The sequence below is a fragment of the Ammodytes marinus genome (genome assembly GCF_949987685.1).
Source record: "Ammodytes marinus genome assembly, chromosome: 5".
Taxonomy (NCBI): Eukaryota; Metazoa; Chordata; class Actinopteri; order Uranoscopiformes; family Ammodytidae; genus Ammodytes; species Ammodytes marinus.
The window spans coordinates 29,429,356-29,501,444 of NC_137234.1; the positions used below are offsets into that span (position 1 = coordinate 29,429,356).

Below are 72,089 nucleotides of genomic sequence, written 5' to 3' on the forward strand. Positions count from 1 at the left end.
AAAAACAGTTATCATATTAGCTTATCATCCTAGCATTGTTAGCAAACTGCCACCATGGCAAAAATACGTAGGCTTTGTTTTAGGGATGCACCGATCCACTATTTTTAGTTCCGTTCCGATTCCGATATCTGGGTTTTGGATATCGGCCGATACCGATACTGTCCGATATGATATCCCAATTATTATTAAAAAAAATGTGTTGGTGGTGATGTTATGTGTAAGGTTAGGAATGCTTAAGCAATTCTGATTTAAAAGAGCAAGATATATACACAAATGCATATAGGCAGACTATGCAATATTTTAATGAAAATATCAATTATAGAGTCACACAAAAATAATCCTTCTCAATGATCACTTCTGCCCCACTAGAATATGTGGTGGTGTGTTTATCTGCACAGTCTTTCTCTCTCTGGCTGTATTTTACATAGTAGAATTTATCACAGTGCAGAAGCCTCTCCACTTCCTTGACTTGGATTAGCTTTGGTTAGCTCACTGGCTATCAAACTGATATGTACTGTATGTCAAATTAGAAAGTGGTGTCCTCTGGAATGCTGTCTTAATATGTAGGCAGCAAAATGGGCTTCTGGTGTTTCGGTGTCCGCGGTCCAGGGACATTAACTCAAGGTAAGTTTAGTGATAAGCTAAGGGTTAAGTGTTAAAAGACCATGAGCCCTCGACTGTAATATTCCAGCACCGGGGCTCAGTGATTGCGTCGCTGCCTACATTTTGGATGCTTCAATGCAAACACTGATGCTATTCATTTTAAACACATGTCTAGGCTTATCTATTTTGTTTTGTCATCCTGGCCTTGAAATAATAGGCCTATATTAAACAACGTAAATCGTTGAATACGAAAGAAGCTCTTGCATAGCCTACGCTGCTGTTTCATTTCGCGTGGCTAAACACTTCAAAAGGGTCGATTAGTAGCCAATGGAAACTATAGCCTAGGCCTAATGGAAATAATAAGTAGGCCTAGAATAAAATAGCATATGAATCAGAGGAGGACAGACAAGGAGAGATATTCCGCCCCGCACCATTTCAGCCTGCGATTTGGTAAATGTTCAGGTGGGTGGATATGACTTCGTTAGGTTCTCTTCTTTCAATGGCAATTTGTATGCTACAGTAGCCTAGTAGTAGGAGTGATTAATAAACTTGAAGTTGATCAACTTAGCCTACTATTTCACCTGACTGGAAGCATAGGAGGTAAAAATACGAGGCTCAGGAGATAGATTCAGCTGATTTATTTTCTTATTGAATCTAAATCTAACGGATTAAAAATCAATTGGTCAAAACAAGGCCTACAGCATTTGACTCATTGCTATTTATTTCTAAATGAAATAAGCAACATTTGATTTCGTTATTTTTAAAACTGTTATTCAATCGCTTCCCAATACTTTTCACATAGGCCAACCACCACTATATAATTGAATGTAGGCTATAACATTATAGACGACAATGCTCCGTAATAAATAAAGCAAAATTAATCGACAAGTGTTTACGAGACATTTCTGTAATAACTTTATGAAAATCATCATGACATCCTCCTATATGTGTCCCGCTAAAGTCAATGTACGCATCCTGTCTCTACACATTTAATGCATTGGTTTCCCGACAGCAGCCTAAATGGTCAAACAGCGCCACCATCTGTATCGTGGCTGGAAATGGTACTGCAGCCAATTAAATATCGCCTAGGCAACTTAATGAGTTCCATTCCATTCTGAGCGAGTACAGGTGACGTTAAAAAATAACAAAACGATGGAACACTGACGGCTCATGTTTCCAGCAGACAAAACAACTAAACATTGTTACACAGACAGATGTGTCTAGGAGAAATGTGTCAAGTCTCACCAGACACCTCACCAGTCACCATAGAACTGATCAAAGGGACTATTTTATGAATATGCCATAACAATAATTCATAAATCCAATTAATACGGCCGTATCTGCAGCTACCCATAATTCCACGGGGCAACCTCGGATATATAGGCTAATTAAGCCAATCATTTGAAAAGTAAAGCAGTTCACAATGTGAAAAGTGTATGTGGCAGGTGAGTGAGAGAGGGAGAGTGTGTCAGACGTGAAGATGAGCAGTGAACACACGTTAACACCATGAGGGAGACGAGGTGAACCACGGAGGCATTTAAATACATCGTGGAATGTTGGTTAATATTATAGGCAGCAGATTGGGCTGTAGCTCTGGTGTTACGGTGACGGCAGTCTAGGGACTTTGTCTAGGGGTATGCACGGTGCTAGCAGCTAAAACACTAAATGAGCCCTGATGACTGTAATATTCCGGCACTAAAGCTCAGTGAAATCGTGACGCGTCGCTGCCTCTTTTTTATGCAATATTTTAATGAAAATATCAATTATAGAGTCACACAAAAATAATCCTTCTAAATGATCACTTCTGCCCCACTAGAATATGTGGTGGTGTGTTTATCTGCACAGTCTTCCTCTCTCTGGCTGTATTTTACATAGTAGAATTTATCACAGTGCAGAAGCCTCTCCACTTCCTTGACTTGGATTAGCTTTGGTTAGCTCACTGGCTAACAAACTGATATGTACTGTATGTCTAACTAGAAAGTGGTTTCCTCTCTCCCTCCACCGAACGTCGGCGCTTGCTCGCACAGGCTCGTTCGCTCTTTCATAGTTTTATATCGGAGCTGACAGTCCGATATCCGATACGCAGATTTCGGCCATATCGATACTGGATCGGATCGGCCCCATCCCTACTTCGTTTGTAGGGGACACCGGGGGCAAATGTAACATGTTTCGTTGTGACACAGATTCAAAATATTTATTTAAAAATTGGAAGTCAAATGTTACAATTCATAAACAGTGTATGATGGCAAATGTAACTTGATAATATAGATGTCATACCACAAACACCAAGGATCACAATAAACTGCCTGCAATATATCCTAGGTAAAGGTTAAACAATTGAATATCAATTGGACATTTAATTCCAGTTCAATTAACACAGTGTAATTGATAAATGTTAATACAAATATAAAAACTATTTAAAATGATTAGGCATCAGTAACAGCATAGAACAAAAAGTGCCTTTTGAAAAAAAGTTAGCAGAACTGTAACTGCTTCTATCATGCTATTTGTATCTCTGAATATGAATGCAGAAAAAAACTTTCTAATAGAAACTTAAGAAAATTATATAACAAATGATCAGAGAACACTCTTTTCCTATTCTATTCTTTTAATTTTTAATGAAGGCTTAGGTCTACCTAAAGAGCACGTGCAGAGTTCCATGGTTTATGTATGTATACATGCATGGAGCAATGCAATTCACAATGCAGCGAAACCATTTTGTAAAGCTGAAATGTTAGCCGATCCAGTATGCTAGCTTTGTTTGGTCTGTGGTTGGGCAGCCTGGTTAAGCTGCTGTGGCTGTGTGTTACTGTTACCATAAACAAACATTTTCAGACTGTGATGAGCCACAAATGACACACTGCTAAATGTTGCCCTATGTAGCAACAGAAAGTGAATGAGTCATTTTGAAATCAAGATAATACCAATGTCTGTGGTGCCTTCACTCTTCTTTGATCCCTGCGACGTGCCCTTGCTCAACCCTGTTAGTGAGTGTGATGAAAGGATCAGCTATATATTAAGCTGAATCTGCTTACAACACTTTTTAGTCATTTGTGGCACATTTGACCTTTTGTGTATGAATACGATGCGACAGAAGTAGAATAGTAATTATAAAGTAATGAAACTGAACTTTGGGAAAAAATATCTATTCAGGCGGGGGACCGAAAGAGAGACTAGTGCACACACACACACACACACACACACACACACACATGCATATTTCCCCTTCTTGTGTGTGTGTGTGTGTGTGTGTGTGTGTGTGTATGTGTATGTGAGAGTTTGTATATGTCTGTGGCAATAAGAGCAGGGTGTTGATTGGGACCCTGTATATAGCCACACAAAGTGCCAGAGTGTTCCAGTGTTTGAGGTCTTGTCTGAGCTAACCCGCACTACTCAGCTCTGTGTATAAATAAACAGCGGTCACGCCGGCTGCGCTCCCATTGGACAGCATGTAATGAGCTGTGAAAGGCCAGTCAGCAGTGTCACACCACCCCCTTACATCTAATTAATACCAGACCAGACCATTGCTAGCCATGCTACATGCTAGTCACCCTTTGGTCACGACATGTCTTCACCATAGATAGTAGCCTATAATAAAGGTCTTCACATTTGATTCAAGATGCAAAGGCTTTGTTTGTCACGTGCTCATACAGTACGTGCAGTGAAATGTTGTTGTGACACACTCCTTATTTCTGTGCTCAAAATGGAACATATACAGTAGAATAGAATAAAAGTGTTAAAGCTGGGGTGGAGGATTTGGGGAGAAAATGGCAGTTGGGATAGAGATTCAAATCCAAATACCTCAACCGCTCCACTTGTTCTCTACTCCCCTATGGTCCCTCCCTGACACGCCCTACACCAACAAAGTCGTGCCAAAGTGAATGGACAGTCCCAACAGCCAATAAGAACAGAGAATCGGAGCCTCGCTCTGATTGGTCAAAGTGTACAACTCATGTTAACTTTGACCAATCAGAAATCACATACCCCAGCTTTAACAGAATATAAATACACAAGAAAGATAAAAGTATTAAAGTTACTGCAAGTCTTTACATATGCACGAGGAGTCATTGAAATAGATGAGATTAAAACCAGATAGACAGGGAGGGGTTCAAGTTGTGTAGTGGATGCTCCATCTCAGGCTTTGATTGGGTATCAAATCCGGATGAAATCTGCACATGCGGTTACTCTATGTGCACAATGTTAAAAACATTATACATTTCATCATGTTTATTTAATGCATGACTTGATATCTAAAGACACTTTGGCCTGCAAGTATGTACTGTTTGACCTTATAGTGCAGGGACCAAACCAACCCAAAATGTGAGATACCCATAACAGATTCTTTCATAACTTTAAGATGTCCCCTTCATGACATTTGTTAGTCCTCATTTTAAATTCATCCTTGCAGTAACACACACCACAAGACAAGATGTCATTCTGTCATATACAGTCAAGTGCGAAAGTTTGTGAACCCCTTGAGCCTTTTGGAATTTTATTTATTTTAACCATTATTAATTAATTTTTATCAATACCAGTATTTTGTATATGAAATAACAGATGTTTGTTTATCAATTCAACATTTTTATTTTCCAGAAATCAATTGTTAAAACAGATAAAACAAATTATTTGACGAATGTTGTATGTGCAAAAGTTTGTGAACCCTGAGCTGCATTGCTTAAATCGAGCAAGGTAAACACAATCAGGTTGGCCAAATTGGTTGATGAAATAGACCAATGTAATGAGAGATCTTTAGGAAAGAAATTGGGTGGCACTAGATAAAACAGAGATAAAACCAGGTCAGTTTAGGCTCACCAAAGTGAACCCATACAGGTCAGACATGCTAAAAGGGAAACAAATCTCAGAGGATCTCAGGAATAGAGTTTTGATGTTACACATTTGTCTGGGGACAGTTATAAATTCATAAAAAAAATTTTGAGCTCAATCGGTCCACCGTGAGGCAAATCATCTACAAATGGAGAGCTTTAAGAGTGACTTAACATCTGCCTAGAAGTGGACTTCCTTCAAAAATATCCTCAAGCGCCACAAGAAAAGTGATTTTTCAGGTAAAAGCCAACCCAAACATTACACCTGGAGATTTGCAGACAATTTGAAACCACCATTATTCACTTGGGAGAAGGTTCTCTAGGTGGTAGGCAGAATTGCGTTTTTGCCCAAACATGGCGGTTTTGGTTATGACCAAACAGTTAAATTTTTGACTAATCTGTCCACAGAATAAGACTTCAGGTATCTCCAGGTGCTCTCTGGCAAAGTTGTGACAAGCAGTTTTGTTCTTTTTTGAGAGCAGAGGCTTCTTCAGCAACCATCCCATGAAAGCCATGTTGACTGAGTTTTCTTCTTATTGTGGAACCATGCACATCTGTCCCAGATGCTGCAAGAGAGGTCTGCAAATCACCAGATGTAATGTTTGGGTTGGCTTTTAACTGAAAAATCACTTATCTTGTGGCGCTTGTGGATATTTTTGAAGGAAGTCCACTTCTAGGCAGATGTTCAGTCACTCTTAAAGCTCTTCATTTGTAGATGATTTGCCTCACGGTGGACCGATGGAGCTCAAACTTTTTTTTAAATAATTTATAGCTGTCCCCAGACAAATGTGCAGCATCACAACTCTATTCCTGAGATCCTCTGAGATTGTTTCCCCTTTTAGCATGTCTGACCTGTATGGGTTCACTTTGGTGAGCCTAAACTGACCTGGTTTTATCTCTGTTGTATCTAGTGCCGCCCAATTTCTTCCCTAAAGATCTCTCACTACATTGGTCCATTTCATGACTCAATTTGGCCCATCTGATTGTGTTTACCTGCTCCATTTAAGCAATGCAGCTCAGGGTTCACAAACTTTTGCACATACAACATTCGTCAAATAATTTGTTTTATCTGTTTTAACAATTGATTTCTGGAAAAGAAAAATGTTGAATTGATAAACAAACATCTGTTATTTCATATAAAAAATACTGGTATTGATAAAAATGAATTAATGATGGTTACAATAAATAAAATTCCAAAATGTTCAAGGGGTTCACAAACTTTCGCACTTGACTGTATGTCATATATTTGTCCTCTGCTGCTTTTTATACTGACACAATTTGTCGTTGTCAAATGGATCCCCCTTCTTTATTACATATTTGATTTCATGTATAGCTATTTGCTGTGGCAAAACAAGACTGAAATAATTGACTGAAATTATAACTGGTCTCTAATCCAAACACCATCAATAACCATTGATAGATCAATCCAAAAGTTGGCCCTGACTCAATGTTAGGATTATCAAAGCAGTCTAACATTAGATGACTTACCTCAACTCTTTGTTCTTCATGATTTGTGTAAACGCACACTGACACACACACACCCACACACACACACACACACACACACACACACACACACACACACACACACACACACACACACACACACACACACACACACACACACACACACACAGTCAGCAGTGCTTGTGCTGACACAGCTGAGAGTGCACACACGCATATGACCCGCTAATGTATCTTACAGTAGACACACACTCACACTTAAGACGGCACACACACAAACCATGATGCATTCACAGTCACGCTGACAATAACACTTTGAGCAAACATGTTGGATATGCTGCACCAGACCAGCTGTGCCGTGTTCATCTTCACTGTTTTGTTTCAGTTTAAGTGTTCAAATGAAATGTGTGTACATTTGCACATGTGTGTATGCGAGGACACAAACTCAACTGCAACACAATTCCTACTTTGCATAGGCATTTTGTGTGTGTGTGTGTGTGTGTGTGTGTGTGTGTGTGTGTGTGTGTGTGTGTGTGTGTGTGTGTGTGTGTGTGTGTGTGTGTGTGTGTGTGTGTGTGTTTGTGTGTGTGGGTGTGTACTTGTACAACTATTTTTGTGAGAACCAATTGGAGTTTTAGACCTTATGGGTGAGGACATTTTGTCCGGTTCCCGCTTCGGGACAGGCCTTTAAAGAGCTGTTTGAGGGTTAACACTAGGTTTCAAGGTTCAGGTATGAATTAGGGTTAGTGTAAGGGCTGGGGTTAGGCATTTAGTTTTGATGGTAAGGTTTGGGGTCAGGGAATGCATTATGTCAATGAATGTCCTCACTAGTATATAGCCGTACAAACATGCGTGCGTGTGTGTGTGTGTGTGTGTGTGTGTGTGTGTGTGTGTGTGTGTGTGTGTGTGTGTGTGTGTGTGTGTGTGTGTGTGTGTGTGTGTGTGTGTGTGTGTGTGTGTGTGTGTGTGTGTGTGTGTGTGTGTGTGTGTGTGTGTGTGTGTGGAGAGAGAGGGGGCGGCGGCGGCCCATAAGTGAGCCTGTGATGCAGCTCCACTTCCTCCATGGATTAAGTGTTAAAGTCAGGGTGGTCCCAGTCTGGGGGTGGTAATCCTGCTGCTGTGTACAAGTCCTCCTGCGCCAGTGTTTCGTATACATACACACACACACACACACACACACACACACATTCATATACACACGGGGCCTCATGAGACCGAGCGCTATATTTATTTACAGTTGGTGAAAGCAAAGCTGCAGAGATGTTGAAAAGTTTCTGATGAGAGCGGCATTTCAGCGGGCCAGCCGGCTCGTCAGCGCGAGAGGGGAGAGTGACGCCATCCACTGCACCGTTGGAAATGTTTTGTCTTGAGGATTCTATTGGTTTAGTTTGATTTTGGTTTTGCTTTTTTTTAAGGGGAAAGCTGCTTCGACTGCAACACACTCGTGGGTAAACACCAAACGAATATTTGTGTCTCTGTGTTACATTACTACAATGTTTGTGTATAAAAAAATGCAAAAAGTAATCTCGTTGTTTAGGGGTTGAGTATCCAACAGGTGGAGAAAAACAAGCAAAGCTTTTACAGCGTGTGCAAGTAAAACCCAATTGAAAATGCCAAAGAAGGGCGAGATTTCTGGTAAATATATTTCACTTAAAACAAATGTCGATGATTTATTTATTTATTTACTTCAATTCATTTCTGATTTCTGAAGGACTAGCTTCTAGGGCCAGAAGTGACACAACATTTGGTTTCTTTCTCGCAGATCAGGCCTTTCTGGCCTTTCTCCTATCTCCGTGGGGAGGAGTCCGGTGCCTATGCCCTGCATTCTGACCTAACATCTGTACCATGCAGGAAAGCAGCTTCTGATTGGTTCATGTATCCGTCAATCTGGCTCTCACAAGTTGATTTGTTGATCCATGTTGACGTCAAAGTCTCAAGAACCAATCAGGGGCTGGCTTCCACTAACAGACGGGGTCAGACTCCTTCCTACGGAGATTGGAAAACATCCAGACTGATCTGTAGGCGAGAAACTAATGTGAAGAGCAGACCGGTCTCACCCGGCTATGCTAGTGTGTGCCTATTGTTCACACGAGTGCTTATTGATATACATTGATTTTGTTTTTTGAATCAGCATTAAGCTTAAATGCATGCTGGCATTCAATCTATAAACTGTTCATATCATCCTTATTTGCTGTTGGAATACAATACATTTTCAAATTCAAGAGGAGTTTATACTATTACAGGAGCTATGATGTGAACACAGTAGGACTTAATGGGCCTCTATATTTTTAATGCATAAAGTAGGCCGAGAAATGACAGGGAAATGCAACATAGAGTGTCTTAGTAAGGTGTTGGGCAACAACAGTTTGATTGCTCCTTGACATTGATTCTCCAAGTCTGTGAACTCTACAGGACACCATTCTTTCTAGAGATATTCCCTCATTTAGTGAATGGTGGTGGGGAGCACTGTCTAATCTCTCCAAAATCTCCCATTGGTTTACAATCAGGGTTGAGATGTGGTGACTGCGGAGGCCTCAGCATATGTTTCATATCATTTTCCTACTCATCAAAGCATTCAGTAAGACATTGTTCCCATAAGGATAGGGATGCTTCATCATCATAGGAAATAAGTCATCACTCACAACGACTGTGCATTGATCTGCTGTAACCCTTCCCTCTAAGGCCATGGGGACAAGTGGACCTTGTAGCAACACATTTTGTAATAACAAAGCATTATGTAATAACATGTTAAAATGGAATAGAAATCTCACTTCATCGTGTATAAACAGTCCGAACTGAATATGTAATAAATGCAAAGCTACAATTTAGAATACAAAACACACCTAGAGAGAAACAAGTGTAAAACAAAATGTGCTTAATGCCACATGGTAACTTCATGAGATTATACAGGTGCTAGTGTATGTCCATGTGCACATGTGCACTGTAAAAGCCTCTCTGTATGTGTGTGTTTGTGTGCAGGTTGTAAACAGTGTGAATCTGGAGGACATCTCAGGCCCATAATGATGTATAGAGCCCAGTGCCAGGAAACCTAACTTGATTAGCGGCTAATGTGGCCCGAGACCAGGGCCCATCAATCTTCATCACGGCCCCGCCCTCCCCCACCGTGCTGAGTGTGTATTTGGACAAGTGTAGCCCGGTTTATGTAGAGAGTGAAACAATATAATAAACACTTGGATTATGAGCCCCTTTTGAACCGGCGGGCTCTAAAGCACACGTGATTTAGCACCGGGCCTGGACTTGATTGCACATGAAAAGGAGGCACTGACACTTCCATGAGTAACGGCCATGTTTCTCTATCTCTTGTATGGGACTATAGCGGCCTGTCAGCTCTGTCTAGTAATACATGAGATATGATGAAGACGTATTAAGTCAGCACAAAATGCTTTAGACTAACCTGCATTTACTGTATATCCCCCCAAACACACACACACACACACACACAGAAGCTCACCTACACCGACTCTTGACTCTTCAAACTTGTGAGAAAGTGATAGGGACATTGTGTGAGACATTTTAGATTTGAGATAGATAGATAGATAGATAGATAGATAGATAGATAGATAGATAGATAGATAGATAGATAGATAGATAGATAGATAGATAGATAGATAGATAGAAAGAAAGAAAGAAAGAAAGAAAGAAAGAAAGAAAGAAAGAAAGAAAGAAAGAAAGAAAGAAAGAAAGAAAGAAAGAAAGAAAGAAAGAAAGAAAGAGAAAGAAAGAAAGAAAGAAAGAAAGAAAGAAAGAAAGAAAGAAAGAAAGAAAGAAAGAGAGAAAGAAAGAATCCATCCTCCTGATTGGCACCATGAGTGTTTAAATGAAATATCAAGGGTTCAGTTCAATGATATAGAGACATTACATTACAAAACCACAAATGCCAACCTCATGGTGGCACTAATGGAAAAGTCATGGGAGCACCAGAGTAGGAGTCCTGCTTTCTGTACCCTGAATGTCTGTAATGAATTAACACTGCACTAGTTGGAACACTGGCTGTGATACAGAATGTCACTGTGGTGGTGGTGGAGGAAATCTCTAGAGCCTGACTACCTGCATGTCCAAAACCTGAAAAAAATACCCTAATACTGTGATTGATTCTTTTTATGAATGACATTGTTGAAATATACTTAGGGCAAAGAGTATCCAACACATTCAAATATAAACCAAGAGTTGACATCTGACAGCTATAGTTATGGAAGGTTCTGGATATATCTCTGTCTCCCCTGGAGCCTGGGCCAGGAGACATCACAGCTTCAACTAAATACCTGTCCTCTCTGTCATTCTTTATTACAATGGGGCGACTGTGGCTCAGGTGGTTAAGCAGGTTGGCCAACAATCCGAGGGTTGATGGTTCGATCCCCGCCCGGCCACCTGTGTCATGGTTGTTGTGTCCATAGGCAAGACACTTCACCCACCTTCACCGTGTTGTACAGGTCCTTCTCATATCATTAGCATATTGTGATAAAGTTGATTATTTTCCATAAAGTAATGATAATAATTGAACTTTCATATATTTTAGATTCATTGCACACCAACTGAAATATTTCAGGTCTTTTGTTGTTTTAATACTGATGATTTTGGCATACAGCTCATGAAAACCCCAAATTCCTATCTCAAAAAATTAGCATATCATGAAAATTTTATTAATGCTAAGGAGGAAAGCTTTTACATGTCATGCTACAAACAAACACATATACATACACACGCACGCACGCTTGCAAGCACGCGCACACACATACACACACACAGTACACACATACACACACACACACGCATGCATGCACACACACACACACACACAGTACACACATACACACATACACACACGCATGCACACACACACACACACACACACACACACACACACACACACACACACACACACGCACACTGTCTGGTGGCCTTTCTCCTCTGTCAAACAGGAAGTGAAGCACTTTTTGTTTGTTTGGATTAAATAGGAAAAGCAGTGACGGTCACGGTGGCTGGAGAGAGAGAGGAGGGTGAGTATGAACATTTATTCTTGACGTAATACAAATAGAATAACACATTACATTGTTGACTGCTAAATATGTCTTTTCACACCACTATAAAAGATACAACCAGCAGAAAAAATCTAGGAATATTTAATTAATGATATACATAAATTTTAAGTATTAATATATTAGTATTAGTGTGGGTCACTTTTTAAATGATTAGTGTAACTATTCATTCTTTGGTAGTAGTAGTTCCTGATTGATTTATTTGTATAAATGCAGTTGTTACAACTAAACTAACTGTTTTAAGATATTAGAGTCTATAGTTAATACTGAACAGATTTTGGATACAGCCTTTTTTCATTTTATAAATTAAAAATCCTATGTACAGGTCTTTAGAGGCATTTTCGGCATGTGTTTAAGAACAAAATGTATGATAAATCAGATGATGAATTACATCAAATCCAATTCACAACCTTCAGAAAAGTGCTAAGAATGATGATGGAAAATGTAGTTAATGTAAGAAGTGCTTTAGAAGATGAGATTTTTGGTTTATTGAATAAAAAGTTGTCCGTTGAAGATGATTGTATATACAGTACAGACGCAAACAGACAAGGGTTGGTCCAATAAACTCCTGAATGTACATTTTGGACATTTGATTTATACTAGTATGATTGAACACATGTCATGGAAGGAAAATAGTCCAACATTTCTAAATTTGCCCGGTGCTTGTAAAAGAAATGTGTTTTAGTCTGCAGTGTCTGACATTAATCAGTGTCAAGTCGAAGAAGATAGTTTATTCAAGAGAATACGGCAAAAATATTCTAACCTGATGGAGTTTTCAAAATGAAGACAGATCTTTTTGTCGTTTAGAAAAGTTGGAGAAAAACCGTGTGTGTAAATAAGCGTGGTCATGTAAGCAGACCTCAAGGCTGTTTTCAAATAGGAAAGATAATTCAAATAAATACATTTGGGGACAAATAACAGCTGGAGAAAAGGTCACTCGGATGGAGGATCCCTTTAAAACAAACACAAAGGGCTGTATTTCTAATGAATAAACTGAGCATCATTGAGAATCTACACCTTTGTCCCCATGTTATATCCAACATGTGCGGCATCCAAATCACATACAGTGTATCTGCTGGTTCTTATTGCTCAAAGAAATATCATTTTCTAACATAAATGTTAAGTAACAAACAAACCGGTCAAATCGAAATGCTTGGTTGATGGTGTAATGGTGTGACACAGAAAGGCAAGGTGGAATACTAAATAACTTCATTTAAATAAACTGATATAAATTGCCTTTGTTCACTGATTGCCAACAAACGTGTACAAGAAGATAGAAAAATGTAACTTTTTCCTGTCCTGGGTACACGTCAGACATCTCTCGACCACAAAGCCATCAGCACAGTTTGTTTAGTCAGCAAACAATTCCAACTGAGTAGGATTTCCCTTTTTAGCCTGAGCTGCTTTCTCATGAGGATCTCTTACTGTTCAAACACTCACACTCACCATCAGATAACGTTGGTTGAAATACTTTGCTTTTAAAATAGGCGTTTTGTAATTACTGGGGGGGAGGTGGGGGCATATTACATTTGTTCATGTGTTGTAGGAAATGCAAACCTAAATCCCACAGAGACACAGGGCCTACAGCGTAGAATCAAATACGTATGTGACCGTCATGGGCACTTCCTGGTTTCCTTTCCGGTGTGTATTTCCTTTTAAAATGACATAACGGGTAATAACTATAGAGTGTAACACAGCGTTATAAATAAACAAGTCCCAACAAGCACACAGGACCGTTTAGGAGATGTTGAAAAGTGTATCTTCTGACCTGCTCCCCTTGGCTACCAGTGTTTGAGCTAAGCTAACCTGGATGAGGGTCCTTTGCCCATTTCTATATAAAAAATGCACGCACATTTACAGGAACGGTTTCTGACCCCTTTTTTCTAGAGCCGGAGAGTGGGGCTGAAAATGTCAAAATGTTGGACTATTCCTTTAAACCAACTCTTCTCACTTCTTTTCTCTCCTCTTCCTCTTCCCCTGCCTCACCCTCTCCTCCCTCTCTCTCTCTCTCCCTCCTCTTTTCAGGCTTTTCATCATGTTTTATTTACACGTCCGACCCAAAGAATCCTATACACAGGAAATGCGCTCCCTCTCTCCTCAAATGTTGGGGGAAGTTTATTTATTTCAACAAACATTCCTGATTTGCACAGCGCCTTTGCGGGGCCTTTGCACAAGCACAGCTCTTTTTTTCAGACCAACGTGTGTCTTGGGCTATATGAGGCCTATATTTAGACATGGCCGCTCTCTGTTTGCAATGATGCTGTCAGCACAGCTCTTTGATTTCATGCAGGTGTCATTCTACGGCGAGTTAGAGCTGAGAGCGGCTCATTTAGACTGTACTAGATTATGGTCATGGCACGGCTTTACAACAGAGGACCAAGTAGCTTGAGAGAGGTTCTAAGTATGGGCTGTTCTACTACACTGACAACACTGTAAGGATCTAAATACAGGGACCTAAGTATTTGTTTTAGTGGATGAATCTTCATGTGACCACAGCAGAGTTGTGGAATAAAAGAATGTCTGATCAAACTCCTCAGGCAGTGACATTTTAGACTAGAATGTCATTTCTCCTTCAAAGTGGATTTATGATGAGTCAGGACTTTGGCACATATAGGGCCAGTTTCACGGACATGGATTTTGCCTAGTCCAGAATAGATGGAAATTTGAACAGAGATTGTCCATTGAAAGTACAATTTAGCCCAGAACATAGGCTTAATCCATGTCTGCCAAACCAGCCCATAGTCATGTTGATTGAATGTTAGCTGATGGCATCGTCTGTGATCCTTATCATTGTTACCTTAACGATTATTCTTCTATTTTAAAATTACATAAAAAAAATATCATCCTTTCCCCTAACCCTCCTGAAGTTTCATCTATTAAAAGTGCATAGGTGGAATTGGGCGATTTTGACTGGGGTCAAATTGACACCGATACATTTGTATTTTTAAAAAGCACTAATTAAAAGGGAATCAGAAAGCAATTATAAATAGTAATTAGGGACAAATTGATTGACAAAGTCAAGAACAATTGGAATGATAGAGTAAAGCACCATGAGATATGACAAGAAGTTTATCTCCGGGGTCAAAATGACCCTAAAAATAATCCCTACATATCACCCCTGGTATCTGTATCCAATCACTTAGGATGAATTATATTTCTCTTTGTGTAACTAAATAGCATTACAGCAAAACTGAACAACCCACAGCCCTACACAGCTTAGGCCTAGCCGATCCTAACCCGTTCACTACAATGGACATAACTTTTCCAGGATGCTTAGACAGAGGAGTGGAAAGGAATTCAGGAGTTTGCGATTAGATATTCCAACATTACACCCAGAAGTGACTTTTTGTGGACCTTAAACAACTTCAAAAACTGAATATAGAAAAAATAATAATAGAATAATAGAAAAATAAATGGTAAAAAAAATAATTCTTATCAATAATTTGGTGTTTTTGTTAAGATAATACAAACCATATGAAATGTGCTTGAAAGCATCACTTCATTTATTGAACTCGTGTTTAAAAAAACAAAGAAAAAAAGGTCTCCAAAGTCAAGACAATTTATTGGAATCTTTACTTTTGGGTAAAGATTCTTATTTCATTCCAATGGAAAAATATTGGTTTTATTATTTCTTGGGATCTAGCAGAGCAATTAAAGTAGAAATCCACTATAACAATAGTGTGTGTGTGTGTGTGTGTGTGTGTGTGTGTGTGTGTGTGTGTGTGTGTGTGTGTGTGTGTGTGTGTGTGTGTGTGTGTGTGTGTGTTTGGATCATATTCGGGTTCTGAACGGGCTAATACACATTGTAAACTGTAACTCTCAAAACAGAAAATAATCTACATTAGTAATAAATACATTTAATTAATTAATTAAAAATATCACAAGGAAATGACTTCTGCCGTCAATAAGTTGAAACAGCAACAGCCCCTATCTCCCACCAGTATTTCTATTATGACTCACAAATGTAAATCAGGTTGTGATTTTTTTAACAAACTAAACTTTATTTTGTACATTTTATTCAGTGAACATAATACAGAGTGGAACGACATATTGCTTTTGATTACATGAGTACTAAACCTTAATCTCATTGTATATGTATCTCCAGATTCCTGTGTAGGCTACAGGCTTTCCCTAAATAGTCAGGTCAAAAAGACAAATTAATTATTTATCTTTAACTTTCTTCTAGTAAAAAGCGTTCAACTGCGTTGCCACAGACTTTGAAGAGCAACAGTTTCGGGGGAAAATGGTGAAAGAAACCACAAACCTGACAATTACGCATGCGTAAAAAGCCTCCCTGCTGTCGCTTGTCCTTGTCTGAATGATGACTATAGATGATTAAGATGACAGAGATCTTCAAAAGAGCAGGACAGTCAGCTGACTAATAGAAACTCAACATGCAAAGCTAATAACAGACGTTTACGAGTGTGCGAATCGGTGCGTAAAATACATTGAAGTCTAAATTCATTACCGTACTCATTTGAAATGCAGTACTTTGTCGGGGTAGGCGAGTGACAGGTAAGAGCAGAAGGGGAAGCCCATCTGGTACAAGTGATGCGGACGAGCACCGAGGACCACAGACGAACTGAACGCGGGACTTTGTCGCTCTGCGCATGTCTCTGTCTCTGACAAACCAAGGATGCTGCTGCGCATTTCGTCTTCATTTCTCGATAATATACTCTCGATGCTAAAACCTTTGGATTTATCCCTGCTGCTAGGAACAATTCCTTTCGGCCTGTCCTGCTGCGCATGTGCAGTTAAGTTTGTGTTTCTCCTTTCTCCTCCGCTGAACGCTGACCGCCTCTCCTCTGGCTCCAAGCGGAGGGACGCGCCTGCTAGATGCGCAGCGTCCATCCACAACGGAGTGGGTATCGCAGCGCTACATGGCTGGTTCTGGGGAGAGTCAAGTTTCCTCCCGGTGGACGCAATGTTGTCTGGGTTGAGGAACACCTTAAGTCTCTGTATGGAGGGACTTTGCGGCTGTTCAGCGTGGTTAAACTCGTGAAGCACCGCTTTGGTGTCTGGTGGCGTTTCCATCCTCTCTGCTGTCCCTGAGCCACTCTGATGTTTCACAGAGGGTTGAGGGTCCCTGCTTGTCGCCGGGCCTTTGTTGCGCTTGTGTCCGATGCTTTTGGGGTCCAGAAGAGCGTCCTGCTGCTGGCCTTTAGCCTTCCTCTTCCTCCGGCGGTAGTTTCCGTTCTCAAACATATCCAGGCACTTTGTATCCAGCGTCCAGTAGCTGCCTTTGCCCGGCCGGCCCTTCTCCCTGGGCACTTTAATAAAGCAGTCGTTGAGTGAGAGGTTGTGTCGGATGGAGTTCTGCCAGCCCTGCTTGTTGTCATGGTAAAAGGGGAAGCGGTCCATGATGAACTGGTAGATGCCGCTGAGCGTGGCGCGCTGCTCCGGCGCGCTCTTGATGGCCATGGCAATGAGCGCGATGTAGCTGTACGGAGGCTTCTGCGGAGGCTCCTGGTGGTGGTGGTGGTGGCGGGCCGGCATGAAGCTCAGGCCGGCGGGCACCACCCCTCCTCCTCCCCCGGTGTCAGCTCCGTACAGGTAGATGAGCGGCGGAGCGGAGAGGCTCAGAGCCGAGGATGGCACTCCGAGGCGGCCGTGGTGGTAGAGAGCCATGACGCGGTCGTGTGTCCCGGGGAAAGTTGAGCGTGCTCCCGGCGCTCCTCTCCTCCTCCACTGACTGACTGCTCCTCATGAGGGGCCCCCAGACAAAAATGTTAATAATTGTTGTAGGTTTGCTGTGTTGTGTTGACTTTGCACTGGGAAATAAATTGTCCATCATAAACAGTCGGTGGTGTTCTCAGCCCACCCACATTAATTAAAATTTCATTGCGCTGTAACTCCCTCGTGTTCCACCCCTCTCACTCTGCCCCCAAACAACCAATGAGGTGCCGGCCTATTCCCTCATGTGTTTATAGAATTAGTCGCTTGATAAGTCTGCCCACCCAGGTCGAATCAAGCTGTGTTTATTTGGAAAAATTTCCGGGCACCCAATACATAAACGCAACTGATGTGCTGTTTGAAATCTCACGTCCACCCCTGACGCTGAGAGGTTGCTCACACAGAGAGAACAAGCAAACATCGCCGGGTTCCTCTGCGGTACTTGCTGTGGGTTTTTTTCTCAGCTCAAATGAAAACAAAGCGTATAAAAGAAAAAATAACTGAATCCATTTCTTTTTGACTGGTGTCAGGCACTGTTCTTGTCTCCGGTCTAAGGGAATGGACGCAAAGCGACCGATTTGAGGACACATTACTGACACAATATTATAATATTAATAAATAAGACCGGTCCACAGCTGTTCTATATACATGTATAATGACCATATTATCTTATAGGGCAATTCTTAATGTTTTTTGTTATTTTTTTCGAGACATGTTTGATCAGGTCCCACAAAGTTTGTAAATCCTGGTTGTTATCTCTTTAGTTCCCATCTGGTTGAAATACCAACACATTCACACATTATAAACACCTACAAAAGGGGATTTATTTGATTAATGCTATAATTATGGCATAAGACGGTATCCTCCATGTATTCTCTTTATTTATTGATCATTTGTTTCTGCACCTTTATTTTATTTGTCTATAAATGTACAACATTAATACAAAGATTGACAAGGTTGCAATGTATGGTCATTGTTCCAAATAATTAGAAATTTGGTTTTGAGAAAAATAACAATGTTAAGACTAATCATGTGATGGTTTTATGTATGCTAATATATTGTGTATTAGTTTGCATATTATTTCCTTATTATATTTAGTTTTAGATTATCTTTAGGTTTTTATAAGTAGGGGAGAGTGGCCTAAGTTGTGCATTTTGGAAGTTGTGCCACCCCTTGTTTCTAGAAAACCGTGGAAGAAATTGGAAATGTGACCACATATTTAAGAAGAGCCATCCATTTGACTCATCCTGTAAAGAAGGGAGACACAAGGAATAAGATATAAGCACATTTAAGCTAAAACAAAATGTGTTTTGCCTTTCAAAGTAAAATTTCCATGATCAAGGTTTTTTGATTATTGTGTCTGAACAATTATAGACAAGTTTGAAAACATTTGACACATGTTTTAGTGCTTTAGTATGCTACATTTTGAGTCTATACAGTTAGCACGATGCCAGCCCTAAATTGCTGCATCATGCTTATTATCCAAATTTCTGGGATTGGGGTGATTTGTGCCAAAGGGCCTAGGTGAGTTGTAAGTAAGTAAGTAAGTAAGTAAGTAAAATGTATTTATAAAAGCACATTTATGACAGTTTGCACTGTCCAAAGTGCTGTACATAGTGCATTCAGTAGGTAAACAATGAAGGTAAAATAACAATAACCAAAATAAAAGACGTAAAGCCCATACATCCACATAAACACATATAGTAGTGCAGAGGTAAGATAGTTAATGGGGAGGAAACACCAGGGTGTACATATGGGTTTTGAGCCTTGATTTAAAGGCAGAAATGTAGGGGAATCACATTTGTCAGGTGGCAGTTGGTTCCACAAGCACGGAGCAACTAGTGTAAAGTACATTTCTGAGAGTTGTGCCAGTGGCATGGCTGTATACGCTGGTCACCAAAAGAAAGTGATTGTCTACAGTAGCTCAGAAGAGAGTGACATCTTGACACCACTGATGAGAGTTCAGATGGCCAGAAAGATGATAATGGTGACTTTGTCATTGTGAGCTTTGCAGGTAAAACCATTAGATCTGCTAGGCCTTGTTTAAGAAAATTGTCCTTCAATCTTTGTCAACTATTTACTTTAAATACACCTTAAATAAGTGATTGTCTAATGGATTTGTCTTGCATTACAGTTTATGAGATATATATCAATGTCACAATTCACCCCATGGTATTCTCTCCAACCGCACAACTTACACCACACCGGGGGCAAGTTGTGCATCAAGACAACTTTTTTTCCGAAAGCTATATTTCTTCAACAGTTTATTCCAGATCCAAATTTGTTATTGCCAGGGATGCACAACACCCTGAAATATATGTACATATTTGAGTTGGAGACTTTACTGTCAAGGCCTTACTTTAAAGTCACTTTGAGTGAAAAGTTGCACAACTTAGGCCACTCTCCCCTATCATCATACAACACCATCCATTTGAACCTAATAACCCGTCGACAAAGACAATATTTAATATTTGTAGCCACTCTGTTTCCACAACTTTGTCCTACATTTCCTCCACTGTCAGTTATCAGAGGGAATGTGGGGCCTGGCCGCTCTCCTAAATGAACAAGTTTCAGCATAATGTATTACAAAAGTACCCGACTCTTCCTGCTACATTTTTATCCCTACAAATACTCAATTACATCACACATCTCAAATAAAATAAAATGACAAACAAAACTATATATTTCACTCAAAAAGAGCCACATCTAGTGACACTCTGGTCATTGGTTAAAGTTGCATGTTTCAGATACAGGCTGTTTGAATCAAAAGCTCAACAAAATTGCGTTTTTTTTTTAAAACTGCCCTTTAAGAAGCTGCTCTGCGGGGCAAGCGTTTGGAACTGTGTTGCCTTACAAGGACAACGTGGACACAGTGTGTATTATTTGTAGATGTGAGCATGATGCTTTATATTATGTATTTTCCTGTTTATAGGTCAGAGGAGGATTATAACAACTTTACAAGTGCACACAGCTGGCTCCTGCTTACATTAAGGGCTCGGGAGCTTTTAGTGAATAAACCCAGAAGTTGTTCCTTTTTTTCTGTCTGTTTCTCTCTCGGCAGACGGTGATTCATTGGTAAATAAAACTAAACTAACATGCAAGTATCAGATGTGTTCAGGCCCCGACAAGCACCGTGGGACATTTTCAAAGGGCAAGTTACCTTGAAGACCCCCCTCTAGGCTGGTTTTCCACAAATAACTTCAATGATCTTGTTCAAAGTCTTTAAAATGTCATTTGCTGCAGGGGTAAAGTTTTCTCTGCACATACTCTCAGTTGAATACATGCATGTAGGAGCATGACGCTGTGACATCACAACCAGTTTGGAAGCCATTAACACAAGTGTGATGTAGAAACACTGAGTGAGGGCCTGTGAGACAGTAAGCAGAAGAGGACTTTAAGAATCGCTAAGCCTTGACAATAAACTGTCTAGTGGGGTCTATTAGTGTACACTGTGACCATTCCCTTCTGTTGCTGCAGTGCACACACACACACACACACACACATTTATGTATTCCAATCTTTTAAAGGTGGAGTCAGCGATTCTGGAGAACCCTTGTTGAGAAAATCACTTTTTTTCAAAATCAGTGTATTTCTTCTCACAATCCTCTACCTGTTTGTAATGTGTGCGCACTGAAAAGAAAATCTGGTGTTAATACACAACTTAGACTCTGTAAACTGGAATGTAAAGAAACTAGCAACATGCCCGTTTACAGCGCACAAAAAATATGGTGTTTTGTTCAAAACACTGTCGCGCAGACAATATCGACACGTAGCAGATCTTGAGGAGATATTAACTGATTTTGACAACAAAAAAATCCACAATAAGGGATCTTCAGAATGACTGACTCCACCTTTAACCACTGAGCTAATGGCAACTCCTTCATTCATAGGAAATCTGCAAATACGGTAAGAACAACTAAACGTGCAGAAATGCAGACTTAGTTGACTGTAGCAAAAATAAATGTCACTTTGTGTTAGAGACCTAATTACTCTTCTATACCAATGCTGATATTTATTCAATTATAAATAGACTGGTTACAATCCACTAACATTAAACACATTTAGAACCTCTCAACCTCATCCCATTTCTTATCCATGTTCAGATATGTGGCATCTGGTGACATCTGCTGGACAAATTGAAAAACTTCCTCAATTTGATACTTCAGCGTTATACTACACTGATATGACTATTATAATATACTAGTTTGTTTATGAGTTGAAGTTTAGATAAAACACAATATGGGCGTATATTTATTTATATTATATTGGGGATGTTAACCTAATCTGTTGTTTGGTATGCACTTCAGATCATTGAGCAATATATAAAACTGTGAAAAGCTACACTACTCCATAGTTTTCTACGACTGTGTTTGATGTGAGAGTGGTCGCTCATAGCAGACCCACTGACACGCACCATCCAGCTCTATTCGGCTCCATGTAGTGTCATTTAGTTTTTTTTTTTTTTGCAGCCGGCAACTTTACTGTTTCTGGATCAGTGTCAGCGCCTAAAGCTGTGCTAAACTCACTGTACACAGTTGAGCTGCTGAGTGAACCTTGGGGGTTTTAAGGTTTGTATAAGAATTCCAGCTTAATTCAGACAGCAAAACAAAACAAAAGATTTATTTACACTGGACAAACTGTCTCACAAATCAAGCAATATTTTTTTTTTCTCCTTAAAACCTTTTCACTCAGTGCTTAAGACATACAAAACAAAAAATGTTGCACAAAGGAGGTAGAGAAAGAGAGACCCATATACACAATTATAAGCTGACGTCTGGAACAATAACATTCATCAAAACAGAGGAAATTGAAATAACCAACAAGTGGGGAAAAAAAAACCCAACTGAAAAAATAAACAGACCCTCAACAGTCTCTCAACGTTTTCTAACCTAGCAGTGAAGTGACCTCGCTGTCTGACTGATTGGAGCTTAACAGTGAAACGTTGTGTGTATTCTCCGTCTGCTTGGGACGGACCAGATACTTGACGGCCCAGTGCAGCCAGGACTCTGTCACTTTAAATCGGCTGAGGTCCTGCAGGTCCTGTCCAGACACTTGGTAAGAGTAGGAGAAGGGTCCGCCGTCACTGTGAACGGTGGGAGTCTGTCTCAACACGCTCCCTACGATTAGACCCTGCTGCTGCTGACTGCTACTACCGCTGCTGCTGCCTTCTTCTTCAGCCCCGGAGCCTGCTTCTGCTTGAGTGTCATAGAGCCAAGATGGAGGACTCAGAGTTTCCTCCTCCTCCTCCTCATTCACTAATGAAGCTTCTTCTAGTGCTGAATCTCTCCTCTTCCTCTTTGCATTTGTGGGTTTCCTCTCAATATCCTCCTCCATTTCTTCCTCCAAATTCTGGCCTTCTTGCTCCACTGCTATAACATCTGGCTGCGGTGCGTCGGTGGCGGGGCGTTGTTCGTCTATAGGCGACAGGTTGGACAGTGTGGTGAAGGCTTTTGGTGGACTCGCAGAGGAAGGAGGAGAAGAAGAAGAATGGCCTGTGGTGGAGATACTGGCTGAGACTTGTGGTCTCTGGTAGGGCTGGAGATAGCTTTGCTCCGACGTGAGCTGCTGTTGGGATTCCTTGGTGGGTGCGTGGACAGGAAGTTGCTCGCCGGTTAAGATTGCGACACAACCGGGACTGGATAGAGTATTATGGGGGGGGTCGTGCGTTAGCGGTGGCGGCGGCATTGCTTGATGGGTAGGAGTCGCTACCGGGGACTCTTCAGAGGCGGAGGGAGAAGTGTCCCCAGGCGGAGGGAACATGTCCCAAGGGTTGGACAAGGGTCGAATAGTGCCGTCCATCATCCCTACTATTTCTATGTTCTCCTGTATCAGGCTGTCTGTCTCTGAAGGCTGAGGGGAGTTCATGTTGGGGTCACAACAATCTGCCACTGTGGCTGCTGCTGCTGCTGGCTTGGCTATTATTTGCCACTCTACGTCCTCGACCGAAGGCTGTGTGGCCTCAGAGGGGACGCAGGCTGGAGGTACATCTCTCTGGTTGTCCTCTGAGGGAGCAGGAAGAAGCCCGGCCGGTCCTGATCTCCTCACACTTCCAACAGTCTGTGGTGTTTCCAGCTCCTGAGAATCTACTTCTTGGACGAGGAGACACTTTGGCACGGTGAAGCATTTCTCCCCCTTGTATTTGACCCTGTCTACGTCCCAAGTGGTGGAGGTGGTGGTGAATGTGTCTGGAGCGTTGGTCATTATGAGGGCCGATGTTGCGGTGTAGGTTGAAGTGGAGGGCTGTGGTGAGCTCTCAGGACGGCTGCCTGCTGCCGCCTTTATCACAAGCCTCTCCCTCACATCCTCCAGCACGCCCTGCAGACAGTCGTGCTGCCATTCCCCCAACAGCTCAGACAGATCAAAGCCACACTGGCTCCTCTGAGAGTCCTCCTCCTGACCCAGCAGGGCCCTCCACGTCTTACAGATCTTCTGCCTCACGGAGGGCAGCGTGGTGCAGCATGGGGTGCTGGCTTTAACTGGGCCCACCGAAGTGGTAGCCAGCTCTCCCACCGATAAGAAGAACCTGCATTTGGTCTGTTCGGGGGTCATGTGAAAGAGTAGCTGGTAGTCCTGGATGCACACGGTGGTGTTGAGCAGGCTGGTGAAGCACTCGCGGTCCTCTTGCTCCTGGAGATGCTCCCACGCCGCCGTGGTGAGGATGGCCGGGATCTGGAGCACCTCGTCGGATAGGAAGAGCAGACCAGTGGGACCCATGGAGCCCTGAGCCTGGGAGAGAGACATCTGGCCCACCCCGATGACATTAGCCTTGAGGCGGCCGCTGCAGCTCACCTCCTCACCGCCATAGCTCAGGATGAGACTCTCTATGAACGGTGACAGCTTGCCCCGAGCAGGTCGAGGCATGTTTGGGTTTGTAGCGGTTTGTAGTTTCAAACTGTGCGTCTCCAGTCACGTCCCGTCAGGCAAACATTTACGATGCTCAGTGGTTCCTTCCTTCTTTCATCACAACATAGCGGTGATGGGAGCTAGAAACGAAAGACATATCACATTATTTGAGCAGTAATAAAATGTACATGTGTTGATTCAACGCGATACGTTGAGGATAAATACATCGTCGTGTGAAGACGTTTTCACGGCTAAGCGCGAACATACGCCTTCAGTAATAAAAGGGTTTAACTTTACACTACAGCATTGTTGGTCTTAGCTAGCACAACATAATATTCTAGCATTCACAAGTAGTCAGCGCAAATTACCTTTATGTAAGCCAGTTCAAAGCAAAATTATACTTGTATCCAAAGTTATGGCGGTGATGACAGTTGTTTCCAAGTCAGCGACAAATACCCGTCGATACCCGCGGATAGAACAAAGGGGAGTTTTCCTTCAAAATAAAATAAGACATGTCAGTCTACGCACTCGTGCTTCTCGGACAAGTATTGCCATCTATTGATTCACAGAGAATGGTATTTTCTTATTTAATTAATCATATTTATATCAATATTTGAAATTAGTTGGCTTTACAAACACTACGCTGTAAAAGGAAAGGTAAATACATTTTTACTTACACCGGAAATGCTGTTTGGTGGTGCTCTCGGTGGCTTTCCGATGTGAAGTTAGGTTTTGTGGCAACGTTCCGCTTTGCTTTGATTCTCACTTAATAACCATTTCGATACCAGAAGAAGAAACGAGCGGATACGTTTTTATATGTATGAGGCGACCATAACAAATTCGTTTAGATAACTTATTAATATTGGTAGCATGCGTAACTTGTCCACAGTTCAGTTGGTACACAGGTTGCTTTCTAAAAGTATTGGAACGTTGTTTTTCTACACTAGTTCCGCCTAGCTGATGCTGCGTTCAGGTGCCCAATGAATGCTACACTTGAAATCACTAGGGCGTGTTTCTTAGGCGACTTGTTTAATACTATTCAACTCACGGGTTGTCTTTATTATTATCACATGCAAAATAATTTGAATGTTAATATCTTTGTTTATAGTGTATCTTTAGTTGGATAGCAATCCCATTCACTATACTAACCTTTCTTTATGTCCATGATACTAACACTGAGATTTCATGCTACCTTGTTTCCTTTAGTATTGAATGCAGCACACGTCTTCACGTCCATATACAATTTTCTGGCATGGTGTGATACATGTTCTAAATGCAGTCAGGTACACCCTCCGCATGAGAAGCGCATTCCTATAGTATTAAGGTAAAAAAGTCTGCTTGATTTGGTCAAATAAAAAACATGACATAGCCTAAGTGTTAACCGGTGCAAGCCTTCTGTAATGTGTTTGTAGCATACTGTATAGGTTTGTAGCGTTACCTGCTATTTGCCAGTATTGTGGCTAACCAAATTAGACTAACTTAACAACCTTACATTTTCCATTGCTGAACTGTACCACCATTATTGTCTTTGACATAGCACATAGACTGTTTGTTGATGCTTGTTTTGCTACTACTAGCCTAGCCTCGCCTCTACGTACCATTATACAGCAGCAGCATTGCCAAACTTAATTTAACCTGTCAGGTTAAACCCGTTGTGTTTCCTACCAACAGTTTGTTAAAGCCACATTTTGATCAACGTGTTGTGTGTGTGTGTGTGTGTGTGTGTGTTTTTTTTTTTTTTTTTTTTTTGCAAGCTAAATTGTAAAATCGTGCCTTGTTCATTTGTTAACAGTCAAGCCTAGACATGTCCAATTCTGGCTCGAGTGAAGCTAGTTCGAAGGTGTCGGACCCTCAGCACTCCCAGAAACTGCTCCAGGTCCTCCGCCTGTTCTGGCAGGAGCACAGCTTCCATGACGCGCTGCTGGTGGTCGATGGAGAGGAGCTCCCCGTCCAGAAAAACATACTGGCCGCTGCTAGCCCGTATATCAGGTCAGACTCGTTGTCCTGCTCCGTCAGCACATATACATTCCATGGCAGGGGTCTTCAACCTTTATCTAGACTTAGCCCACGGGACCCTAGGTCGATAGAGCATAGTGCATCCTAAGCCTGACCAAACAATACAATAATTTTAATACATTTTTAAACAAATCATATACTTTATTATGTTAATGCTTGAAGTATACTCCATAATTAGTTTTTCTCGACAATAAAAAAATTAGAAATTTAAATTATTTGGTCGGGACCCCCTGCAGTACCTCCACGGACCTCCTAGGGGCAGTGGTGGACCCCCCCATTTTCAAGACAACTGGTCTATGGTCAGTCACACCAGCCCATATATGATCATGCAGCTGTTCTATAACTTGGCTGCTGTATACATGTTATATAAAAAAACGGGTGTGTCCTCTTTCGCAATGGTAATGATACAATGCCAAAAGGACTACATGTTTGTAGTTTTTAATTGGCATGCTTTGGTTTTGCTGTTAGGACCAAGCTGAACTACAACCCACCAAAGGATGATGGGTCAACGTACAGGATCGAGCTGCAGGGCGTCTCCATGTCCACCATGAAACAGATCCTGGACTACATCTTCAGCGGTGAGGTGAGTGAGTGGACTGACATGCCTAGGTTGTTAGGTGTGCACCTGAGCACAAGTCATTGTTTCCGGCTCAACCTAACATGTTGTTGTGTGGATATCTAGTTGTGCTGTTTAGCCCCACCCTCCTCATTCACTGTCTCACCACCTGCAGGTGTGTGCTTGCGAGAGAGTGTGAGTGTGTGAGTGTGTGTGTGTGTGCGCGCGTGTGTGTGTTTATGTTAAGAGGTGTGAATCTTCATTGGCCTCACGATTCGATTCGATTACGATTCACCTGTCAACGATTCGATTGCAAAACGATTCTCGATGCAGTTGCAAGGTGTTGCATCCTTCGTTTTCTATATTACTGCACATATTCACTTTTTCAAAGGAAGGCGCTTTAAGTATAAAAGTATCAGTTTGACTTTAGGCTGTTTATGCAAAACACATGGGGCTATGAGCGTTGTTTGTAATGTCACTGACAGAAACCTGGAAAAGAGCTATCATTTTGACCATAACCCTGAGGCTAGTAGACAGTCTCATTATAACCCAGATATAACAGTAACAGTCAGAGAAAGCTGATGAGACGTCATGTCAAAAATCATACAAAAGACAGAATGTATCTTTAATGGTCCTGTCCTGGAGCTGCCGTTTGAGTAGGAGTTGGTTTAGGCGTGTGAAGGCGGTATTTAACCAACGTGAGCTCAGACAGCTCAGGTGGATTTTTATCTCAGGTGAGAATCAATAAAGTTGACATGAAAATGGAGATGTCTTTGAAGATTTAATGACATAATAAGCAAAAACAGTGCCAACGCCCAGAGCGGGTGTGTGTGTGTGTGTGTGTGTGTGTGTGTGTGTGTGTGTGTGTGTGTGTGTGTGTGTGTGTGTGTGTGTGTGTGTGTGTGTGTGTGTGTGTGTGTGTGTGTGTGTGTGTGTGTGTGTGTGTGTGTGTGTGTGTGTGTGTGTGTGTGTGTGTGTGTGTGTGTGTGTGTGTGTGTGTGTGTGTGTGTGTACCTTGGTGAGAAGATAAAAGCCAGCTTTGTGAGGTCAGGCTGCATTCCAAATTGCATACTCTTTCTCTTTTCTATTCTACATACTACAGCTGGTCATAAAAAGAATGTAGTGAGCATGCAGTAGGCTTGGCACAGAGTTGGGACGTACTTTTACTTATTTATTTCATCATTACATTGCGCCTTGGTTCTGCCTCTTGTTTATATATCCGTCGCATCCCCGGTTGTTTTCACTCGGAGGCTCCGTCGATGTGACATCACTTCCAGTGCGCACTGGATTGCGGTCAGAATCGCCCAAATTGCATGCTGATTTCAACACAAAACATCTTGAATGGATGTTGTGGGCACCCGGGTATTTTTAGGCATGCTAAATCCGACCACAAAAATGCCGTGGGTTTCACAAGGAAGTGCAAGGAGACGACGTAATAAAAAGTAGGGTTGTTGCCGGAAAGGAACCGGACGTGGCTCTATAACCACTTGTTGAAAGGGCTACAGCACCACCTAGCGTAGCGGAGTCAGCCATGCTCTGGCCATTTATCCGATTCTCTGAAAGTTCATGTATACTCAGACAAGTGACGCGGTCCATTAGAGTGGCAAAATTGGTATACAGCTTAATCCTATCTAGCTGTCCCATGGAAACGCACTGATTGTTGGAAGGGATACTTAACTGCTTGATTTGTGTGCTCCGCTGCTGTTTGCATTTTTAATTAGATTTTACTGTGTATTAGGGCTGTGTCAAAAAATCGAAATATCGATATATCGCGATACTTAGTTTCCCGATATCAGTATCGATTTTTATATCAAAATATCGATTTTTTTTTATTAATTTTTTTATGATTTTTTTTTTTTTTTTTTTATAATTTTTTTTTTTTCAAGGCTTTATTGACAGTGCAGATATACATATATGAAATGGGGCAGAGAGGGAATGAAACAACCATGGGTCAGATTCAAACCCATGTCTGCTGTCAGGAACTGAGCCTCTAGGATACTGACTATTGAAGTTAGATCAGTTTTGTTTATAAAAATTCTTAATTAAGATTCACTGTGTCACAAAAGCACACTGATGTGTTTTCATTTTCATTGTGTCCTGTACAGTTAGTACAAGAGTGAATTGGATTTGTTATTTTGATGTTATGGCAGCTGCAGCAGTGTTTGATAATTTGCCATAACCAAAAAAAAGGAAGAAAAATAGTAAAGGAAGTTGTGAATGAAATAGTTTTGACTTCATTTGTCTGTGCAATTATCAATATATTGTGCTGTTATGTTTGACAAGGTAACTTGTTTATGGAATATCGCAATATATCGTGATATATCAAGATACGCGATATATCGTGATATATCATGATATATCGTATCGTGACCAGTATATCGTGATACGTATCGTATCGCGAAGTCCTTGACGATACCCAGCCCTACTGTGTATGGACTGCTTATTCCTTCATACTGACTGATGTATAGCCAATCCACCTTCAAGCCATGTCTTCTTTTTGTCTTTGTGTTTTTTTTCTTTTTTCTGTTTGTGTTGTTGTTAATGTATGTTGGTTTTATTGTATATAAAAAAAAAAGCTTAAAATGAAATGAACATAAGAAAATAGAGACACTTCCGTACCTGCTAATATAAGTTTGTCATTCCTTCTCTCACACACACACACACACACGCACACACATGCACGCACACACATGCACGCACACACACACAGGTCACGTTGAGCGAGGACACCATCCAGGACATGGTGCAGGCGTCTGACCTGCTGCTGATGACCGACCTCAAGGCGCTGTGCTGTCAGTTCTTGGAGAGCTGCATCGCGGCGGAGAACTGCATCGGGATCCGCCACTTCTCCCTGAGCTACTGCCTGAACCACGTGCACCACGCCGCCACAGCGTTCCTGCAGACGCACTTTGCGGACGTGGTCGTCACCGAGGAGTTCCGGGAGATGCCGGCCGAGCGCGTGTGTGAGCTGCTGGCCATGGAGAAGCTCAACGTGGGCAACGAGAAGCGCGTGCTGGAGGCCGTGGTCCGCTGGTTTGCACACGACCCCGAGGACCGCAGGGTGGGTGGTGATGATGATGATGATGATGCTCTCTGCAGGGTTCACTGTGGAGGATAAGGGAGAGGGGTTATGGAAAATGGAAATATGTGACTTTGTTAAAGGTGAAGTAAGCGGTTTATTTATGTTAATATAAGTGTTAAATCGCTCTTTATTCATACAGTGATCACTTACATAATGTGCGCGTTTCATAAAGCCGATCTCTCAGTCAGCTGCTCTGCATGTAATTGGCAAATAAACTTATTGGAGGATCCCGAAATGTTTATCCAATCACAAGAGAGAACGCTACAAACCGACACCAGTCTCACTGCCGGTGCACGCCAGAGCAACAGATGGGTGACTGTTTATGCGCCTACAATGGCGGAGCAGGTAAAAATCCTTCCCAATGTCTGTTTTGATGGTTTTTATCATGTTTTATCACATTTATGGATCTGAGATGATGCCATATAACTTGCTGCTTGAAGACCGCAGTGCATTAATGTGGTGACGTAGGGACGAGCGAGGGGACTGCTAACTGCAGTAACTGACAGGAAGTTTGCTAAAAGAACCATTCCGCTTACAGCACCTTTTAAAGGTCACCTATTATTCAAGATGGGCCCTTTTTTCATGTTTTTTTTTCAACATTAATAGAAGTCCCCGGAATGACTAGACTAGAGAGACTCCCAAAGTATGAGAAAAAAACAACAACAACCCTCCCTCTTTTTCTCCACTTTCTCCACCTTTTTGAAAACCAGTCAGACTTCTCTCCCCTTACGACGTCATAAGGAGAGAAGCCATGTCCACCTAACTTAGCACTGCCTCCACCTGTGATAAGCACAAGCCCAGATACTAACCGGCAGTAAGATTGGAACCACCAGTTACATTCAGTGCCACTGGGATTTTAGGGAGGCGGGGCTGAAAGAGAGATGTTCCTAAACGGAGCGCTTCAGACAAAAGCTGAAATGACGAGATTCAGCAATTGCACTGATAAATACAAAGTGTTTTTTTTTGGCCACGACACAATGAAAAACAACAAAAAATGAGCATAATAATGGACCTTAAACGGCTTATAAGAAAAACTATATTATTGACTGACTGAAATGGCATATCAAAGGAAAACAACTCCACAGGAATGCTGTTCACTTTGTGAACTTTAGAAGGTGACAATATGTCAGTGTTGTGTTATCAAAGCTTGTTCCTATGCCACCAAGCGGCCAAAAACATGAGTGAATGTGTGTTCTTCCATGTGTATTTACAGGTGCACATGAAGGAAGTGATGTCTGCAGTGTGGCTGACTGGCCTGGACCAGAGCTACCTGAGAGAGCAGGTAGGAACACTGTGCCTACAAGGGCTCCCCAGATTCAGACACAAATCCATATCAAGAATTTATGTTTTTATACTATTATCAATGGTGTCTCACAAAGTGTCCCATTGTGTATGCTCTTTTGTGAGTCAAAAACTCATCTGAGCTAACTCACCCTGCGTTTTAATACTTCCATACCATGTTGTATGATAGAAAAACAAACAGTACATATCCCAAACTCCCAATTCATCCATGTCAAATGCAGTATGGCAGAAATACCTGGATGCCCTTATATATCCAATTTCATATACAATATATAAAAAAACAGCATTCTTTAGTATGTAGTATAGTGAAAAGAAAAAAGTATGTGATGTGGAACGCAGGGTGTTTAGCTAACCTGGTTGTGTGCTGCCTGGTATATCCCATCAGACCATGGGAGAGCCTCTGATGAGGGAGGTGATCACAGACTACTGCCAGGCTGTGTTAGGAGCCCCTCAGCTGCACGGTGAAGAGCTGCTCGCTGCCTTCAAACCCAGAGGTTACTCTGAGTGTATAGTCATCGCCGGGGGAGAGGATCGCAAGTAAGTCGCCATCTTTGTTTTCTTTTAACATGCATATTCTATTAGCACTTCATATCATTATTTATCAGCAGCTATGTTACTATGATCATGATCTCAGTGTTCAGTGGAGAGCAAAGAAGCTTTCCCACCTCACTACACAAAAGTTATGGTTAAAGTAAGTAGTAATCATCTTTTCATTGCCTTAGTGAGGTCCAATACTGCTTATAACACTTAATGACAGAGAACATCATGGTTGTTTTAGAGTAAAATGAGGTCATAGCCAGAGGAAGACAGGTCTATAAAACATCTAAAATCCAATATTCATAATTCTATAGGCCTTAAAATGTCTTGATTATAACAGGTCTTTAAAAATGTGCTATTTTTTCACATTACTTTTATTAAGTTGAAAAAAACTTATGTTGATCGTTCTGTTATAAAACCAGGACAGCGACATAGAACCAATAAGCACTGATGTGAAGTGTGGCCGACATGCAGCCCGGTTCCAATTTATCAAAGCACACAACCAGCTAGTGTCTCACACTTGTTGAAACCTGTAGAAACGTGAAACCCTAGGAAGTAGTTCAAATGAGTGTTCACCCAAAATCATCACACCCTTGGCTCCCCTCCAGTCCCTGCTTTTGATGTGTTTTTTTTCTTCTTTTCTTCTCCTGAACAGAACCAAGAAGCCGACTGCTGCGGCGCGCTGCATGTGTCCGCTCTACGACACCAACAGACAGGCCTGGATCGAGCTGCAGCCAATGAGCACGGCCCGCATCGGACACGGGGTGGTCGCCGCCGGTCAGTCATTGGCTTAGACACAGGAAATACATCCACCATACAACTAAAGAGAGGCAGGAAAACTACAGCAGTAGTATGAGGGCCAAATCCAGGAACAACAGATAAATAATATAATGAGAATAAAGTCAGAGAAGAAAAGTTGAAATATTACGATTACGACAAAGTTTGTGTGGTTTAATTTGAGTTTTTCTGTTTTTTTTCTGTTGTTTGAGCACCAAACACAAGGCATTGAATTGAATTTAGAATCAAATCTTTACATTATATTTCATATTTTTGTATGCAGGGGCAAAGACGATCATTCTCTAAAACAACACACAGCCTCAAACTATGACTTTACTCTGTTGATATGACACATTTCTTCTTGTTAAATTATGACTTTGTACTCATATTTTTTACCACTTATTTTCTCTAAACTTATTATAACTTTTTTTTATATGTATGAATTTTTTACTTGATAATTATACCTTTATTCTGGTTTTTGCTCCTCTATGTGGCCCTGTCACTCCTTTGTAGGAAACACAGCTGTAACTTGTGTCATTTGTTACTTGAGGGGATGATTCTTTTATCAGGATTAAGGCTTGAGTGAAAACCTATTCAATAGAAATATTCAAACGGCAGATGCAGCAAATGTGTGCGCCTAAGCCAGAGTACTAACCCTGTGTTCCCTGTCTGTTAGAGGGCTTTCTGTTTGTGATGGGTGGAACCGATGAAAACGGCACAGTCCTGGACAGCGGAGAGAAATTTGACCCTGACGCCAACACCTGGAGCCCCATCCCTCCAATGCTACAGGTACGTTTACCCCCCTCTGGAGCCCCATCCCCCCAATGCTACAGGTACGTTTACCCCTCTCTGGAGCCCCATCCCCCCAATGCTACAGGCACGTTTACCCCTCTCTGGAGCCCCATCCCCCCAATGCTACAGGCACGTTTACCCCTCTCTGGAGCCCCATCCCCCCAATGCTACAGGCACGTTTACCCCCCTCTGGAGCCCCATCCCCCCAATGCTACAGGCACGTTTACCCCTCTCTGGAGTCCCATCCCCCCAATGCTACAGGTACGTTTACCCCCCCTGGAGCCACATGTCCAACTATTCCTACTGTATAAGTCTCAACTATGGAGAATGGTCTTTATAGAAGTTTCTAGTGTATTTGTATGCAGTTCTAACCCTGTTATTTCAAACTTTCTATCAAATAGACACTGTCTGTTAGAACTTGCTGCTGATTTTTAAGCAGGATTTCCTTTCTGCAGCCTAAGGATCTATAATACAGAATGCACCTACAACTGACTTCTGTGTAATTGTAATTCATGGCCACTAGGTGTCAGCAGTGCTGCAATGCAGGTCCAGTTTCAAATAATGCAGATGAGACAAAGACAACACAGCCCCAGTCACCTGCTTACACTTTACACAGAAAAGTGCTGTCATTGAAGCTCTGTTTACTTTGTATTGTTTAACAATGTGAACAATACTTGTGTTTTAAAAATTAGACATCATCAGTATATTATTGACAATGTTAATATTTTGATTTGTAAAAGTACTAGTAGACACAAAAGATTCAATTTCAGCTGTGTAGTATCAGGGGAAAAAAGAGAATATACTGAATATTTGTTTTTTATTATTATTGATTTTTCTCTAAAATATCGATTCTGGGGCAGACTATTACTGTACAGACATCAGAAAAATAAATGTCTGTGATGTGTGCGCGTAGGCTCGTCAGAACTTTGGCGTGGTGGAGCTGGACGGTCTGGTCTATGTGCTGGGAGGAGAGAGTCCCACAGGAGAGCTGACCTCTGTGGAGGTGTTTGACCCTCACCTGGCTACATGGAGGATGCAGACCAGCATGACCATGATCCGCAAGGTAAACAACAACAACATTGATCTATATAAACGATTTAGCCATGTCTTGCAAACATCTTTTTTCTGTATTATTTGCTGATGACACTAATCTCATAGCAACTCATAATGACTTTAATTATTTGATTGACTGTGTGAATGATGAATTATGCTCCATTGCCAAATGGTTTCTAATTAATAAATTAACACTTAATGTGAAGAAATGTAACTTTGTGATCTTTTGCAACATAAACAAGCCTTACCCCAAAGAACAAGCAAAAGTGCTTATTAACGGATCAGAAATTATGCAAGTAAAGGCTACCAAATTTTTGGGAATTCTAGTTGACGAAAGACTTAACTGGTCAAATCATATAGACCTGGTTTGCAAAAGGTCCACGAAGATGATGGGCATATTAAGGAAAGTTTGTCCTTTAATTCATCCTTCTGCCCATTTAACTTTATACTATAGCTTTTTTTTTCCTTTCCTGAACTACTGTAATCTGGTCTGGGCAGCTTCATATCCCAACCATCTCAAAAAATTATGTATTATTCAGAAGCGATTTTTAAGATTCATCTCACATTCAAGCAGATATGCTCCGTCAGCACCACTTTTTATAAAAAAAAAATATTTTTCCAATTCACAAATTGAATATCTATCACATATGTTTATTCATTCACAAGTTTATTTACAGAAACCAAGATCTCCCGGAAAGCTTTCAGACTTTGTTTACTTATTCATTTAACATACATTCACATCGCACTAGACAGAGCAACAATAACAACTTACCTTTACCCTTTTCCCGTACATCACACCATCAATTTAGTATATATTATAGAGGCCCGGCTCTATGGAATGCTTTACCTCCCCTTTTAAGATCCATATCATCCCACTCACTCTTTAAAAAGCAGCTTAAAAAACATCTTATCTTTTTGTGAATCTTCTAATCACCTCCTGTCCTCTCATTGCTTTTTTTTTCTTTTTCTTTCTCATTTTTTCATTATCTTTGACATGTATTTATCACATTTTTTTCCATCTATTTTTGATTATTTTGAGTATTTATGTACCTTGTCTCCTTAATTTCTAGAGTGTATTTGTTAGCCTGAATATGATTTCATTGTGATATTGATAGGGGTGGAACTCTGTACAAGCCCATTGGGCTTCGTTCCCTCCTTGCACCATTAATTGTTAATGTGTACTAAATAAACTAAACTAAACATGCAAGTATCACATTCACAGAGAACATAGAACATACACTGCCCGGCTACAATCAAAAGTTGGCACCTGGATTTTACCAGGCAAATAGTCAAGAGCCCCTCGATCGGTCAAAAACTGCAGGGATTAATGTGTTTCAGTTGGCAACAAGTCATTTGAGCCTAACTGATGCAGGGAATAGCTTCTTATGTCTTAAACAACCATGTCAGAAGACATGCTGTGGTTTTGGAAAAGATGTAACTCTGTTTCAGAGGGGTGAAATGATTGGCCTGCACTAAACAAAGAAAACTACTGTCCAACGCATTATTAAAACCTGGATAGATATTTGCTTAGTAAAATCCAGGTGCCGACTTTTCTTTTGTATAATAATAATCCAAGTTTATGATGAGACCATAATGTCACATAGCAGTACTTTGTACCTAATACTAGTGTTGGGGCAAAAAAATCGCTTTATATATATATATTCGTAATTTCTCTTGCGACACGATATCGATACGCTAGCGCCATTTTTATTTTTATTTTTCGTCACATCACCAACTTTGAAGTGTGCTATTTATGCCTCCTTTGACAATTATCTCAGTCTCGGGAATGTAACAGATATAACGTAGACAGAAGTTAGAAAAATTTATCTATCTTCCTCTGTCCACATGCTGTGACTTGTACATTATAGCGTTGTCTTGTCTTGTCTGTCAGGTGGGCTGCTTTGCCTCCATGAATAAGAAGATCTATGCCATGGGTGGAGGCTCCTATGGGAAGCTGTTTGACTCTGTTGAAAGTTTTGACCCCAAAACCCAGCACTGGACGGGCCTGTGTCCTCTCAAAGAGAGAAGGTAAACACTCAGCTCAACAGGACAAAGGATCTAGGATTTGATCAGCTCACAGTCAATATGTGTCTTTAATATTTTGTTCCCTTCATCTTATTGTCTTATGTTTGTAGACATCTTTGTCACTTATTATATGCCCTTGCTGTACAGTACCTTACAATAAGGGTACATTAATTAACTGATAGTTAAGGCTAATTAAGCATTAACTAAGTATTTACTCACCGTTATTAACTGCTTAATTTATGATTAACTAACTGTTATGATTAGTAAATGCTTCATTAAGTACGCATTAGTGAACTAAACATATTTAATGCCAATCATTAACTAACCCTCAATTACTAAGCATTAACATTCAGTAGATGCTTAAAAAGCATTAACTACATATTAACTAACTGTTTATAGCCTATATCTAAGCATTAACCAACCGTTAATTCATGTTGCCTTATTGTAAAGTGTTACCCAAACGCTTAACTTAAGCCTGTAATACTGCACTTTGTCATTGCTTGCATTGCACAACAGGAAAAGCAGCACGGCTGTGTCTGGTCATTTGTCACACACCAATAACTGTTTCTGTTTCAGTTTCATTTTGACATGGGCCATATGACCACAGTCATACTCGCATAGCATAACGTTAATCAGTCATAATGGGTAGTCAAAGGCTGTTGGGTCACACCTTGTTCATTCAGTTAGTCATAGCAGAACATGTCCAGGGCTGTGCAGACTACGTCATTTTCATACATACAAGATGGGAAAAGATGTTATCAAATGAAGATAAGATGATTCTTTGTTAGTCCCACAGTGGGGAAATGTCCAGTGTTACAGCAGCAAAAGAGGACAGTGCAAATAACAAAAGTGTCAGTAAAGTTGCAAAATGTGTAGGGGAGAGTGGCCTAAGTTGTGCAACTTTTCACTCAAAGTGACTTTAAAGTAAGGCCTTGACAGTAAAGTCTCCAACTCAAATATGTACATATATTTCAGGGTGTTGTGCATCCCTGGCAATAAAAACTTTGGATCTGGAATAAACTGTAAAAGAAATATAGCTTTTGGAAAAAAAGTTGTCTTGATGCACAACTTGCCCCCGGTGTGGTGTAAGTTGTGCGGTTGGAGAGAATACCATGGGGTGAATTGTGCCATTGATATATATCTCATAAACTGTAATGCAAGACAAATCCATTAGACAATCACTTATTTAAGGTGTATTTAAAGTAAATAGTTGACAAAGATTGAAGGACAATTTTCTTAAACAAGGCCTAGCAGATCTAATGGTTTTACCTGCAAAGCTCACAATGACAAAGTCACCATTATCATCTTTCTGGCCATCTGAACTCTCATCAGTGGTGTCGTTAAGTGGAATTGAGATGTCACTCTCTTATGAGCTACTGTAGACAATCACTTTCTTTTGGTGACCAGCGTATACAGCCATGCCACTGGCACAACTCTCAGAAATGTACTTTGCACTAGTTGCTCCGTGCTTGTGGAACCAACTGCCACCTGACAAATGTGATTCCCCCTACATTGCTGCCTTTAAATCAAGGCTCAAAACTCATATGTACACCCTGGTGTTTCCTCCCCATTAACTATCTTACCTCTGCACTGCTATCTGTGTTTATGTGGATGTATGGGCTTTACGTCTTTTATTTTGGTTATTGTTATTTTACCTTCATTGTTTATCTACTGAATGCACTATGTACAGCACTTTGGACATGTGCTTTTATAAATACATTTTACTTACTTACTTACTTACTTACTTATAACTCACCTAGGCCCTATGGCATAAATCACCCCATCCCCAGAATTTTGGATAATAGGCATGATGCAGCAATTTAGGGCTGACATCGTGCTAACTATATAGACTCAAAGTGTAGCATACCAAAGCACTAAAACATGTGTCAAATGTTTTCAAACGTGTCTATAATTGTTCAGACACAATAATCAAAAAACCTTGATCATGGAAATTTTACTTTGAAAGGCAAAAGACAGTTTTTTGAGCTTAAATGTGCTTATATCTTATTACTTGTGTCTCCCTTCTTTACAGGATGAGTCAAATGGATGGCTCTTCTTAAATATGTGGTCACATTTCCAATTTCTTCCACGGTTTTCTAGAAACAATTGGTGGCACAACTTCCAAAATGCACAACTTAGGCCACTCTCCCCTATATACGGTATAAATAGCCTATGTAAACAATAAGAAAAAGCTGACACTGAAAAGTTAACAGTGAAAATGCAGGTTAAAGCGGCAACGAGTAACTTTTAAATATCTTTTAAACAGCCTCATGTTTCCTCTCATAATCATAAATTACCTTTAACAGCAAACGAGACCATCAGTGCAAAGAAAGACGTTTTTATATAGTTTTTATTACTGCATTTGATCTGGTCGTACACCCAGTCCGATTTTCGGTTCACGCGTGCATGCTCTATGGTCACATATCCGTATTGGTCGCAGATTTCAGTGTGGCGCAGGAACGTGATTTGAGAAGCTTATCACTCCAGGTGAGGGAAGGGGATAGGGAGACCAGATCCCAATTCACCAGATGTGGGACAAAGACTACGTTTGTGCGGGACAAAGTGCCGTTTTTTTAGCAAAATAAACTCGTGTCACCACCGGTAATGCCAGAGACACGGCTTTCTATATTAAAAAAACACTATCTTTAGATCAGCGCGCAGCAGTTAAGTTAGCTACTGTTAAACAAATAGAGCATTAAGGCTGCGGCTTCACATTAAAAGCATTTCACTGGCTTCACATTAGCATTTCACTTGACAAACGTGAGTTGGCTTTTATTTTGAAGTAATAGGAAGACAAAGGCTGAAGCACTGCAGGCAGCACCTTCACAGAGCCACTGAGCCCAGCAGCCCGATACACACACACACACAGACCAATACACACACAGACAAACGGAGACTGCTGTCTCCTCACAGCTATCGGATAAATGCCAGATTATAAAACACGCATTTAAAAAGGGGGGCTCACTTTCAATAACAATGCTTCTAACTTCTAGGGTGACCAGATCGCATTTCCATTACTTTTCACACGTCCCGCAAATTGAGACGTTGTCCCGCGGGAGCCTTGTTTGAGACAGTTATTTGTCGTCATAATGACTAACGGGGCTGAACCATCAAAGAAAAAAAAGAAAATGCAATGTAGAAAAGCTAAAAGGGAGAGCGATAGGCAGGCGGGAGGGCGTTGCCAAGCAACCTATACACAATTTCACGGAGTGAACCTAGACTGCAGTGTTTACTCCTAAATGAATGAGCGGTAGCCTACTAAAACAAAGTTTACTTTGCCTCACCAGCATCATCAGATGACCATTATTCATCTGAAATAGTCATTATTTACAACAACATAAACACATTACCTCATCGTGATCCATAACTAACTGCCGTCTCTCGTTCATTCGCTTTGTGTGGGGACACATACTCGTTCAGCTCCGTGAGAGGTGACAATGGATCAACTCATTGCAATCAGGTGTAGTTGATGCTGTGTCACTAACCACTCTCACCGAGCCGAAAAGAGTCCGGTGCCCTCACACTTTCAACACACGGACACGGCACGCACTATATTGCTTCCTGATTATTTGAATCTTGCACCCCCTGCACGAGCTTCACGACAGCTGGCGTCGTAAAAATACTACCGCTTTTGTTCAAAGGTGTCGCCAACGTGCCGACTTACTCGTTGTACCTTTAACTAAAATACAAGTTAAAAAGAAGCTCAAACAGTTATAAAAGGCAGGTGATGGTAAACCACACTACTGTATCTCCATTTTCAGTTTTGCTTCCGTGTGATTTTAATTAGCCCGATTGGCCAAAAGTAGACATTCCTGTTGTTTTATCCATACAACATTTTCTTAAATTATTTTCCAGATAGTCTACTAGCTTTTTTTTTAATATTTAAATGTTTTAATTTGAATCGTGTCATATAATAACATGGCAAAATGAATGTGTAACCACTGTAACCATATTGCGTGCTGTCTTGGTTGCCAGGTTTGGTTCGGTGGCGTGCGGCGTCAGTAAGGAGCTCTATGTGTTTGGTGGAGTGAGAAGCAAAGAGACAGATGAAAACCCTCAGGACAGACGCATGATGACCTGCAAGTCTGAGTTCTACCACGACGAGATGCGCCGGTCAGTATATGGATACATGGCATTAAATCAATATCTTGTTGGTGTCACTAGTATTTTTCTGAACTATTATATATACATTTTCTATATATTTTTCAAATAAATACATACTTGAACACTAAAATAAATAAATACCTAAACACTTTTTTGTTGAAGTTACCAATTTTCGGGGAAATATTTAGAGACAGTTAGGCCTTGTTGTCAGTGCGACACTTGCTTGTGTTTCCACGGTCAAAAGTTGGAAAGGGTCCCAAAAAATAAGCGAACGTTGTCCCACACATATTTTTGTCACCCTTTCCTTGGGGTACCAACTCGTCCCAAAGGGTTTGAAAAAGGGTGGAGTTACATACCGCAGTCTGTTGATTGGTCGACAGAATCATCGTTTCCATGCGAGAGCTAAACTGCCGTGTGTAGTTGAGTGAAGAGTCTTGTGTTTAGAGAAACATGTCAGTGCACAGCTCTTAGTTTATCGTGTTGGGTTTTTCCTCTTTGCTGAATGAATCAGCTGGCTACTCTGTGTCCCACTGCTAAAATGTCACCAAAGTTACCGGTATGTAGGTAACAAATATGAAGATCAAGAAAATTGACAATAAAAAAAATGTCAGAAAGAGATTTATTTTTTTATTTTTTTATTTATTTTTCAAGATAGTTTTTTGTCATTTTTATGCTTTATTGATAGTGTAGAGACAGAGTTGAAATGGGGCAGAAAGGGGAGTGACCTGCCGAGAACGACCGCGGGCTTTGTTGACGGCTGTTTCTGTTGTGTGTATGATGTGGTGCAGGTGGATGTTACTGGACGATCAGAAGCTGTGTATTCACACCAGCTCGTCCTTCGTCTACGGCGCTGTGCCTGTGGGATCCAGCATCTACGTAGTGGGAGACCTGGACACAGGTCTGTACATGAAAACCATGGGGGGGGGGGGGGGGAATCATCATAGTTCTTATCAGTTTACAGCTACCATATTATTTATATACATGTCATATGACTATATAAGTTATGACTAGGCCAGTATGATATTCTGATGGCATGATAACCTTAAGCACAATTACCAAGGTATCATGGTAAAATGTGTTATTTTGAATTTTCTGGGTGAACCTATAGAATAATCTGAACATTAATAAACTTGTATGAAATAAATAATTGAATTGAGAATGAAATGAGCAGCTCAACAGGGTTTTTAGAGAGATGCTTACTTTCTACATATTTCTCTTCTAGTTCAATTTGTTATGATGCAGGAATATTCTTAACATTAATAAACTGTTAACGTCCTGTGTGTTCTAGTACCTTAGATACCAGTATGACGTGTGAATGTCGATAGTCAGCCTGCTATCTGTGTATGAATGTGTGTGTGAATGGTAACGTGTAAATGGGAACAGGTCTCCCTTGAAAAAGAGTCAATGGGATTTACCTATGTAAATTAAGGTTTAAAACAAAAAAGAAAACGGAGATAATGGCGGGACCTTGAAACCGGTTATCGTCCCATGCCTAGTTTTGACTAAATGTTAAGAGTCTGTGTGTGTGTGTGCGTGTGTGTGTGTGTGTGTGTGTCTATGTGTCTATGTGTCTGTGTGTGTCTGTGTGTCTGTGCGTGCGTGCGTGCTCACAGGAAACAGCTTCGACTACATCCGTGAGTTCCGTCGCAGCACGGGGACCTGGCACCGCACTAAGCCCATGTTACCCACTGACCTGTCCAGAACCGCCTGCGCCGCCCTGCGCATGGCCAACTGCAGACTCTTCCGCATGCAGTGGAACCAGGGCTTGTTCCAGATCAGACTCTGACCTGCCAGGACCATGTGTCCACCACCACCACCACCAACATACTCACTCCACTACTGACTGCACACACTGGTACTGTCTGCCTGCTTCTAGCTTCATGGGTTTAGGGATTTTTTTAACAAACACTAAAGTATGATAGTCGTTATGAAGTTGAGGATGTTGAGTGTCCGTTCCAGGGTTTTAAAATGGAGAGACCCTTTTGACTGTATGACTTGATGGGTCCAACAGTTCATCTAGATAGGTTCTGAGACACGCTTGGTTTTGTGGCATATTTTTCACAAGCCTTTTTTTTTTTTTTTTTTTTAATGTGGGATTTGATCTTTTTTGTTTTGCTTCTTTTTTTTTTAACGGACCTTCCTCATTTGTAAATGTTTACTGGTGGTCGGTTGCTGGGTGAGGGATTTATGATGCACTTTTTAAAAGGAACTGCTGTGTTGCAATTTTTTTAAGATTGTATTTAATTGTTTAGTGTGTTATTTCCTCTTTCTGGCTGAATGTAAAAATGACGTGATCATTTCTCCGGAGTCAGGACCCAAGAGCTTTTAATAGTTATCCAAGTCTTCGAATGGGAATTGAGACTGATGTCAATCTCTTTAGAATTGAAGAGAAAGGGGATGTTTTTTTATCATTTACTTTATACTTACCACTTTTCTCTACTGCTGCTATCCTAAGTATAGACCAGAATGCAATTCAACCACAAAACAAGGCATTTTTAAAAGTGCCTACACACTGTGCAATAACAATGATCTTATACATTCATTAGCCTCTTACGATGGCTCTGCTTTAATAAACTCTTGGTTGGAATCTCTGTCTATATACAATACAGTATCAGTATTGGGACCAGTCAGACTGTTACCATGACTGCCTGGTGAATCATAGCTCTACAATGTAAATGGAACAAAATGATGCCGGCAGTAAAAAAAAAAAAACCTTGTGTCATTCATCTGTGTGTCGTTTAAAAAATGCTGCAAAACAAAAAAGTCCAGCTGTACTGTCTTTGTTTTCATTTGTAGCTTTATTTAAAAAGTGTTGCAGACATGATCGTCTCTCAACGCTTCATCCCTTAACACCTGCATGTGTGTTGTTCTGCAGGGACATCACAAACCATGTTTATTGCTGTCCCAGAATGCACTGCATTAACTGCATGTTTTTGCACATGAGAGCACAAGCGGCGTTACTTGATTTTCTCATTGACTATCTGTGGGGGAGCAGCCTGGTCACAAATAGATGAGAGTGACACTCTTCAGTTGCTGGATGTGTGGCTGCTGCCTTGGTGACCTCTGACCTGGCTTTCCAGTCAGAACTCTTTTGGCATCCCTTGACCCCGTTTGTTCTGTGTTAGTTCCAGCTGCTGCTGTCTGTCCGAGGACTCGGGGGCAGCACGTACTAAATAGACACACACTCAATGGGTGGTGAGTTGATACAAATGACCGTCACACACACACACACACACACACTACACTACACTACACTAAACTGCACTGATTGAGGTCTGGGCAATAAAAAGTAGCATTTAAATTGAAAAAAATCCTCGTTCTTGCTAGTTTGGAAAATTTAAAATGCAACTCTAAAATGTAATGCAATCCTTTACATTTAACACAGATGCTTTATGTGTTCTTGCGTGGACAACTGAGAAATCTGTTGCATCAGGCGCAGTTTCGGTTTCGCAGTGTCGTTTATAACGTCTATAAGAAGTGTGCAAGCAAGAAGTTTAAATATGTAACACAAACAAAGTTTGGATCCAAATGTAAACAAACCCTACCAACAACATTCAGAACTAAGGGTTTCATAACTCAGACCGAGAGAGAGAGAGTGAATGCTGTTGCGACAGATGATCCTCACTTTGAATGTTAAGTCAATACTCACTGATGCATTCTAACAGCTTAGTTTAACACTAAACGTACCGCTATGTTTAGGTGGTCCTTTTCTATGTCTGATGAGGTCTAAACATCCCCGTCTTCAGCCATTTAAAGTTCTATTATTGAGTAGTAGGCTTGAAAATCTCAGTGAACAGATTTAGCTGCAGTCAGTTCCTGAACAGTAACGGTGAGACACTGCAGGTGAATAGGGTCAAATGTTTCACGTCCAGATATCATCATGAAACTTTACCAGTTGATTACTGATGCTACTTTGAAACAAATCTTGAAATGTGAAAATATGCACATTTAGCAATATCTGACTTATATATATTTTCATATGCATCTCTTTAAAAAAAAACTCATCTAGATGTTGGATAAAGCCACATTTAAAATCTTTATTTAATTTTTGACAACATAGTAGTAGTATGTTACAGAACAGATGTATACAGCCTTTTATTATTATTTAATCAATCAAAAAATACTATGTTAGGTCTCAACAATGCATATTGTTTTATAAGAACAGATTGTATCATACATTAGATCATTAACAACATATGAACAAATCCTTCTGAAATGACCCTCAGAATAGTGCTAAGAATGAGTATGGAAAGTTTAGTTGTGAAGAAGTTGAGATTTTTGGTTCATAGTATTGAAAAAAACCTGAATGTAGCGATTAAAGATGGTTGTATAGTAGCAATATGCAGATGCAAACAGACAAAGTTCAATTACATCAATACCTTGACGTACATTTTGGACCTTTTACTTATACTAGTATGAATGAAGACGTGTTATGGAAGCAAAATAGACAAACATCTCATGTTTTTGCCTGCTTTGCGTCGCCTTAAAACCTGTATGGTTCCATCTTTTTTATTATTAAGTCATAGTACAACGCCCACACTATGTTAAACCTAAGTTACAAACTACAAGCCCAGTTGCTGTAACATGCTGCAAGTCTTATAATACAAAGACCTAAGTTTGTGAACATTGGTAATGTTGAAAATGCAGCACAAACTGGTTGTGGATTATGATCAGCTGATGAACAAGTAGAATTATGTTGAGTTTTGTTTCATAAAAGAAAATGTAGAAAAGGTCAATATTGGTCAGTATTGTCACTGTGCCACACCCCAGGTAAACGATACATGTCAGAAATAGCTAGGATAATAATAATAGGGTTTCCCGGGAACCTAGGCCTGGACCATGAATACGGTGCTTCCTTATTTTTTGCTTCGACACTTAACATTCCATAGTGTCTCATCATTTACAGTAAATACTCCATTAGGTTTTTCCGAGCTGCTCCGTAGGCTCAACAGCAATGCCTGTTCTCACATGTTAACACCTTATGACCAGGCCTGTGTTGTGATATGCGAGAAACACACCAACATCAGGGTGAAATAATAGCAGTAGTCTGAAGTGAAAATAGTCTCTCAGCTGCTTTAACCACATTTGCGTTGTGAAAGATGTAGCGTGAAACTGCTGTTTTCAGTTGGTACTTTTGTAACTCGTGTATGAGGAGGTTTTGTAATACAGTGGGTCACCCATGTGAGTGTTGTTTCATTTATGTCAAAAGAATTAAAAAAGTCCGAAGTGGTCAACTATACACGCCTTATCTCATCTGTTTCTGTCTTTTGTTCTATGCAATCGAACACCCAGTGCTGAACTTGTGGAATGCCCATTTTACACAATATGATTTACAAAGGAATTATGAAACGGCAGTTAACTGTTGAATGCTTTCTGTTTTACTCTGTGGCATTGTTGAAAGTGCATCCAAAATGTAAAGGGTCAGGCAGTTGCTTTACCGTTATCATTCTAGCTTCAATATCAGTGGTAGACATTAGGATTGAAGATATGGTTTTTCTATTCTTAGAGGGTTTTTTTTTCGCAGTGAGGCTAAAATGTTTGAGTATTCAGTTTGACCTGCTTGTGATAAAGTATACTATAACTGCCCAGCGATCCATAAAATACAGGAGGTTAACTTTGGGAACATAAATCTGCTTTTTATCCACCTAACCAGTAGCGGCCTTAGCTATGTTTCAACCCATTCAATTGAATGGGGCCCCGCCCTCTGGGGGCCCCCAAGCCCCCCCTAAAAAAAATTAAATAACTTATTTTTTATTTTATTTTTTATAAATAATTCTTGAGCAGGCTACCGGGCCCTAGGCCTCATAGTAACTTTTCATGTTGCATTGTCAAAGAGCTCAGTCACTCATGTCAATAACAGGGTCCAAAAAGGAATAAGCCTAAATATAAGGAAATAAATCATCATGGGCCCCTCAACTAGTAGGGGGAGAAATACAAAAGCATAAGAAAACAGCATTAGTAGCTCTGTCTAAGGGGCTTCATGATGAGCCTTTAGGGCCCCCACACACATACAGGAATATGATTTCTATGTGTAAATTCTATGCTGTTCATAAAAAGTAGCTATCCACCCTGTATCTGTTGAAATGAGTCTCTCCATCATAGAACATGAGTCTGCAGACCAATCTACTGTACTGTTTTTACAGTAGCAGAGTAAAGAGTGCTGCCTGATTAAGAAAAATCTGAAAAATAATGTTCCTGCTGCATCTCAGGATTTGATATAGCCTCTAAGGGTGTATTCACACTGGGAAAGTCCGCTAGTGCACTTGCTTTGGTCCAGACCAAATAGAGTTTTGATTTTTTTTGTTTGGTGTGGTCCACTTTCATATTGCCCCTTTTGCAAGTGAACCAGCATTACGAAGCAAAACCACACGTGATCTGAGGTCATTCATTCATTGGACAGACATTCTGGGGTGGAGAGAAACAGGAAGCACGAAGTTTAAACTGCGAAATATATATCATTGATATAATATGGGGCTAAAAATAATAAAAGGGCCTACATCTAACCTATAAATAAAGAGGAAAAACATCAAATTATTGCTGTTTCATATGGTCATAATGTGTAGCCTTATGTCAATGCCACGTTATGTGGCTTGTAGCCTACGATGTGAAACATCATTTTTACTGTATTTGTGGTGCTGGATGCGCGTCACGCGAGAAGAATAGGCTCAAGCTGACACTCAGCTGATTAAGCTGTGTATCAGCTGGGTCGGCGCAGTTCAGCTCCAAACTGACACGGGGATAGTATTGACGGTCCCGTACATGGGAAGCAAAATAAAAACACACACTTCTTGCGCAGCGTGAACCTGTTGGCACTGTGCGAGAGACGCCCCTCTCCTTCATCTGATCGCTGATCGCTGAACACATTCAGCATTTATATTGTTCTGGGCTCCCGGTCAAACCACAACTAATCTTCCTAACAATGGCGACAACAACACTTTCCCATAATGTGAAGCTGACGGCTATTTATTAAAAAAGAAAAGAAAGAAAAGGCACAGTGCCTCCTGCATTTGGGTCGGATCGAGTCCGAACGAATTCACACCACAAACGAACTGCAGCAGAGTGCGTTTGGAAACGCATCGAGACCACCTCTTCAGCTGGGTCTCGGAGCGTTTGTTTGGTCCGCACCCGAGTGCGATTGCTGTATTCACACCTGCCTGAAAGATGCGCACCGAAGGCAGAAGTGCATCTGAGTTCGTTTCAACCGAACTAAACACGGCATGTGTGAATACACCCTAAATGTCCCCTCAAAGTGCACCAGATTGATGCATTTTAATTCAAAAGGCACACATTTTCTTCTGGGGGGGATGCCCCCGGACCCCCCAACAAGGACCAGGGTCCCTCTCACAGTATCCCTAAATCCTGTGAGAAAAACTGACTTCATTAATATGTTTTTACCATTAATTGTATATGTGCTGAAAAGTCAGTGTACCTGACTGGATAGGTAGGAGTGGGGGGGCCATTTTAAGAGTCTGCACCCAGTGGCCCATCATCTCATAAAACTCTACAATCTGTTTTCTTTTTGCGGGAAGCATGCACAAGCATGCACAAGAAATATGTATTTAAAAAAAAATTAAGATTTTTTTTTTCAAGAAAATACAAAAAAAGTGGGGGGCCCCACACTAGGTCTTGAATGGGGCCCCCAGATCGTTAAGGCCGCCTCTGCACCTAACTATGTTGTTGTCATTAGGAACATTATCAAAATATATACAAACACAGACAAGACAAACAAGATGAATATAAAAGAACATTGTGACATTCCCAGAATGATTTTTTTATCCCATAAAAAACTATATAATATATTATTTTAATCCCGTTCTCTCCAACATTCTCTTCTGGTTGAATCTGTTTTATAAATCAATGTATCATGCATTTGCAAAGACATTTTTGGGCAATTTTACCTGACTTTAAGGTTGGTTGAGCTTTCCTGTTTACAATGTAATGACTTATCGTGAGTATGGCACCGTGGGAACCATCATGGAGTGTCCAAAATGCAAAGGGTTCATCCTCTGGGGAGCATACTATATATAAACTGATTTGACCCATTAGATGTATCTCATTCCTTTAAACAAGAAGAGATTTTTGGATGGGATGGTGGCAGCAGAGGCAAGTTTAGGATGTTTCTTGGGGTCCATCCAAAAGGGACTACGACTATCTACAACAGATTACATTGAAAAAGAAAAAATATATAGTATAAATATTTTCATTTGATTTGATTTCCTGCTTCCACTTTAAGGATTTACATACATATACCTGTATATCTTCCGAACAATATCTGTTATTTTCAATAGTAAAGATTTTAAATATTCACGGGGCAATGCTTCATGTATTCTTCCTACATGGTAAACATGCGTTAAGTGTAAAATAAAATGTCTGGCCCAGTGTGAGCAGTATACTACTACTTAGTATGTGTGTGTTGTTTGGTCAGGAAAAGTCTAGACACGGGATTAACTAAACAGGATTATGTAGCATGAGCAGGGTAGAGGTAATTGAGTTAAAGTGAGCAGCCTCTCTCGTGACCGCTCCCAAAACCCAGCTAACCTGGGTCCTGTGACTGATGTCAGGTGGGGGAGGGGCTGCTGACATGGCACTTTGGAATTTGGTACAGAACTTGGTTTACACTGAGAAACTACAAAGTACTAAATACTGCCAAATAAAATAAAATAATATACTCATATTAAAAGATAACTAGGCAATAGTATTAATATACATATGTTATTGGTAATGAATGTTATTTTTATTGATTAAAGATATATATTTATATTTTTATATGTATATGTTTGATAAGGATTATTATATTAGTAATGATTCTAGAAGTAAAGTTATAAACATTAACAAGAAAGCTGATCATTCATTATGGATGGATGATTTAGGCAGAAGTGGTGAGATTAAATAAATCATTATTCTTCTCACCTCTTTTTGAACTGTTTTCATCATTTGTAAATATGACTTCATTATGTCTGTCCACCTGTTTCATCATTTTCATATTCAATTAAATAAACTGATCAATGCTACAAATGACCTTACAATGATGCTGTTAGATGATTGGTCGCAACAGAAATCAGTCAAATTATGTTCCTCACTGGACCTTTCTGGCTCTATACCTGTGATGATTATATGATTTGTTCATCGCGATCAAAAATCTCTGCTGGTGGCTTTTTTCACTTTAATAATTAAAGAATTAGCTATATGTCACTTGAAAAGAAAAAAAAAGTATAATTAATTAAACATACTCAGGTTACGTTGGCCCTGAAGTGCCACACACAACTTCAAATCACACAGGTTGGAATTTAGATAATGTAGCAGTTATCAATGCAAATGTAATCCAAAACCAAACACAAATATATCTTGGAAAATATAAAACAAATATAAATCAATCAAGAAAATAGAAAATAAAAATGCTACATAATTAAAAATAAACAAAAAAAATTAGAGAATCATAAAGAGTCATGAAAAGACTTAAGAATCTCATCAGGTCCCTTTGGAATAATTTCTGTTATATTGAACAGTTCTATAATAAATACAGTACGTGATCAAATGTATTAACACTGGACCTTTTTCAGCACACGCATAGTATACGGACAGGAAGCGGATCATGAGGAGATATTCACTGGTTTTGACCCCAAAAAAAAGGTGGCCCTTGATCTCTTGACACCACCTTTTAATAAAATCATTTAAATTATTGCCAAATAATGTGTCACAGAGCCACAGTCTGGCTCTGTGACACATTATTAAAGTACATTCTTGCTGCATTTCTTTTCTTTCCCCATCTTTTTTTCATTGGCTATTGACACAACACTACGCAGGCTGCTGGCGCTAGCTGGCCTGGCGTGTTGTAACTTGTCTGGGGAACAATACTGGCTGGAGAGGTGCTGGTAGTGGTGATGCGGCAGGAAGAAGGAAGGCCTCTGTTGCTGACTGTGTTGCCAGATCTCACAAAAGAAACAAGCAACCTGGCCTATTTCGATTTTTTTCTTTTTCCAATCTATTGTAGACCTATATTATAGCCCCATACGAATGTCTGTATGTTTCTTAACTGACTTCAAAGTAACACTATAGAAAATAACCTTACGCATTTCGAAAAACATATCAAAACCAACAGCTTAAGATATAGCTCATTTCAACTTTATTTAATGCATGGGGCAGCAAGCACAAAATAATGGCTGCACTTTAGAAACAAGCCCAAAACGAAACGCAACCTGCGACAGCCAATATTTGGAAGAAATTCCCTCCCCTCCCCCCCAATTAAAACAAGCCCAACATCGCTTATTAAAAGGAGTCTTGGCAACGCTGAATGTGAGCGGAACGGAAAGAAAAGAGGGGAAGTGTGGGACCTCCCGGAGGAGACACATTGCTGCTGGTTGTTGTTGTGAGGTGTGGACCCTTGAGATGCCTAGCTCCCTCAGGCTCATTCTTCAAAGCAGCAGTGATGTCATAAAGCAGGTTTTTTTTTCCTACCTGCATTTGACAGATGACATGAATTCCTATAAGTGTGAAATCAGTGTAAGAAGATTTTTTTTTTTTAAATGGTTGTTTCCCCACAGGTTTTTATGAAGGCTATACAAATCAAATCAAATCAAATCAGTTTTATTTATATAGCCCAAAATCACAAATAAATTTGCCTCGTGGGCTTTACATTTCATACAATATGATATATGATACAACATGATACAATATGACACCCTGCCCTTAGACCCTTAGCTCGGCTGAGAAAAAACTCCCAGTAAAAACCCTTTACCGGGAATAAAAAATTGAAGAAATCTCAGGGAGAGTCGACGGAGTAAGGGATCCCTCTCCCAGGACGGACATGCTGCAATAGATGTCATAAGTAGCGAAAAGTCACGAAGGAATTTGTACCACCTAAGTTCAATGCCGCCAATACAATGAATGAACATTGATTGTGTGTTGTGCCCAGCATTGAAAAAGTCTACTGTGTATACCAAAGAAATACCCAAATGATTACATTACGCTAGCTGAATCTAACAGCCAATTAGATTCAGGGGTATCTGGGTGTGGCTTATCACAGGTGGAGGTAGTGCTAAAGGGCGTGGCTTCTACGCTCTTGACGTCATAAGGGGACAGAAATCTGACTGGGGTTTTTGAACATAGGTTTTAAGAAAGGTGGAGGGTTGTTTTTCTCATACGTTGGGAGTCTCTAGACATACCCTGGACCCATATTAAACCATGATAAAGATTTGGCATAATATTTGACCTTTAAAAAGAAAGAAAACATAATTCAAAATCCTATGGACATTTGTACCAACTCTTTATTAGTAAAGAATCAAGCCTTGGAAACCTTTTAGTCAACACTCACTTCACTTAACGGATATGCCGATGTTTTTATAGTGCTATTTTATTCAAACACTCCAATATAACACTGTGATATTAACCTCTCCTTCAGACCCTAAACGCAACACACATTCACCTCGGGTTACTTACTGCTATATATGCTCTTGGATATTTCCTCAGTATAATACATTTCTGAACTGCCACCTGCTTATGTTGTGGATCACCTGCTGGGTCACAATGTTCTTTCCCTTTCGAAATATGTCACAATTCCCCTGTTGTCTTGATTTCATTAAATCTGTATGCATAACATGGTAAAAATGGTTTATGTACTGTATATTTAATATGTCCTATATCAATTCACATCCTTGTTTGCCTTTAACCTGGATTTTACCAGGGGATTACAAACCCTTTAAAATGATCAATGGATATGCATCAATCTGTTACTATAAGTGGAAAAAACAGGCTAGATTCATGAAAAGTCTCTCAAATTCAAATGAAACATCTCAAGTTGAGCCAAGATATTTCAGCCTACAGAAATTGATAATAAAAGGTAAACTCATGAGGCACCCAGACGTCAATAAATGCAACAGATGCAGCATTTTCCTCAAAACGTTTGTTTTAATAAACTTAAACATGAAACATTCACTACAGAACTAAACATACACCTTTTTCTCCCCACCGAAAAAACAATCAATACATTGGGCTGGATGGTAAATACACAAGGAAAATTAACCAGCATCCATATTAATGTGCTAAAGATACAAATAAAATAAAAGGTAAGAACTCATTATGGTAAATGGTAAATGGACTTGACTTATATAGCGCTTTCTAGCCGATTTTCTCAGCCCCAAAGCGCTATACATATCTTACCACATTCACCCATTCATTCACACACTCATACACCGATGGTAGAATTATCATGATCATAGTTTTCTAACTGCTTGCCAAGCAGGTATAAAAGTATACACATGGTACATGCCGTCACCCCTTACAGCCTGTGTAGTATGGCTTTCTGTATAAACATATGCATACTGTATTTTAGTTGATTTTGCTTTTTTCTGTGGATGGAAGGATATAAAAGCCACTTTAGACGTTAGCAGAAAAATTTCCCCATATAAATGAAAAAGTGCTCAAAATGCTGATGGGATCTTGTTGATTAGCCAGTGACAATTTTAAAAGCAGAAATTTGGAAAGCATTAAAGCAGCCCCAGTGATAGTATAGCAAAATAACTCCACTTTCCATGGCTCTCTTATATTTCCTTCTTTGTGAATGGGAAACATGAGCATTGGGCTGATTCATGCCTGAGTGAGTGTGTGAGGTAGGCCTATAATAGGGATGGTTCTTTTAAGCAGAAGCCATGACTGCGGGCCTAGCATTGTTCAACATCCGCCCTGCTGAAGTATCCATGACAAACAAGATAAACTTCCACCAAGGTGTGTCAAGGTGTGTGCACCCTGTAGCCTCACTCACTCAGCCTACCTGAGTCCAAACTTGATCTGGTGGAATGTATTATCAAAACTAGAGTGAGACTAAGGCTGTAATAATCATTACACACCACAATGTTGAACAAATAACAGAATGGTGCTGCTGCTGTTAGCTTTGCTGCTAGGTGGTGCTAATCTGCTAAATGTAAAGGTGGAGTCAGCAATTCTTGAGAATGCTTGTGACAAAATCACTTTTTTACAAAATCAGTGAATATCTCCTCATGATCTGCTACCTGTCCGTAGGCTAGGCTGTGTAAACTAACTGGTATGTAAAAAAGTAATGCAGGCTTCAGAGGGTTCACACTCCTGGGAGGAATGAATGTGCGAAAATCTCACAGTACATGTTTATTTAATTTGGTACATCACGGCCAAATGATGGCGCTTTAATATCTGGTCCTATCTGAAAGTCATGTAAACAGGTCATGCAGATTTATATCAGTCCCTAGGATCTTTTTTCCTGAATGACATCATCACATCCCCAGTTCTTTGGTAGTAATACACTCATGGTGATGAGGCCTTCTCAGTAATCATATCGTCCTCGCTTCTTCACTGGAAAATGACATAAAAATGAGGAAGTACTTTTACTCAAGTACTGCACTTGAGAACAACTTTGAGATAGCTCTACCTAACTTGAGTGTTCACATTGTCTGCAACATTGTACACAGCATTTCAGACATCATTTTTTATTTGACATGTATTTAATATTATAAGTTGCTAGTAAGATTCAGTTGAAAAATACAAAATATAATCAACAAATATGTGATGTTATAGATTAAGTTCTAAACACATGAATCCCCAGTGGAGAAAGCCATAAGCTAAAGATAGATAAGAAGATGTATAAAGAAGTTGAGATTGGCACCACATATGCACAGATACAGTATGACCCATGAGGGGCTTGAGCCCTTGCCCTTCAGTTTGCCAAAAAACTATATAATAATACTACGTAATAATACATTTTATTTAAAGGCGCCTTTCTCGGCACTCAAGGACAACGTACAGACATTTAAAACGTTTAAAAAGCAGAAGTAATCAATATAAAATAAAAGCAACAATTAAAAAAAACAGAAAGAAGCAGAGCAATTAACATCAAATGAAATAGGCAGTTTTAAACAGATGTGTTTTAAGTTGTGATTTGAAATGGGGGAATAAACCAACGTTTCTGGGTTGGGGTGGTAGTGAATTCCAGAGACGGGGAGCTGAACGGATGAATGCTCTGCTCCCCGTAGAGGTGAAACGGGCAGAGGGGACAGACAGACAGGTAGATAGATAGATAGATAGATAGATAGATAGATAGATAGATAGATAGATAGATAGATAGATAGATAGATAGATAGATAGATAGATAGATAGATAGATAGATAGATAGATAGATAGATAGATAGATAGATAGATAGATAGATAGATAGATAGATAGATAGATAGATAGATAGATGCTAGGGCTTGGTGGAGAGGTAGAGCTGGGTGTTTTTAGCATAACAGTGGAAATGAAATTTGCGGAAGATATTGCCGAGGGGAAGGAGGTAAATGATGAAGAGTAGGGGCCCAAGGACAGAGCCCTGGGGTACACCTGAGGTGACGGGGGAGGGGATGGTTTTAAAAGACTTTAGTTGAACAAATTGAGTACGGCCAGAAAGGTAAGATGTGAACCAGTTTAACGGAGTGTTGGTGATGCCAATGGAGGATAGCCTGTTGAGGAGGGTGGTGTGACAGATGGTATCAAAGGCTGCACTCAGGTCCAGGAGGATGAGGATGGTGAGTAGTCCAGAATCAGCTGCCAAAAGGAGGTCGTTAGTGATTTTGACGAGTGCTGTTTCAGTGCTATGGCGTGGGCGGAAACCGGACTGGAACTGTTCATACAGGTTATTGTCGGATAGGTGAAAATGGAGTTGGGAGGCAACTGTCTTTTCAAGGATTTTGGAGATGAAGGGTAGGTTGGATATTTGACGGAAGTTGTTGAAGTTGGAGGGGTCTGCACCAGGTTTTTTTCAGAATTGGGGTGATGGCAGCAGTTTTGAAGGATGTAGGGACAGTTCCAGTAGTAAGAGAGGAGTGGATGATTGCAGACATGAGAGGAACTAGGGAGGAGAGGGAGCCTTTAACCAGTTTTGTGGTATAGGGGGTCAAGTTGACAGGTGGATGGCTTGGATTTCCCAATGAGTTCAGTGATTTCTGAGATAGCAGGGAGCTGGAAGGAGGAGAATGAGTGTGTGGAAGGGTGAACGTCGGCTGAGATACTGAGATGAGGGGTTGATCCAAGGTGCTGATGAATGTTTTTGATTTTATCGATAAAAAAGGACATCATGGAGTTGCAGAAGGAGGTTGTGTGAGGGGGGAGAGAATCCTGGGGTTGGGTGGTATTGTTAAGTGGGGAAAACAGTGACTTAGAGTTTCCTTTGTTGGCAATGATTATATTGGAGTAGTGGTGGGTTTAAGATATATAGCCAACTGTATCCTGTCACAGGGTACCTGAATAAAGAGAAAAATAAGATAAATAAAGACATTTCCACCATAAATGAATGCAGAGAAATGGCGCAATTTGGTGCATAAAAATGAACCAAAAGGAAGAAATGCCGATGAATGGCACATCAATAAAGACAATGTCAAAGGGGTACCTGTTTAAATGAAAATGTCCCTTTTGTTTTTGTCACTTGAACCCCCCCCCCTCCCTCCAATGTATGTGCATGTCCTGAATAGTATAATGTACATTATCCTAAAATGTACTATTCAACATATTTCTGCTTCATACATTTTGATGCCAATCATTTTGTATACTTTTCTTCACTAAAAAAGAAAAGAAAATGTGAGTCCAGACCTATTTTGACATTGTATCAGTGCGACTTTTACATACAGGCATCGTTTTCCATTGAAAAGTGTTGTAAAAAAAAAAAGTTAGATTCCCTGGAAGTCCCTAAGCTTTCCTCCATTCTTTTTTTTTGCGCTCGGTGGGAGGAGGGGAGTGAGGGAGGGAGCGGGGCCGGGTTGAGCGTGCACCCTCGCGGCAGACAGTCAAGCGCAGAAAGACACACACTGCTCATCCGCTCGCCTCCCCATTGACGTCAGTCCCGTATCACATGAACGAGCAGGGACCAATCGGCGCGCCGCTGTTGGAGAGTGCAGGGCTCCTTGACACCGAGATAGGGGGGAGAGAAAAAAAGACTGTGAATATAAAGGAAACCGTGCCAGTCAAGCCTGGAACGACCAGAAACCCCCCCACCGAGGAAAACCCACGCGCCACCAACACTTGGATAATCTCGCGTCGCTTTCCCGTTCTTCTTACGCGTCCCCTTTCGCTGTGGATTATATTGTGTTTTTTTGGCAACCGAGGGGCGGACGGAATGGATAAGGCCATGGCCCTAACATATTGAATAGCTCGCTTGGTGACTGACTGGGTGGGGGGGAGGAGAGGAGAGGAGGAGACGCGCATTTGGAGACAATTCATGGGGCATTGTGTGTGTGTTCGTGTGGGGGAAGAAGGAAAATGGTGGATTATTTGCACTGTATCATCATAAAAGCTTCCCCTTCGTCTGGATAATACCCTGGCCATAAGAAGACAACTGTTTTGGGGGTGGCCGTTTTTAATGCGCCCGTCTTGGCCGCCGTGTCTACTGTAAACCGAGGTCGTGTTCTACAGCGGTGGGTAGGTAGGTAAACCCCCTCCCACCCCCCGCCTCGGCCTCCCCTCCTCCAGCTCGACTCGAGCGACCTGATCCATTTCTATTTATTTGATAAAAAATTTTGGCTTCGCTCGAGAGAATAGTAACATTTTGGAAACGCTACATTGTTTGGGATTATTGGACTATGGATTTCAACAACGGTGGAGGTGGCGGCGGTGGGGGCAACGAGCTGCACAACAACCAGTTCTATCAGTGCGAGGAGAACAAGCCTCTGCTGGGGGAGATGTCGGAAGGGAATAATAACAGTAGCAGCGGCACCACCGGCACCGCCACCAAGCTGGGCGCAGGGCCGTGCGGGAACAAGAGGTCCCTGGCCCTGCACCACTGCAGCAGCTCCGGCATGCGCTACAAGCTGCTGCACGAGGGGGACATCCAGGTGTGCGTGGTCAAACACCCGCGCACCTTCCTCAGCAAGATCCTCACCTCCAAGTTCCTGCGGAGGTGGGAGCCGCACCACCTCACGCTCACCGACGGCAGCCTCACCTCGGCCACTGTGAGTCGCGTTTCTATCTACTGTATGCTACGCTTGATCTGTGTGTGTGTGTGTGTGGTCGGGGGGCTCAACATTGGGGTGAACATATTAAAGGTGGAGTCAGTGATTCTGGAAACTGCTTGTTGTCAACATCTGTGAAATACCTCCTCACGATCTACTACCTGTACGTGTTTGCTACTGTGTGTGCACTGGGGTAAAATACAAATCCAATGAAAATATACACAGCCTATTGGCTCTTTAAACAGGCATGTTGCTAGCTAAAGGTGTTTACATACCACCTTGTTTACACACCAGTGTACAGAGCCTAGGCTGTGTGTTAACATCACATTTTATTTTCAGCACACATAGGCCACTACAGCATGGAAAAGGAGCGGATGGCGAAAAGCATATTCACTGATTTTGACAAAAAAAAAGTGATTTTGAAAACAAGCGATCCCCATAATGACTGACTCCACCTTTACTTTCCTGTATTCCGTTGACATTTTCTGCATCAATTTGTGCCTTTCCTGCATCCATACATGGTGGAAAACGTTGTCTTTTCTATGCAAAATATGTATCATGTAATGGAAAAGTAAATTCAGTAAGGCTTTCATTCAGTATTGCTTTCAAATATTTATTCTTCTGTATTATTCAAAACTTTCGACACATTTAAAACACATCACACTGGATTTGGGATGTTTTATTTATTTTTAATTTTTTTTATAGGAATCATGTACAGTCAACAACTACTAGTCTATTAGAGATTGAGACCTTGTTAAAGCCTTAGGCCCCAGACAGTCAAATCACAATAAATAGGTTTAATAGAAAGTGTTAGGCTACTCTGACAGGTCCACTATAAGGAACTTGACACAATCTAAAGCAGAAACCCTGAAGGTAAGAAAAAGTGAAGTGTATTTGATTGGGCTAAACATGTGGTAGGTCGGCAAGGTTACAGTTATATGTCTGGAGCTGTTGGTACATACATACAGTAGTTACATTTAAGAAGGATCATACATTTTCAACCCCCTGAACTGTTATGTAGTGGGGAGGGAGGCGGGGGTTGCCTTTTATATTTAATGTGACCTATTACGCCTGTGTGTGTGTGTGTGTGAGAGTCTATTATATTATATGCTGCCGTGTTCCACATTCCAGAGGCGGCCTGGGTGTTTGTCTTTTCTTGTCTGGACGCAGCAGTCGCGCGCCCAGCTTACGCACAGTCTGTTGTTTGACGCAGTTTTACTCAGAAGTCTTTCTCTGCTCTGCTGATAGGGTCCGATATACACTGTTGCTTTGTCCCCCCCCAACCCTACCACACACACACACATTACAGACACACACACACACACACACACACACACACACACACACACACACACACACACACACACACCCACCCCATCATCCCTCTCTCTATCTCTTCATTGTTCTACACATACTGTACCTCTGTGACCGGCAGACCATCCTGTTCTCCCAGTTGGGTGATGGTGGATGCGCAATATCACTCGCAAGTGTAGATTCCTGAAGTAAAAGGGGGAGGAGAGGGACGTTAAGGGCCCCATACATGTGTTTGCCTTAGGCCTCAGGATGCCTAAATCCGCCCCTGCTCCTCAGTGTATCAGTCTGACACCATACAGTAAATAGTACTATAGCTATCTGAAAAGTTAGCTGTTTCACTGGCGTTGTTTACTGCAGCAGGGCCCACAGTTTTCTTTACAAACATCGTCTTATGTTTGCTTTCAGGTGCCTCAAAATAACATTAAATAACAATGTTTTGATTTACGGTGATAGAATTATTCAATACTAAGGGTTACATGTAAAGTAACGCAAGTTAGGTTAACTAACTGCAGGCTCTGCAAACGTAAACAAATCCTCCTCCCCATAAACTACGTAGTGCACCTTTAACATACAATAATACCCTCATTATATTCTATAATAATGTCTATGCTATTATATGCCATTCTATGCTTACTTTAACACATCAGCCTGGGGAGAATCACACTGTGTGATTATGAACCACTACAGGAGTCATGTGTTTCAGTAATCAATTGTAATTGTTAGTAATTCAGCAGAATAATGCCAAAATAACAAAAGCCTTTATTTCCCCTTGTGTTATTATCAACACTTCTGACATTTCCCATAAAGCCAGGGCCCCATTGTTTTATCAACACACACCTTGTTCAAGGCTTTTTGGATGTCTGCCTATCACACCTATATGCTGGAGGAGTGAGCTGAGTGGCATACTGTAGTGTGTCATGTCTTGGAGACTGTGTTATCGTGGAAGAAAAAGCCAATTGTTCTAGTCAAAGGGTTCAGTGGTTAAAAACCCACCCGGACAAGCGTTGTCTAATAATCAAGCTAATGTTCCCCACTACGCACAACAAATCATTTTAAAACCTATGAGAGGATGTAGGCCTTTTTGTGGGGGAAATGCATTGATTTCTGCATTTGTTAAAGGAGCAGTTCAACATTTAATTTTTTTAGCTTTTTTGCCTCAGTCTAACCTAGATGGGCGACCTATGCCTATTTTTGTATATAAAAAATGCACCCACATGTACAGGAATGGTTTCTGTTGCCTTTTCTTGAGCTTTTTCTTGAAATGTTGAACCATTCTATTAACATTTAAATTGATCTATTGGTCATTCCTTTCATACTGATCACTGATTGGAGCTGACCGTTGAGGTTCTTTTCATTTGTCACCACCACCAGCACTGATTATTCTTTAATTTGCTTGAATACATTAACTTGTTGTTGTCGGTGTATCCTTATGGTAGCCTATTAGTGAAAGGATACTTATGAATTATTATTCATTATGAATGAATCTATACAATATATAACACTGGGTCCTGAAGCTTTATATATTAGGAGCCTTTTCCTATGGTCACAAAGCAACAACGTGAACACACCATACTGCTTTATTCATCCACACACATGGAAGAACATGTGTTTTTGTTATAGATTCTATTCTACCCCTATACATTGAATGTCATACATGCATCCCCTGTAGCTCATTGGCTGTGGTTTGCATACACTGCCTGATAACAGATTCCCTGCCTGTATTTCCTGTTTGCTAACAGGCATTACAAGCTCGGTTTGGCTGCTGAATTTTTGGCATCAGCATTAACTATCACTCAATGAGACTGCGGATTAGTTTACGACTAATGGGATGCTACGTGATGGCTAATGAAGTAGGCTTCATGGACATAGTGCTGAGTGACCCACTGGAGTGTTAAAGACAAGAGAGCCAACCTAAATCTGCAGTAAAAAAAATGTCTGTCTTTCTCATCTGTCTTTAGTTAGCAAACAGTTATTTATTCATTTGGAGTTGCCCATCATGTCACCTCATTAACGTAATTAACATTTTATTACATGGTCACATTGTTTTCACATTGTTGTTTGACACACTGTTAATACAATATAAATGTATATTAGCCACTTTGACACATGAAGGCAAAATAGATCATCTAAGTGCATGCTCATGTGTCACTATGATACCATGAAAGAGGTTTTATACGACCAAACCACACAGCTACAGGAATGAGTAGACATGACACCGAAACCCAAATTGTTGGTTTATCGAAAATAATAGTTTTTCTTGTGTGTTATAGCCCAAGTTAGACTACTGGTGGAGTGATAAGCACCATGCTAACTCTTCAGCAAACACTATTTTGACACGTACTAGATGTATAATGGTGTATAAGAACAGTTCCAGTTAACGTCTGGTAAACTAACTACTTGTTGGTTTGGTGGATGTTTCTATTGCACTGATCACCTCTTCTAGATGTGGTTTTAGGTGGTGTGCTGCGAGCTACATAGGCTTATCACTGATTTATATATTTAATTGTGGTTACATTAGGGGCAGCCCTTCGAACTTTGGCCAGTCAATATCAGCTCCAGACAGCCTGGAAATCAAAGTCTGTGGGAGCAGGTATTGGGCAAAAACTGTATTTCTAAAGTTAGAAAAAATTATGGGAAAAGTGCCTGGCATTGTTAGGCCTTTAACACTTGTTGCATTACCACCTCCCTGGGGATCTCTTGCCTCATAGACAATAAAGGGTGTATTTTTTTCCCTGAGAATTTCTATTGTCAAAGCTTATTTTTCACTATGCCATCTATATTGAATCCAAAACAAACACGAAATGGCTACCAGTCATCAGGAGTAGCATGCAGCTAATGTAAAGGGTTACATAGATTGAATATAAGTTGAATCATTTCTGCAGAAAACCAGGCTCAGTTCAGTCAGTGAGCCCTTTATGTTTTTGTTTGGTACACTTGTAGACTCTAATCCAATCCAACACAACAGTTGACACACTATTATCTCTGTACATTTATAAGGCTTGCAAGGTTCAGTCCCTGTTGATACTGTAATTAAGGCGTTCATTTAAATAGAGTTTGTGCAAATGATTTAGGTTCTAGTTAGTGGGGTTGTTGGTCTGAAATATTGCTTATATATGAAGAAGTGTTTCTAATGTCTGCACGTTAGAAACATGAATAGCACAATGTTAAACACACCTCTCAACATAATCAGGTAGCTACATGACCAGTTGAATCTGACTGACTGTACACTAGCACTCTTAAGTGCCAGTTTCATGGATTAAGCCTATAGTACCGCCTAGCACTGTACTAAATGGAATGGAGTTTGTCCATTTGAAAGTACAATTCAGTCCAGGACTATAGGCTTGATCCATGTCTGCAAAATTGGCCCTATAACCAAACCTTAACTATGTTTTATTTGTCTTAACCAGAGTGTCTCTGTTACCCTAACCACACTGTTGTTGCCTTGCATATACAGATGGTATAGAAAGTCTACCATCAAAGACATTCTGGGAGTTGAACTTCTGTTGCCTCATGTTACTACGTATACATAGTGCCTATCAAGCAGTACCTCTTCAAGGATCTCACATGCGTAGAGTAGCCTTTTATTGTCCTTGCTTCAAAGAGCCGAATGCAAACACTCCCTGCCCTGTCAGGGATTGTCTGTCTGTCTGTCTGTCTGTCTGTCTGTCTGTCTGTCTGTCTGTCTGTCTGTCTGTCTGTCTGTCTGTCTGTCTGTCTGTCATAAATTATCCTGTAAAACTCTACCAGACCAAAGGAAATGCAGTTCTTCTGTAAGGTTACGATGCACCTTTATTGCCTTTTAGCACAGCACATTCTGTTAACATAGTAGAACATTGGGACATTACTCAAAGCAGTGTATCTTATCACAAGGGGTCCTTTAATGAACCAGAGTCTGTTTTGTCTTTATGGCTGCAAACTGAATCCGACACAGTGGTAGCAGTGTGTGCGTGTGTGCGTGTGCGTGTGTGTGCGTGTGCGTGTGTGTGTGTGTGTGTGTGCATGTGTGTGCGTGTGTGTGTGACAGTCCGTACACGGCCTATCATGTGTCTGTGAGTCGGCTGGTCGAACGATGTCACATATTCTGTACAGTGTGAGGGCTTGAAAAATGAGGAAGAGGTTGTTTTTTTTTGTCTTGAGGTTGAAGCATGAATGTGTATTTTTCTGAGTGGAGTTGTTGTGCTTGTATGTGTGGGCAGAGGAACAATGGCCATGCTGCTGACCCAATTTGCTCTGCTCCCAGTACAGAGAAACTGTAACCTCCAATATGGAGGCAAAGAATGTCTCCAACACCATCCCCACGCACGGCAAATAATTGAGATGGTCGTGAGAATAGAGCATTGTGAAATTGAGCAATGGCTGACAACAGGGATTCATTAGTTTCAGCACCAAAAAAAAATGTTTAGCAGCATTTACTGTAAAGCAGTTCTAAATTCCTCAATTTAAATCATGCCAAATACTACAATTTATAACAACAATGAAAGCTGTATAGAAAATTGCATTGTGCGTCAATATTAAATTGTTTATTTTCTTTTATCTGAGAAGGGTACGGTTAGGGGCTTAACTTCTCTGTGTTGTCTCTTTTTTATATCTGTACTTGTGAAGGGTGTGTGTGTGTGTGTGTGTGTGTGTGTGTGAGAGAGAGAGAGAGAGAGAGATCTCACGGAGAGATTTGTGACTCACTTTCCTTTTCTTTGACAGACTACCCTATCCTACATCACATTTGCGTAAGAAGGGCGCTAGTGCTATGCAAGCACTTCCTGTGTTGGGCCTTGCTCACAAAAGGCCTGAGATGAAAGAAATGTGGTTGTGCCGCGAGTGAGGGGGGCTCATTATTGGTAGCAGGGCCACAGACAGGATCCTTTCACACATTACATCAGAGAGGCTTGAGTGTCCTCTTCTCATGTATGTCCCAATGATTATGCAATAGCGTTTGGGTGATTACTGTTATTAGCAAAGAATACTCAAACACTTTAAAAATCTAATCTGGCAATAAAAGGACCTGAAACAAAAGAGCAGTGGCTCATATTACACGCTCACTTTATGCATACATTGACATTATTTCGCTGCATTAATGTACTGGAAGTACATTTTCTTGGCTTTAGAGGACATACATATGACATGTCATTCACTTGTACACATTGACGTGTAAGCTCACAGTGAGACAGCACAGACCTTTTCACCCTTTTCCCATGCCCACAGTGTTGCACATATCCATCCATATCTACAGTTTTTAGTTTAGCCAAAACAATAGAAAACCAGCTGCATTTATTCCATTGGGCAGGCACAGGCTCTTTGAGATGACACCTTTACGTTGTTATTACCAATGTTTTTTTCTTCTGCTGTATAGTTCTAAAAAATGAACAAGACCACATTCATTTTTCCTAAATCAGTATGTCTACATTGATTCATGGACATTCTTTAAATCACAATATATTTTTAACCCAACACAATTTCCAACTATTTAAGCTGCTTTTTTTCCCTTTTTTTCAGCACTTAACCCTATACATCATTACGTTTACCAATTTAGTGTCTTAACGTGTGATTGCCACAACGTTGTGTTGCTTGTCTCACAAATACCGACCTATTGTCTTGATAAAGCCAGTGCAGGTAGCAAAACGGTGTCAGTCTCTCTGCCTGGGCCACAACAGAAAGGTGTTTGTGTTTGGATGAACATTGGAATCTTTACTTTAACTGTGCCTGTTGTATCACAGAACTCTTAACACCCTTTTCACACATCCATTCTCAGGACGCAAGTCGGTGTGAATTGAATCTCAATACATATGCTGGAGGCGCCCACCAAGACTCTTAAGGGCACCCAGTGGCGTAATGTGTGGGAGGTGAAATATTATAATTATGCAAGTAAGAGACATATGGAAGCAACAACCAAATGCTCTTTTATTAATCCCACTGGGAAAAGGCGCTACGTTGTCTCCCCTTCCAGACAACACCTCAGCATCACACTCTGCAAAACTAGAAGCTTTTGTGTATTTATAACTGGCACAAAATGAACTTACTTCATCTGAAATACTTAATCAGTTGAGTATTTACCGTAAGCTAAGGTGAGACTGTGTTCTCTAAACACTTTTAATACAGCGGCCGCAATTGACATTTAAAGGGAAATAACAAAAGCTTTATCATAATTTGGCTCATATGATGTATTGATCTGAACCGATGTTAATTTTTATTACTTCTGAATTCACTTATCATTTGTAAGAAGAAGAACTTGTTACTTTTATCGGTTTAGAATTGACTGTACGTAATCAGTCGAGTATTTACCGTAAGTTAAGGGGAGACTGTGTTCTCTCAGCACTTTAATACAGATGTAACAATTGACATTTACAGGGAAATAATAAAAGCCTCATTATAATATGGCTCATATGGTGTATTGACCTGAACAAAAGGGTGTTTGTATGACTTCTGAATTACATTTTCATTTGTAAGAGGAAGATGGTACTTCTTTCTCAGAAGTTACGTAGTCTCGGTTTGACTTTTCCTCAGTGCTCTCGACAGCCTGCCACTTTGAGCAGTGTGGCGTGTGCAGACAAGCTGTCCTAACTTCCCCACTTCTATGAAAAAACAGCTCTGTTTCACTATGCAGCGGGATGACTGTCCATACTCCCAATCCCATCTATAAACTAAGTCTATACAGAACAATTTGATTGGCTACAAGGCAACACCATACAATAATGGTACATTAATTAACGGTTAATTAATGCTTAGTAAAGGCTATTGACAGTTGGTTAATGCTTATTACTCATACTGTGTCCATAATGTGTCTTTGTTAAGTGCTATACAAATAAAGTCTGATTGATCGATTTGTCGATTGATTTGCATTTTTCAAATGTCTATTTATAAGTATACATTCATAAGTATATTTGATGCAAAAGTGCTTATGACAAACGTTACTTTATCTGCGTACTTAATGAAATCCAACCTTCAGAAACAGGTCACGAAAGAGATAAAATACAGATAATGTGTGACTTAGCTGAAGCGGAACCACACACATTGTGAATAGAGCGTATCACACAGGGCACGTCACGCTGCACCTCAAAGCAGAAGCAACACAGGATAACTGGGCTTTCAGGACTTGTTGGGGGTATTGTTTAAATTCAAAATAAAGGGAAGAGAAACAACATACAGGGACTACTCCGTCAGCTCTCTCTCTCTCTCTCTATCTCTATATGTCTCTCTCTTTCTCTCACTCACAAAACACACACACACACACACACACACACACACACACACACACACACACACACACACTCATCCAAGTGACTGTTACTCTAGCCTTGTCTTTGTGAGGAACGGCCAAAATGTCCTCACAAAGATAATTGTCCTCACAGCATGGGTTCTCTGCCACTGGTTGGTCCACATTAGTATATAAATACAAACACAGACACACACACACACAAACAGCTCCAGTACATGCTCATATTCAATTACTGGATCCTCCCAATTTTGTTTGAACAATGCATCCATTAGCTGAAGATTTGAGTTATAGCCGGGAATGATATCACCTTCAGCCATATTGATTTATGATGTGTTAGAATAGAACTGGACTTGGTCCCCTCATTTTGCCTTGTTAAAGGCCTACTTCACCGGTTTGAATATGAAGGTGTATTGAATTCTGAGATCCTATGTAGTATAAATGTGCAAAAAAAATTAAAATCGGTTCATCCTAGCCTGAGAAAAGGCAGAAAGAGTGTTTTTTTTAACCCTATATTTCTCTTTCTCGTGACATCACAGAAAGAGAAATATAGGGTTAAAAAAAACGTACTTTGTAAATATTACTGTGATGTCACAGTAAAAGACATCACAGTAATATTTACAAAGTAAGTTTTTTTTTAACCCTATATTTCTCTTTCTGTGATGTCACGAGAAAGAGAAATATAGGGTTAAAAAAAACATTCTTTCTGCCTTTTCTCAGGCTAGGATGAACCGATTTCAATTTTTTTCGCACATTTATACTACATAGGATCTCAGAATTCAATACATCTTCATATTCAAACCGGTGAAGTAGGCCTTTAAGTGTGTCCACGAGTGATAGATAATGTGAAGGGAAACAGGGAAACCAAACAAGCGAGTATGCTAGGAGCAAACTGTGGACAGGGAGTGGATATTGCAGGCCGTCGGCAGTCATTCTCTATTTGGGACCGTTTTGAGTCACGTCTCTCAGGGAAACTAGGTAATTTTTAACCATGATAAAAAGTGCATTTAAGAAAACACTTTAGAAAACAGTCAACTAGTTCACCTAACACTCCTTTATAAATGGACGGCAAGAAACTTCCATCTATGCACGTTGAAACTTGAACTTGAACTTGTTATATTTCACACCTCCCGCATCATCTTCTTTGCATTTGACCTTTTATTGGTGGCATTTTGCCTTCTGCTTTGGATGATTGAGTGATTAATGCACAGCTGACTCACCGTATAGTAGCAAGGTAACTATAGCCCCTTTTACACAGAGATTGTGGCATATTGACGGAACAACATCACTCCAAAATGCCGGCTTTGCTTGCTTCTGTGTTATTTACACAGAACCAAGCAACGCCGGCCTGCTGGCGCATCAGTAGCTCCTTTTACACAGCGTTCCGGAATGAAAGAGGTGCTTGTAAGCAGCGTCAGGTGTCACGTAAACATTTAGCGCCGCGCCGGTCAGCTGCTTTACAACAACAACACTGGCCAGTGAATTGAGAGCAGAAGTGCTGGAGCTTGCAGTAAGAGGGCCGTATTTTACTGTCCTCACGATGTGCCAGTTGAGTCCAACATCACTGGGACTGTTAACCAAACTGACAAAATCAAGCCGCTTCACCTCTGTGTCTGTGTTTGTGTGACAGGTTGGTTGTGAGCGAGTCTCTTTGTGAGGGTATAATGACCGTTGCTAAGGATCTACGTCATAGTTTTGATGGATAGACGTCTACAAACAGGGCTGCTACTCGTTCAGAAAACAATGGAATACTTTTTCAACATGACTTTGCATGTATCAGGAGAGCAGGGAACACAGGAGTCATGGTTAATGTCCGACAGGAATCCAGTCAAGACGACGTGAGTACGTTTGGCCGCATATTGACAGTTAGACAGTAACTTCAGGCTGCAGCCCGCAATGTAAATGTTCCGCAGTAATTTTCTCCGTGAATTGTGTTATTTATGTTGGGGGATAATGCTTTGTTAGCTAGATGGAGCTCTTGTTAAACATATTGACCGATTAGAATGATTATTTGTAGAGTGTGCGAGTCTTGAGTTGTGTTAGCAAAATAGTAGCTCTGTGGCTAACAGCTGAGCCGGAGCCTTCAGTCAGCTGAAGCAGACAGTCTAGCAGGGCGAGCAGACTATTCCCCCGTTACTAGGTCGTATCCTTGGTCGTTCCTATTTACTGGCGTAACAAGTAAATAGGAGCTGCGCGTCGGGCTCCTGCTTCAGCTTGTCGGTCTTTATTTCTAGCAAGTGACCCGTTCACTATACTTTATCCCTTACTTAGCCTAGACTAGCTTTCCCATTGTACAACTTCTCCTGGGCAGAAATAGACTCATACACTCTGCAAAATGAAGCGCGGGGGTTTGGATTGAGCAACGGACCTTATGATCAGATAGATTATACGCCGTTCCTTTTATTTGGTGATTTTTACGGGACATCAGGCCGCCGTGATTAATGTTAAACACACGTCCTTCAACTGCTAACATGGTCGCATGTTTAGAACGTAGGCTATGGAACGTCAAACGCCCCCCTGTTCCGCAACAACAAGCTGGAGCATTTAAACAGAGAGGCGGAACTGATTGTGTCGGGAATCTTACTACCCCCCGAGGTAGTAAAATTCCCGGAACAATCTCTCGCACCTTTCTTCCCTCGTTCCACAACGGTCGCATTTATACAGCAGGGCGGAGGGCCGAAAGGCCGGCATATTCCCGGCTTTCACTGGCTGTGTAAAAGGGGCTAATGGCACAGATGAATTGTTCATTTTATAATGACACCTTCTCTTTATACAAGGCTATCAGTTACTGTATGTTTGATAATGTTAATGTGAACCTACGTACATACATCAACATGACACAATCCTGTTTGTCTAAAAGGTACCAAAGAAAGCCAAGAAGGGGATTAAAAAGCAGATTGTGCTTGGAGTAATGCCAGGCTAGTTATTTCTGTCTTCTTCCAGTCTTTACTCTTTGCTAAGCTAAGCTAACCATCTCCTGTCTTAAGCTCAGTATTTAACAGACATACATGAGAGTTATAGAGATCTTCTCATCTTAAATTCATTTGATTAATAATCTTTTATATACTGTAAAAAAGAACCAGAGCTAGATTATGTCAACCAACAGTTTATCATATGCAACACAACACGGGGTCTGCTCCCATTGGCTGCCTATTAAAACAGTCTGTCATTACCTTGGGTGGAGGCTTCAGTATTACTCATTCACACTTCAAAAGGTTCAGCTCTTCATATGGGCCTCATCAGAGAGCTGTGTGTTGTTCAGATGATGATGGGACACTCACCCCCCACCACCACCCCTACACTTCTTTCAGTTTCAACAACTATTTGAAAAGTGTGTACACCTTCATTGCTGTCTTCTTACATTAATGTTAAGCTTCTGTCAATGAAACTCCTGTCGGCTTTAAGTGCTAAATATCTAGTATAAAGGAAACATTGATTTCTTTGACAAGGATGTATCATGTTGTTTGTTTTTCACTTCGGAAATAATAAAGTTTGTTTTTAATCGGGTTCGTTTGGGGTTAAATGGGTTCATGTTGTCTGTTTAATTGAAAGGGAGAACTGTCAGTCATGCTATTGTCCCGCCTACTTTAAATGACGTCTGAAGCTCATTCATCCGTGGCCTCGGCAGACCACAAAGAGATGTGAAACCGGGACCTATAACTGTGAGCAGCCACCCTTTTAAAATGTCAGTCAGACAGAGCCGAATCACACTCTAATTTGAAAAACATTTGCTTTCCTGAAGTCTTTATGTCTTTGTAAGCCACACTCTCATAACTTATAAAACAAAAGTTTTCATCTTTTTAAGTTTTTTTTATTCAATGAAAATAAAAATGCAAATGTGTGTGAGCCCCAACAGACTCTCCAGTCAAACTAAGGCTGAACTGATAAAATGCTGAATAACCATTACCAGTCTGCGTGAAGGAAAGTATGTGCCCAAGAAGGCCAATGTAAAACAGCTTTACAGTTGCTTCTCAGTGTCTCTGCCCTGTACCCTCTTGGGCTGGTGAGTTACTGTTTACCCGTTTGATAGAATAAGACTGTGTCTGTGGAATATTAAAGCCTAAACTACTTTGGGAATAAACAGTGAGTACATATAATTTTAATTTTATATATTGAAAATAATGTTCACACTATGACCTGCTCTTTGGAAATATTTATAATGAAATAGTTGGATATTAGAAAGATATTAAAGCGCATTCCCTCCATTAATTCATTGGCTGATTTAGGTGTGTGCGCTCATGTCTGCCATTTGTCCCAATAGTTCATGTTGACCTGCTTTCAAAGGGAGTCACAACAGAGCAATTTGTAAGCTTGTCTTCCACTGTGACCTTCTGTGAAAGTCAGAACGACACATGCAAGATACTGTATGAATGAACTATACGAGATACAAGCCCCTTTTACACAGAGATTGCGGCATATTGATGGAACAACATCACTCCAAAATGCCGGCTTTGCTTGCTTCTGTGTTATTTACACAGAACCAAGCAACGCCGGCCTGCTGGCGCATCAGTAGCTCCTTTTACACAGCGTTCCGGAATGAAAGAGGTGTTTGTAAACAGCGTCAGGTGTGACGTAAACATTTAGCGCCGCGCCGGTCAGCTGCTTTACAACAACAACACTGGCCAGTGAATTGAGAGCAGAAGTGCTGGAGCTTGCAGTAAGAGGGCCGTATTTTACTGTCCTCACAATGTGCCGGTTGATCTCGCTACGCGCTGAGTCCAACATCACTGGGACTGTTAACCAAACTGACAAAATCAATCTGCTTCACCTCTGTGTCTGTGTGTGTGTGTGTGTGTGTGTTTGTGTGACAGGTTGGTTGTGAGCGAGTCTCTTTGTGAGAGCAGAGATCTGCCAATCAGACATACACATACACACAGTGTGTGAAGTCACAAGAACATCAGGCCGCCGTGATTAATGTTAAACACACGTCCTTCAACTGCTAACATGGTTGCATGTTTAGAACGTAGGCTATGGAACGTCAAACGCCCCCCTGTTCCGCAACAACAAGCTGGAGCATTTAAACAGAGAGGCGGAACTGATTGTGTCGGGAATATTACTACCCCCCGAGGTAGTAAAATTCCCGGAACAATCTCTCGCACCTTTCTTCCCTTGTTCCGCAACGGTCGCATTTATACAGCAGGGCGGAGGGCCGAAAGGCCGGCATATTCCCGGCTTTCACTGGCTGTGTAAAAGGGGCTACAGTTTGCTTGGGTTAACAGCATGGACCTACTTGCGATTGCTGTTACACTCCCATTCACTATTTAAGTGGTGGACTGAGCTGCCATCAGCTAACTGGATGTTGACTCCTGCTACACCCATTATATAATTATTTTGTTGGTTTACTTGTCACTGGTCTCATATTTTCGGGTTGAGGTCGTTTTTTCGGTGATTGTTGTCGTCTAGCGGTTGCTGTTTGCTCGTTGTTCTTAGTGTTTTTAGTTGGTACGGTGAGTTGCTGCAGTTGTTGTTGTCATTCTGTGCAGTTGCTAAGTAATCCACTCCTCCGTCCGCATTCCAATAATTCTTCATTTTCTGAATCCAAGGCCTGTCATTGTCAACTCATCAAGCTTTTTGAAGGCTTGCATTTATCACATTCCACTCTCCGTTAGTAAGTGAGGATAACAAAAGGAGATGACTAAACTAATGTATCCAAAGTCCTAAGGCAATCTGCTTTCAAGTGCTTTATTCATCATGCTTTTTTCAGACTGGTTTTCATAGTATTGCACTAAATGTTTTCATGTGTTTTGAATGTTGTATTCAGCAATGCAGTGAATACATTTTTTTTATCAATATGTGTAATCGATAATGATTAGTTATAATATACTAGGACCCCCTCGAAAACGAGATGGTTTCATCTCAAGGGGTTATCCTAATAAAGAAATTTGAATACTAGTCCTCAAAAGTATCAGAGCCTTAAGTCATA

The 72,089-nt window shown here is 40.8% G+C and overlaps 4 protein-coding genes across 5 annotated transcripts in view; 2 read left to right on the forward strand and 2 right to left on the reverse strand.

The window, feature by feature from the left end:
- Window positions 1-16,420: 16,420 nt before the first annotated feature.
- On the reverse strand, window positions 16,421-17,575 carry foxl1 (forkhead box L1; the record flags this gene model as incomplete). Its single annotated transcript, XM_080027382.1, has 1 exon — window positions 16,421-17,575. One exon carries the CDS (start codon window positions 17,573-17,575, stop codon window positions 16,421-16,423), a length of 1,155 nt encoding a protein of 384 aa, XP_079883508.1.
- A 4,645-nt stretch (window positions 17,576-22,220) lies between these two features.
- Window positions 22,221-25,223, reverse strand: acd (ACD shelterin complex subunit and telomerase recruitment factor). 2 transcript variants are annotated; one of them, XM_080027780.1, is made up of 3 exons: window positions 25,141-25,223; window positions 24,832-24,956; window positions 22,221-24,603 (listed from the first exon to the last, which is right to left on the reverse strand). In XM_080027780.1, the coding sequence occupies exon 3, from the start codon at window positions 24,479-24,481 to the stop codon at window positions 22,505-22,507; it is 1,977 nt and encodes a 658-aa protein (XP_079883906.1). In that variant the 5' UTR covers window positions 24,482-24,603; window positions 24,832-24,956; window positions 25,141-25,223; the 3' UTR covers window positions 22,221-22,504. The 2 variants fall into 2 exon arrangements, with proteins under 2 accessions (XP_079883906.1, XP_079883907.1); XM_080027781.1 differs by lacking the exon at window positions 24,832-24,956 and having other exon boundaries at window positions 25,141-25,170.
- gan (gigaxonin) lies at window positions 25,193-45,929 on the forward strand. Its single transcript, XM_080027782.1, has 14 exons — window positions 25,193-25,281; window positions 25,670-25,787; window positions 26,256-26,452; window positions 26,948-27,062; window positions 29,746-30,096; window positions 31,331-31,399; window positions 31,805-31,956; window positions 32,612-32,733; window positions 33,410-33,522; window positions 34,439-34,588; window positions 36,470-36,606; window positions 40,579-40,716; window positions 41,496-41,605; window positions 42,321-45,929. The coding sequence occupies exons 3-14, from the start codon at window positions 26,268-26,270 to the stop codon at window positions 42,491-42,493; spliced, it is 1,815 nt and encodes a 604-aa protein (XP_079883908.1). The 5' UTR covers window positions 25,193-25,281; window positions 25,670-25,787; window positions 26,256-26,267; the 3' UTR covers window positions 42,494-45,929.
- Window positions 45,930-57,276: 11,347 nt separating this feature from the next.
- Window positions 57,277-72,089, forward strand: part of cmip (c-Maf inducing protein) — a gene marked incomplete at its 5' end in the record, with an annotated part of 47,476 nt that continues 32,663 nt past the window's right edge. The window contains one exon of the mRNA XM_080027724.1: window positions 57,277-57,645. Coding sequence (XP_079883850.1) covers window positions 57,277-57,645 — 369 coding nt within the window. The remainder of the gene's footprint in view (window positions 57,646-72,089) is intronic.

Coding starts and splice junctions, on each gene's coding strand:
- gan (XM_080027782.1), top strand. CDS start 26,268: ATGTCCAATTCTGGCTCGAGTGAAGCTAGTTCGAAGGTGTCGGACCCT. Junction 34,589..36,469: donor GCATGACCATGATCCGCAAG/GTAAACAACAAC, acceptor CTTGTCTGTCAG/GTGGGCTGCTTTGCCTCCAT. Junction 36,607..40,578: donor TGTCCTCTCAAAGAGAGAAG/GTAAACACTCAG, acceptor CTTGGTTGCCAG/GTTTGGTTCGGTGGCGTGCG.
- acd (XM_080027780.1), bottom strand. CDS start 24,481: ATGCCTCGACCTGCTCGGGGCAAGCTGTCACCGTTCATAGAGAGTCTC.